Consider the following 72,089-nt stretch of genomic DNA (forward strand, 5'->3'; position numbering starts at 1 on the left):
TGCAGGCCCTGCCAAACTTAACGGCAGGACTTCATTTGAATAAATATTTCCAGAGTCCTGCCAGAGTCCCACCCCGGCCTGATCGCTTACCTAGCTGATAGGCGGGGGCGGGACTCTGGCGTCAGGAGACTGCAGCCGGGGACCCATGGGAATAGACCCCAGCACTCAGTGGATGGAGGGGATTCCCTCACATCGTGGTGGGAGGGACAGGCCGGCGTTTCCTCTCAATGAGAGATCGGGGATTGCCGGGCTGGGGATTCCCTGAAGATCATGGAGATGTCGGGGTTGGGGAAGGCCAAGGACTCATTGAGGAGCCTGGGGGAGGAGCACTTATGTCACGGCGCCGAAGACATCATCAGTCCGTGACTCAGAATCTTAAGTAGGCCCCCCGCTTTGTTTTAGCTTGATCCTTATCCAGAATCTGAATCACAATAATCTGAATAGTAAAATATTATGGTGTATGGGAACGCTACTTGGAAGCGGGATCTCAATGTTTATGATTTTAACCCCTCACCCGACCCTGTCCAGCCCAGCAGGGGTGGGGGTGTATGGGGGTTAAAATAAAAGTCGATACTTTAAAAAAAAAATCCAAGACGATGATCTCAAACCTAATTAGCCGTTCTAACTTCAAGTAAATGATAGCACCTCAACAGATGTTCCTCATATGAAAAAGGCTCGATATCGGGTCTCTGCTTATTTTAAGCCATCGTGGTGGCATGGGTGTTACAACTGGTTTCAGTGTTCCTAGTGATGGAGGGGACAAATTGGCTGGAGTTACTTCTCCTGATTACTGTACAATGCCCCTGCTAGAAGTGTGCATGCATGGACATTGCAAAGACCAGACCAGGTTCAGCTGCTGACACTCACTATCAAGGCTCACACATAAGACTAGCATTTATATAACTCCTATCACGACCTCAGGACGTCCCAAAGCACTTTACAGCCAATGAAGTACTTTTGAGGTGTAGTCATTCTTGTAATGTAGGAAACATGGCAGCCGTTTTGCACAAAGCAAGCAATGCAATGACCAGAAAATCTGCCTTTTGTGTAGATTGAGGGATAAATATTGGCCAGAACATCAGGGGATAATTCCCCATCTCTTTTTTGAAATAACACTATGGAATCTTTTACATCCACCTGAGAGCGCAGACTTAGTAAACTGAGAGTCAGTTTAACATCTCATCCAAAAGGTGGCATCTCCGACAGTGCAGCACTCCTTCAGTACTGCACTGGAGAGTCAGCCTAGATTTTTGTGCTTAAGTATCTGGAGTGGGACTTAAAACCGCAACCTTCTGACTCAGAGGCAAGAGTTCTACCAACGGAGCCACAGCTGTCACATGAAAAATGGATATTTGGTAAGGTAGTAGAGATGCATGTTGCTATTAGAACTATATGCCAGCAAGGTTTCAATGCCTTTAGGGAAAGACAATCTGAGATTATATGTTCCTCTGTTCACTAACCTTAGCAAAAAAGTCTGCATGATTAGAAAGCATGGCTGCTTTTTTAATATTCCTACTGACTTTTCCCTGACATGAGGGAACTGAGAAACTATATTCACTGCTCTCAGAAGTTCAGAAAGTTGGATGTATTTTTATCACAGGTTTCAGTGAAGGCTTGCAATAGGCCAAGAAAAAGGAAGACTTTATTCTCATCTGGACACTGGACGAGAGATAATCTTAGGTCTCCAGCTGAGAAAGGTGGCGACATCTGAACCAACTACTCCTCTGTCTATATGGAAGATAAAGACAGAGGGTAATTTCATTTTTAAAAGTTGTAACATGAACCACAGTCATGAAACAAGTTACTTCAGAACATTTTCATGCTTTATTTCACAATTATTAAAACATCTCACTTGTCACATATACAAAATAGGAACATTTTTAGTTTTTATTATTTTGATTTTAGAACTGTCGCCTCCTTTTTCCATTCAGTTGGAGTGAAAGTGCATGGCTAAAAGCATGAACACCTGAAGTGATGAGATGGAAATGGCAAGGAAGGTATCCACATGTTTAATTTGGGAATTGACAAGAGGATTCCATGATAATAATCAATGGATTTTACTGAGAAATAAAACCACTGTACAACTTAATACAGCACTGGAAATGTGGTCTCACATAGTGACAGTCTCAATGATGGCATGGGACATTCAGTTAGCACCACAGTCAGTACTTCAAGTACGGTATCTGCACAATTCAATACCACTTAGCACCTTTACAAAACGACTTGAACCCCAAGTACCACAGTTAATTTTGAGAAAGAAATTATGTGTTTAATACTTTAAAATAAGTATATGAGGTAGTTTAAACCTTGGGAAGCTGTGGTTTTAAACTTCCTCTTTGAAAAATATTCAAAGACTACAGATGACACTCGTTTTCACTTTCTTTTATTTACTTTCCATTATTTGTGATTTAAATCTTCAGGGCAAGGTTTCACCTGCAATAATCTCTTGAAATTTCCAAGTTGTTGGGAACTGCATTAAAATTGCATGGAGAAAACAATGTTCTTTTTTGGATTTCCTACTTCTCTTTAAGCCCAGAACTTAAGCAAGTGGATGAGCAGAAGACATGGAATGAGTCAGCATTCAGGAAAAAATAAAAGAAAAAATGCGGAGAGTATTCTAAGTTAGCTCAAGTTCATTTATTTGAAACAGACTGGGCCAATGTCCAAACCAAATTCTTGTTCAGGGCCACCAATATCCATAGGTGCAATGTCCATAAATGGCAAGCGAGATGTTTTCTGTGTTCTGTATTCAATGACTGTCTTACTCCATTCACCGGTATGTCTCTGTTACAAGTAAAACAGAATGAAGGGTTATTTTGAGGCAATGCATTACTATTTGTTAAAAAGATAAACCTGAAATGGGTTGTGATCGAAAAAATTTTTTTTTCATTCTAAGCTAAATAGGTCACAAAAGGCGCGACTTTAATGCTGCCCGTTCGAGATTCCACTCCTGCCCGTCGACCAGCTGCCGCTTCCTGCTGGTTTTGGATGAGCAACCGACCGGGAATATGCAGATGAGGCCCATGAGCTAAAATCGTGCAGGCCAATTTCAGGGGGTTTGACACTCACCTTGGACCCTGCCTGTCCAATTTCCACCCAGAGTTAAAATAGGCGGCAAAATGAGTCAAAAAGAGTCTTATTTGTGGCAGAGCATCGCATAACAGTTTGGTTTAATTCACATGGCTCTTTATTAAATAGCCATAAAGAAATAGAAAGAAGACATACTATTTAAAATACTCTTCCAGGAGTTCGAGTCCTTCAATTATTGCATGCATGTTACAGATCTATTAAATGTTTCAAACATGTGTGTGGACCTTTTTATTTAACATGGTTATTGTCGGTGGTCGCAGCATCTTGTTAATATAAGCACACGTTTTATTAATCCACAGGTTTTTATAAGTTCCAATTTATTTTTGTGATTAGGATGCTTTGCTTCACAGGATATATATTTAACAAAAATACAAAATGCATTCGGTTTCTTCTCATCTTACTTTATCACAGCCAATCTCTGGTACGGTATCAAGAGCAGTTGCCAGGATTATAGGATAAAAAAAAGCTAGAAGCAATAAGATAGTGTCCTTTACTGTAAGTGATTAAATTAATGTGGAATGGATGAAAGGAACAGAAGTGACAGATGGATATAGTGAGAAGGCTAGAATGTGGTTGAGATTAATAAAGAAATCAGCGTGGCTTTTTGGGCCAAATTTCCTTTGTACAATTAAATTATTAAAAATAAACATTTAAATGAGAAAGAAAAATAAAAGGTACATAATGGAAGAGAAAGAAAAGCAATGTCCTATTTTGAGAATATTTTCCAGGAATTTTGAGTTTGAGGTATTGAATAAATATCCACCAGTAAAACATTCAGGTCAGAGTTTACAGTTTGTTTCACTGAGATCTGTGATGCTTCACTACTTTGATTTAGCTTAAAAAATGTGTGCAAGCAGTCATTCCATTTGATAACTGCAGGTTTCCTACAAAATGCACAATTAATGTATTTGGACATGGTTAATGTTAAAACAAGTAACCACAACTTACCGTGCATCCGTCTTCCAGAACGCTGTATGTGAATCTGCTGTTACCTTCAGCTCGGAGTTCAACATCATTGGAACCTAGAAGGACAACTGACTTTTTCAAGCTTCCAGTCTCTTCATCCATGTATGCTATGCTGTTCTTACAATGGTAGGTGACATTCTGTGAGGCTTCATTGGAGAGGAGGTGCAGGAAGGTCAGCTGGGTACCCATAACAAATGGAGTGATGTGTTCTTCATTGTAAGTGAACTAGAACAAAGAGATTCAGGGTAAGATATCTGTCTCCCAATATTTTATGCTGCAAAGATTGTTCAGCAAGGGTACAAAATAACCTGCACAATATACATCTGAGTTGGACTTACCTGGACACCATCATTGATAGTTTCACCAAACCATATGTGTTTCTTTTCATTGGGATTCTTGCTATTCCACCAGTTCTTGCGTTCAATAATGTCTGGATTGGCATGTACACAAGTCTCGCCAGTTACAAAGTCGCAGTAAACTCTGATGGCATCCTTGATACATCCTTGATTGGGATCGATCCAATAGTAACCTAAAACAGTCAATTTAGGAAACTAGAGTGGTAAGCCATTATTTCTTGTTGACAGAGCAACCCAGGTCAGAACTAACTCTATAAAAACTTACAAAGCAGATGTTTAAATCTGAATTATACCTTCATAAATGGATATGGAATTCACAGTTAGTAAACTAAAAGTTCTATAATTTAATAAAGTAAAGAAAAAAAGCAATGTGTGAAATTTATTTTGCATTAACTAGGAATAAACACAAAAGCTTTATCTATAGTTGCCTTTGAGGAGGTGGAGTGACGTATAAATGCATTTTACTTTATTCTAATTTCTTTATTCCAATTTTGTAGGTGCTGGCAGTTCCTTGGCACCTTGCTCAACTATCCAATATTCATGTGAGCTACATAATGATTGATATCAAAGGTAGAACACATCATAACAAAGCCTAATCATCCCTCATCTGATGTCTACATCTTTCCAGCAGGGACCACTGAACAGCAGTCAGGAATTAAAATGTTGGCAAACTTTTCTCCTCCCTAGTCCAATGACAGGAGCCAATAGTAACCTTTCCCCCAGTAATTGAATTAGCTCACTCAGCACAGATCAGGAATTTACCCCATGATCTTCCTGGTCTATATGTACCATGCTACCCGGCATATTTTGTGATTTTTTAAAACTTAAAACAACTGATAATAACATAGGAATTTTGTGCATGGGCATACCTGACTTCCATTCTGGGTGGCTGAGTCTCAGGTCACGGCATGAGCGAGCAGGGTTTTTCTGTGAGCCTTCAGGGCTGCGGATGTTCTCAATCTGATTGGTCAAAACTTTCAGTTTGGCATCAACTTCAAGATCCTTCTCTCTTACTGCAGTTGGTTGATCAGCTCTGTAATACTCGTGATCATAACTCACTTCATAATGGCCACCAGCAATACCTGGGAAGCCAGGAGCACCGACTGGGCCAGGAGGACCCTAAAAAAGGCAATGTTTAGAAATTATTTGTCTATTTTCAGTTCACTCTCATTACGCGATAATTTCCCTGTATGCTATTCTCTGCCATCATACAATTCCTCCTCACAAAGGTTTTATTTATTTTGAGAAATGCTGCTTTATATTTTCAGAAAGAGAGTTTAGGACCAACCGAAGCTCATACTTGTCAGTTGTCTAATTACCTGATAGTGATTATCTTCCTTGGGGTGGAAAGTAGGGGGAAAGAGCGGTAAGCAGGGCCTCGTTGGGACAAGGTGGCTCCATGATGACATGTCTGGTGATAGACAATCAACCCTTTGTGGCTGTTCTGCTAATCAAATACCTGAACCAGGCTGATCCGCAGTACTCCAGGGCAGCACTGATGATTGACCAACCAACCTAGCTCACCAGAAGCTGGAATTCCTCTCTTTCAGATCTTAGTTAACCCTGCAATCTAATGACCTGTGGATAGAGTGGTCTAGATGGACAAGCAGTGGGGAGAAGCTTAGTCCTGGCAGACTGAGTTTAGCTGGTGAAACACCAGCAGTACCCATGTGTACAACTCGGGGTTCCCATCCCTTAGCCTTGCCAACCTGTGCCCAAGTCCTCTCGTGCATCCTTATGGAAGTGTGTACTCTGAATTGGGCATGCAAAAACTTTATGTATGTGAATTTCAAAAGTAAGCTGTGAGGAAACCAAGAGCCTACAAAGGGATACAGGCAGATTAAGTGAGTGGGCAGTAAGGTAGCAGATGGAGTATAATGTAGGAAAATGCGAGGTTACCCATTTTGGCAGGAAGATTAAAAAAAACAAAATATGTTTTAAATGGTGAGAAACAATTAAATATTGGTGTTCAGAGGGATCTAGGTGTCCTTGTATAGGAAACAGAGCATTAATATGCAGGTACAGTAAGCAATTAGGAAGACAAATGGCATGTTGACCTTTATTGCAAGAGGATTGGAGTAGAAGAGTAAGGAAGTCTTGCTACAATTATACAAGGCTTTGGTGAGACCACACCTGGAGTACTGTGCAAAGTTTTGTTTTCCTTATCTGGCAAAGGGCATACTTGCCTTAGAGGCGGTGCAATGAAGGTTTACTAGATTGATTCCTGGGCTGACAGGGTTGTCCTAAGAAGAGAGATTGTGCAGATTGGGCAGATTGGGCTTATTCTCTGCACTTTAATAAAATGAGAGATGATCAAATTGAAACATAAGATTCTGAGGGGGATTGACAGGGTAGATGCTGAGAGGTTGTTTCCCCTGGCTAGAGAGTTTAGAACTAGGGTCATAATCTCAGGATAAGGGGTCGGCCACTTAAGACTGAGATGAGGAGGAATTTCTTCACTCAGAGTTGTGAATCTTTGGAATTCTCTCCTCCAAAAGGCTGTGGATGCTAAATACTTGAGTAGATTCAAGGCTGGTAATAGATTTTTGGACTCTAGAGGAATCAAGGGATTATAGAGATCAGGAGGGAAAGTGGAGTTGATAACGATGATCTTATTGAATGGTGGAGCAGGCTCAAGGGGACAAATGGCCTACTATGGCAAGCTCTTGATTCCTCACAGCTTACTTTCCCTACTACTACTAAACTTTCTAATTCTAATGATTTTATGTTCTTATGTTGAGTTGCAGATTCTTAAACATGTGAGATTTCTGTGTATGGCTCACCACAAAAGATAAGAATGGGCAGTAATACATATTTGAATCTGATAAACAAATAGTAATTTGTCAATAAATTCTGTGCTCACGGATCATACTTGGATTGAGCATACATTTGTGCAGCTCACAGCCAAGACACCACTCTCAGCATAGCTCAATTGATAGAACTTTTCTTTGAGTTAGAAAGTTACAGTTCATAAACTAGGCTGACTGAGGGAATGATGAGTTGTTGGAAGTACTGTCCTTTGGATGCGATGTTCAACTGAGGATGTTAAAGATCCCATGCCACTACTTGAATAAGAGCAGAGTTCTCCTATTCTGGTATTAATGACTCCCTTGATACCATCAAAAATAACAGACCAACTGGACATTCATCTTTTTTGTGGGAACTTGCTCTGTAAAATGACTGGCATGCACATTTCAAGCAAGTGATTTAAGATGTTCCTGAGAGATGTGAGAAGAAACAAGTTCAGTACAAGTTTTCTTTTTCTTTGCTTAGATCGGGTGTTAAAATAATCTTATATGAAAAATCAAAACAAAAACTATTTTGAACAGGGAATGTGGAGGTCATTATTATGGGGTTTAAATATTCATTCAGATTGCATTTTTCTCTTCAGTTTCCTCCCCTTACACTCCGTTTCGATCGTGGATTCTCTTGCTAAATATCCATTCTTCTATAAGGAAAATAAGTGGCCATTCTTCAAGTGTGAGCCTGGACAGCAATTCAGTGGCTATTTAATTATGAAGGCCTCACAGTCATGCTTAATCCTGTTGTCATTCAACAGCCATGCATAAGTCACTTTGCAGCAGGGATCACTGGACCTGATGTAGAGTTCAATGTCACATTTCACTAGGCAGGAGGCCCTTGTATTGCATATAAAAACTGGAAAAATATATATTGTCATCTGATTATAAATTTCAACTTACAGCAGGGCCATGATCACCAGGACGCCCACGATGACCAACGGGACCCATAGCACCAGCATGTCCGGATACACCATCTTTGCCATGAGGACCAGAAGGACCAGCTGGACCCTGGAAGAAATAGATACAGCAGTTTATTTTACTGTTAGTGTATATGTTCTTAATTGCAAATGACTGATCAGTAGAGTTATGAAACAGATATTTTTTTATTTACCCTTGGGCCAGAAGGACCGGCAGCACCATGAGAACCAGCTTCACCAGAAATCCCCTATTAAGGTAAGGAAATCAATTAGGAATGTTATCACTGAGAACAATAGAAACGAGGTTGGGGGAAGGGGGAGTTGGAGATCAAGAATCATAAAGATTACTTACAGAAAGACCAGGAAGACCCTGCAAGCCACCGGGTCCTCTTAATCCTTTCAGGCCTCTGACACCTGCAAAACCAGTTTCACCCTTTTCTCCACGTGGACCTTGTGGGCCCTGTAAAACGAACAATAGACATACTTAATTGTTATCATATGAAAAAGAAATAGAATAAAATTACAAAGAAAAACCAATAGACCAATAAAGACCCCCAGTAGGGCCCCACTTCTAGAATTAGGGGATGGAAACAGGCCTAAGAGGCCTGCAGCTATGGTTCTAGCTGCTAGGCTCAGAGCAGTCAGGCTCCTGTTGGAGAACAGCAGAAAGAAGGTCTTGAGGCACAATCCCATCGTACCTACAATAAAAAGGACACTTATCTATTGGTTCTTCTTTGCCTTTCTGCCTTGCCCCCTTAGGCCCTTCAATCTGAGAGGGACCCTGGTGCAAAGCCAAATGGCAGATTCTTGGGGCACAATTGTAAGTGGATATCTCTTGAAAATTAGCAGAGAAAATTGAAATGGGATAGCTGGAAATGCCCCTTCCCGCATCATTATCATGCCAATGCTGGACCTGCAACATATTGCAGATGCAGATCCTGTTCTGCTCCTCTGGGAAAATCCCAGAAATCCGCATGCAACATAAACCCCGACATATCGGGTTCTCCGCCCCTTTTCCTCTCCATAGCACTTGTGAAATTATTGATCCCCAGGCATAGGGGGAGACATATTGAAGCCTAAATCATCTAACCTTTCTCTATAAATATGAAAGATATACAGCTGCTCGAACATGTACTCACAGGAAGACCTCTTGGACCCAATGGACCAACTGCACCAGATGAACCTGTAGGACCCTATTGTAAAAGAAAACAAGTAATTAATTTTCTTTATAAGTTACAAAATGTAAGACTTAAATCTATTACTATTACTACTTAAAGAAAATTAAAATTGTAAACTTACAGGCTCACCACGGTTGCCACTCTTGCCAACTGGTCCTGCATGACCATGGGCACCAGGTTGACCTAGTGCACCAGATGGTCCTGCCCTTCCAGATTCACCATGTTCACCCTGAATACAACAGAGAGAGAATGAAAAATAACCCAGTTAATTGTTAAAGAAGCAATGTGGTATTAGGTCAAAAAACTATACACTTTTTGATGGTAGATCTTAGGACTGCACATACCTTAGGTCCAGCGGCTCCAGCACGACCAGGAGGACCATCATTACCATGATTTCCCTTAAAAGCAAAGCAGGAAGGAAGAAAATGGATTATGTAATGTTGTACAGTGTATTATTTACCCATTCGGGATATCATGTATGTAATAATATCACTGGCAATAGCGATTTATTCATTCACTTACATCACGACCAGATTCACCATGTTGACCATTCAAACCAGCAGGACCAACTGCACCAGCTGTACCACGGAGGCCTGAAGCCCCTGAGACACCTGTTGGACCAGGTAGACCCTAGAAATAAATAACAAAGATAAGTTTATATAAGTTTAAACTTAAATAAGTTTAAGTATCTTGGTGGGAGTGTCTCAAACAGAAAGCAAAATCCTTCAAAAACATAGACAGTATTCCAGCATTCAATTCTAGCAGAAAGGTTCTATAGAAAATCTGCAGAGGTTCGAGCATAACTCCAGCAAGAAACTAGAAACCTCAGGGAAACAGATGTGCAGCTGAAAACAACTGTTTCCCCTGTGGGCTCTGCCAGTCCTCTGATGGAGTTATGAAGAGAGACCAGTAGCATCTCCATGGAATTTCAGGCTATTTTGTCTTAAAGGGGTAAATATGCTCATTTGGGAAAGATTGAATACATAGTGTTGAAAAACCTATCCCTTGATGGCTAAATTGTGGAATATAGTTTAATATACATTTTAATTACAACTTCAAATAGTACCATATATGGGAAGCCCCTAGAAAGCAGCTAACTGACCTTTGATATTGAGACTTCAGCATGATTGTTGTTATTTTTATACATTTATTCCAGAATATATAAAAACATATTAAAAAGTGTGTCTTTTGTTGCGGATAATAATAGCAATGGTAGTGTATTTGAAAAAAAAATGTTCCAGAGGGAGTAAACATAAAGGCTGATTCCATATTTAGGAATTCCTGGAGTGTTGTTCAAGGAATTACAGGCCTGCAGCCCCTGATTTTCCATCTATTTAAATGAATGTACAGAAAATTGGGGCTGCAAGGGCTAGGTTCTGTTTCTCGCTGGAAAATCAGCCCCATATTCCCAACTTAAACATTTAAGAATCAGAGAATAAGTGTTCTAGCTGCACTGGTTGGTCATTCTACCCCGTATAAGAGCTAACCAACATGACCAGAAAGTGAAAGAGCAACGACCCACTTCAAAACACCACCGTGGGGAACAACCCAACCTGGAACACCACTTGCTGTGCCTCAATAGCCTAATCGCTTCTCGGCCTTTTGGCTAAGATCTGCATAGCTGACCTGACCAGCCACCATGACCTCCGGGTGGTTTCTCCCTGGTCAGGAAGGTATATGCTTACATTTTTGTAAACAGGAGGTGGGTGGGATGGCTTGACCCATCCACCTCCACGGAGGTGTGTGGGGGACCTGACCCATCCACCTCCATGGCACGAACCTGGTATTGCAGTACTTCCAGGAACGGTGCAGTGGCTCTAGGCCTTTTGGCTAAGAGCATTGGCGCAGAGTGATCCTTGACTGGTGCAGGGTGACCTCTGGCGTTTGTGACTTGACAAAGAATTGGAAACGATTGGCTACGAATTTATATATAATAAAAAAAAATAAAAAATAAAAATAAAAAAAAATAAAAATAAAAAAACCAACAATCTCCCACAAAGTTTTGCTAGCACACTTGAGGGATAATTTTCCACGTTCAATTTCTTGGTGGGACTCTTCGGTTGTCGCGAAAGAAAGACTTGCATTTATATAGCACTTTTTACATTCTAAGAATGTCCCAGTGTGCTTCACAAATTAATTTAAGTGTAGTTGCTGTTGGTTTTGTAGGGAAATGTGGCAGCCAATTTGCACACAGCAACATTCCACAAATAACAAATGACACAAATGCCAGTTAATTTGTTTTTTGGTGGTGTTGGCTGAGAGAGAATGTTGGTCAGGACACCGGAAGTGTACCAATAAAAAAGTGCCACTGGGTCTTTTACAGCCACCTGCACAAGGAATGGGACATCGGTTTAATGGCACCTCCAACAGTGCAGCGCTCCCTCAGTACTGCACTGAAGTATCAGCCTAGATTATGTGCACATTTCAAAAATTCAGGCTCTCACATATTTCCAACCATTTCAACAACGCATTTCCAATATACTCTCCTGTTGAGTGAGGCTCTTTGCTGGGAATCAGATTCAGAAAATTACTCCTTTAATGTACATGTGTAAAGTATTAATGTAGTAAATGTCACTTAAATAATTGTAAACTGATTAAAACGGATATATAAATGCAGTATCTTGTTCTTTATTTCAAACTAATTTGTATTGTCATTGAGCATAGTGGAAATCCTTCTCAAATCTTTCCTCTCTCCAACAATCTTCACGTTTTTAAAACCCAAATTTGTGAGCAACTAATTATAGCTTCTTGCTTTATCTTGTTTCCTCTCCTACTATTTTCAACCTTTAACTAAGTTTCTGAGTAACAAAAGGATTAAACAACATTAAAGTTGAATATATTGCACCCCATGCAATATTTCTAAAAGTTCAGTTTAAGCTGATAATACTGTAAATTGTATTTGTTCCAAACAGATACATGGAAGGTATGAACATATCATGGTACTACTTCACTTATCTTAACTATTTCAGATATTACTGTTTGATAAAAGTGTTATACTTACAGATGGACCTGAGGGACCTGGGGGACCATGCTCGCCTCTTATACCTGGGAGACCAAGTAAACCAGATGATCCAAGGAAACCTTGAGGTCCAGAAGAGCCTGAAGGACCCTGTACAGAAATACCAACATAAGTGTATAAGTAAAAATTGTGTTTATGTAGGAAGTAATGGAAATTCAAAAGTTGTGTGTCCATAAAAAAAAAATCTATACTACAAGTTCAAATTAACTTACAGCAGGACCTGATTCACCAGATGGACCCTTATCTCCAGGGAAACCAGGTGGACCAAGAGGACCTGATGCACCTGCACGACCTTGTGCACCTGAATCACCTCTTGGACCTTGTGGGCCAGGATTACCAAATGGACCAATGGGACCTTGTATACCTTGAGGACCCTATAAAAGCACAAATACATTAATCACATATATTTATACTCTTGATTACACATTCTGATGCCTGCTAATATAACATATTGGCCCTGATTTTCTGGAGCCTATGACTGCCTACGCGCATAAGTATCCCATAGGTTCCAGGTTTCAGCATGTGTTGTGCATGCACGAAACCCAGAACATGCGATCTGTCAAGTTTCAGCTATGAATCCACAGGAAATGGACATTCACTGGTGCAAAGTTCTGCCCAGCGAATGCCCATGAAACACTTACGTCTGGTAAAAACAGGTGTAAGGCCTTCTTTTATCAGTGTAAGGGTTTAAATAAATATTAAAACAATTTAAAAAAATGATTTAAACATACAAAAACCTTTAAAATTAGTTTAGGTTATTTTTGGCCTGTTTAAAAAATGTTTACATTTATTTTTCAAAAAAATGTTTAATTAAATTGTATTTTAATTCATTTTGCCAATATGATGATTTATTTTGATTTCAGTGCTGTGTAAGTGTGTTTTAGGGGATTCCTATTATGCTTATGGGGATTCCGTACATAAATGGAATCCCATAAGTATAATGGGAATCCCCTTTGTGATTGGTTGGACTGGCCCACGTGATCCCAAGGACGCTTACAAACTACATGCGCTCCTGGGATACGTGGGCCTTTACGCAGGTTCAAAAGGTAGGGAGGCACCAGGTAGGTGCGGAGTTTACTTGCAGTTCAGGGGCATTAGCCCCTTCCTAATAGAAAACCTATATAAACATGCTTTTTGTCTTGCTGGCAAAACATATCTCAAAAGGTCTATTATTTGATGTATAGTCAGAAACATTAACAAATGGAGGAACACGTATTCTAGAAAACACACACGGGCTTTCCTCTGATATTGTGTGAACTTTGGTGGGATATATTCAGATAAAAATCTCTACGGATATAATAATCTCAAAAGATAAACGCCAGAGGTTTTTAGAATGTAGTCAATCTTAAATCTGCATGATTATTCAGCAAAAGGAATAATTCAAGCAGGAGACAATAAACATGAAATAAAAGCTGCAGATGCTGGAAATACTCAGATCAGACAGCATTTGTGGAGAAAGGAAGGTAGGGCAAATGTTTCAGGTTTACGATCCTTCATCAGAATTGACAAAAGGGTCATAGAACTGAAATGTTAGCCCTACCTTCCTTTCTCCACAGATGCTGTCTGATCTGCTGAGTATTTCCAGCATTCACAGTATTTTGCTTTTTGACAAGAAACATGATATTGGCATTGTGCTTCTCGTTTTATTTTACCCCCTTGTCATTTTCCTCCTTCATCCCTGAAGCAACAGCTTCTTTCTTTGTGGTAATTAAGCTAGCAGTCTAGCGCAGCACTGACAACATTCACTCACTAGAGGTAAGTGAGTTCTATAACAAACAGCTGTGTGACATTAACTCACCCCCTATTGGTTGGGAGTTGAGATACTGGCATGTTAAGTGAACACATAAGGTTGAGGATATCTATAAATATTGAAATATTCTATCAACTTATCTTTCATAACTATCCCCAGATCCAATCTTTAATAATTAAACACAGAAATACCATCTATGTATTGAGGTATGATGGATACTAGTATTTAACTTGCACCATAAACCTTCATTCTGGATTTGCTATTCATAACACCAAACCCAGAAGTTATCATTACAAAGAAAAAACATATTGCCCTATACACTGGAAAACAGATATTATTGCTAACATTCACTCGAGCAACTTGAATGTTGTGCATCAGATTCATTATGTCAAATTAATTACTAAACATATATTAAAAAAATACTTACTGCTGGGCCTGCAGCGCCTGATCTGCCAGCAGGACCTGGGAAACCTGTCATACCCTAGAAAACATAAGGCAGTTGTTGAAATTAGTTATTTATATTTCAAGTCACATTAGTATGGTTCAACACAAGAATATAGAATACAAGAAATAGGAGTAGGAGTAGGCCATATGGCCCACTAAGCCTGCTCCACCATTCAATATCATGGCTGAACTTCTATCTCAACTCCACTTTCCCACCCAGTTCCCATATCCCTTGATTCCCTTGGAGCCCAAACATCTATATCTCTGACTTGACTAACTGTCAGCGATTGAGCATCCACAGCCCTCTGAGGTAGAGAATTCCAAAGATTCACAACCCTTGAGTGAAGAAATCTTTCCCCATCTCAGTCCTAAATGGCCAACCCCTTACCCCTGAGACTATGGCCCATAGCTCTTGACTCTCCAGCTAGGGGAAACAGCCTCTCAGCATCTACTCTAGCAAGCCCTTTCAGAATTGTATACATTTCAATGAAATCACCCTTTATTTTTCTAAACTCCAGAGAATTATAGGCATTTTCTACTCAATGAAATATTGTAGTACAGTTTGTATTCAACTTACTGGTGCACCAGTAGAACCAATAACTCCTTGTAGACCAGCAGCTCCAGCAGCTCCCTAAGGAGAGGAATGCAAATAAATATGAATATAGAAATGGCTGTTGTAATAACTATTAATGCGCATGATATTTACAGGCAAGTCATGTTCCGAGTGTTGCAGAGCGCCCATTTTACCTGATTTTATGGTATGTTACAAAATGACTCCCAGCATGAAGTGACCAGTAGGTTTTATAATACTAAAATCCTTGCAGTAGTGTTGTTTAGGATGTAATGTTTGCATAATTGCTATTTAAATCCAATTTTGCAATGTTATTGCTTTGTATATGTGGTGGATTGAATGATGATTTTTGCAGCAGCTTTGTTCAGACCAAATCAAATTGGACAAGTGAGCAATGACTTTGAAAGTATTGAAGCAACAAGTTGATCTGTATTCAGTATATGGGCCACATCGCCCGCATGCCCGACACGGCAAGCGAGCCCCAGGTGGGCAGAGGAAACGCTTCAAGGACACCCTCAAAGCCTCCTTGAAAAAATTTAACATCCCCACCGACACCTGGGAATCCCTGGCCCAAGAATGCCCAAAGTGGAGGAAAAGCATCGAAGAACACCGAGTCTCTTCACCGAGAGCAAGCTGAACCCAAGTGTCGACAGCAGAAGGAGTGTGCGGAAACCCAGGCTCCTGTTCCTTCAACCACCATTTGCCCCACCTGTGACACTTTACTTATTGGGGACTCTCTACGCGGGAGTCCTCCCTTTATTTATTGGGGACTTAGCCTGGAGGGTGGTACACAGGGCAGTCCCGTGCAATCGTTTTTTTGAAGTCGGTTTACAGAATCCCAGGCCGCCTGTAATTTCTGCGGTCTGGAAGAGTCCGTGTGCTATGTTTACGTTGAATGTGTGAGGTTGCAGCCTCTGTTCCATTATTTGAAGGGGCTGCTCCTCAAATTCTGGTTGCACTTCAGTCCCACGCTCCTGATCTTTGGGCATCCAGTGCGGAGGGGAGCAGGCAGGTCAGAAGGCCTCCTCGTAAGACTGCTCCTGGGCATGGTCAAGGTGGCCATTAACTGGTCCAGGCAGTGGGCGATCGAGGGGGTCGTTCAGCCCGACTACCTGCCTCTTCAGTGGCTACATTCGAGCCAGGGTGTCCCTGGAGATGGAGCACGCGGTGTCTACCGGTACGCTCGCGGCCTTCTGCGAGAGGTGGGCGCCGGAGGGACTGGAGTGCATCATCACCTCCGGCAACCAAATTTTAATTTGACTGTTTTAAGTTTAATTTGTCGATTTTAGTGCTCCTTTAATAAGGGGGCATTTGATTTACAGGTTCAATTAAAATAGTTGTAGGTCCCGCATTGGACTCTTCAGTCACCTGAGAGCTCATTTCTCGTATGGAAGCAAGTCATCCTTGACGCCGAGGGACTGCCTGTGATGATAATGATGATTCAGTGTGCCACTCACGTTACAACTGGCCGAGGAGGACCAGAGAAAAACAATTGTGTTTTAAGGTGGTACAGAAGGCAGAACCTGAAGCATCAAGTATATTGTTCCTTGCAGACTGAAGCTAAACTGCAAGTTTCTTAAAGATCTGTCATCTGCTGGATGAAAACCTGCAGTACATTCGGATACAGCCCTGCCAGTAATGGTAAAAGTCACCACAATTTCGGGCAAGCACTGTTGATATATTCAGTGTGAACCAATAAATGTTTTATTCTGCCTTGCCAACAATTTAATTCATTTCTCAATGGATCAACAGCATCAATAGAATAGGACAACATATTTCCCAAGAATGCATGTTGTCATTCATACCCCCGTGCACAATGTGATGCTCCATGTGAACTGCAAGAGATTTTACTGAATAAATATGCAGCTGGTATCTCACCACCAGCTCAGAATTATACAATGGCCACTCCCCAGGGAACTTGCACACCACCTTTATTTTAAGCCAGTCCTCTACCATCGTTATTTGAAAGGAGAGGAAGGTTGCTTGCAGATGTACCTTCTACAGCCATAGCTCATGGCATTTTTGCATTAACCACAGACAGAAGTAGAGTGTAGGTTGATGTGAAACAAGGGAGAATGTTTAAATGTCCACAGCAGCAACTTTAATGGAGAGAAGGATGTTCAATCTTATGTTCCGTATTAACAAAATTTGCATTTCTGAGTGGAGGCAGCTGCATGCTAATATTTGGGGATAGTGCCTGTCCCTCTCCCACTGTTCCGACACTGATTTATCCCACAAGTAGCTGTTTCCAGTCCACTGTGGCCAAATCACTCCTTAACTTAACAAAATTAGCTTTCCCCCAATTTGGGACTTTTATTCCAAGCCTATCCTTGTCCTTATCCATAACCAACTTGAATCGGATTGAATTATGGTCACTGGCACCCAAGTGATCTCCCACTAATACCCCTTCAACCTGCCCAGCTTCATTCCCCAAAACTGAATCCAAAACCACCCCTTCTCATGTTGGGCTTGCTATATATTGACTAAAAAAGTTCTCTTGAATGTATTTCAAGAATTCCGCACCGTCTATACCCGTCACACTATATTTGTCTCAATCAATATTTGGACAGTTAAAATCCCCTACTATTACTACCCTATGGTTTTTGGATTTCACAGCAATTTGCCTACATATTTGCTCCTCTATCTCCCGCCCACTGTTTGGGGGTTTACTTATCAAAGTAAACGAGCACGAAATATAAAAACAGATAGTGCCTGTCCCTGGCCTTCCGCGAGAGGTGGACGCCGGAGGGACTGGAGTGCATCATCACCCCCGGCAACCAAATTTTAATTTGATTTTATGTTTTAAAGTTTAATTTGTTTTAATTGCCAGGTTTTAGTGTCCCCCTCCCCTTTTATAGGGGACACTTGTAAATTATGTTTTTAGAGCCCCAAAAAAAACAAAAAAAAAAAATCTACAAAAATATTTAAAAAAAAACAAACAAAAAAAAAGGGCCTTGTGAAATGTTTGGAGTGTCCCCCAGATCGGGGGTCACTTGACCTAATGTTTATTTGTCTCCTCTAAAAGAGTAGTGCCTGTCCCTTTAAACTGCTGCAAGTAATGCAATACTGCAACAGCAACTATTTCCTGACTCCTCCCAGTGATGAGCACCCAACAACTAGCAACAATGCCATAGGGGACCACCTAATATATTTCAATTAAGCTAAGTCCAGAACATTCACTTGGGTCAGCGGTGAGTCCAACAGGCAGGTGGGAATCCAGTCCCACCACACTTCTGCTAATGATTAAGCTGGAGAGGAAAACCTAGCCTCAACGGCCTATAGCAGTAATGCCACCAATTTCACGCCTATGACATGCATCATTAAGAGTTCCACTGCAGACACCAATATTGTTCACTTATTTCTCCCCTGTCTAGCAAACCAGGTGCTTTTGTGGGAGGATGCCATGCTATCTGGTAGGTGTTATCTATCTGTTCTCTTAACCCCTTTATCAGAGCTTCAAGTGCTTGATTGTCCCAATGAAGTTGCTCAGGAAACAACTGCACTGAGGTGGCATATGCAATTTTCATAACCTAAGTGGGTGCTTAACACTTTACATAGTTGCAGGACAAGATTAATCCATTGGCTGCTCTGTTGTGTTCTCATTATAGTGCACATAATTATGTACTAAATAAAACAAGTAAGGTTCAAAGTGTGAAAAATAATGTTGGAACAATATAAGCAATGCCCACTTAACCCTTCTTTGTCAAAAGAGTAATTTCTAAGTTTATATGACAAATTCCTTAAGTCATGTTAGTCTAAGTATGATATGATAAATGACATGGATAAAGTATTGAGGCATGCATAAAAAAATTAAATGTTTGTCAGGATATCAACTTAAATCACTTGCTGCACATTTATATTGTCAAAGTTGTGACCTTCTGCATCTCAGCAATTAATTTCAATGTAAACTAATCCTTAGGATCACAATTCCAGCCAATATTTCATTCTCACAACCATGTGTATCTCAAAGATGCCCAAAATGGCCCTGGAGTTTGGACAGTTCAGGCAGGACTTTTCTCTTAGTTGCCATTGCTTTAGATACAGTAATGGGAGTGGGTGAAACAGAAAATTGAGCAGGGACTCATTATACCAGATCTCTCCCTATTTTTACGGCAGATGATATATATCTCTTTTAAACCATGATCTACATGTAAAAAGAGAAATATTCTATAATGAACTGTCAATGAATTAAGATAGAATTACTCTTTATTCTAATGACTTTAGATCAGGATACTTACCGCAGGACCAGAGGAACCAGCAAGACCAACAGCACCAACAGCACCGAGCTCTCCTTTGGAACCAGCAACACCGCTCTCACCTTTAACTCCAGGCTGTCCATCTGCGCCCTATATAATAAGAAAAGAATAAGCAAATTAAAAAGTAGGCTCGGGTTTAAAAAAATTAAAATAATTAAAATAAGATAAAATAAAATTAAGTTTTGAGACATACGGGTGGACCAACAAATCCAGTAGGACCAGCACGACCAACTTCGCCACGCTCACCCTAGGCAGAGGAAAATAAAACCAAATAACTTTACTGTCCATGCTCCTTCTCACATAATAGCCCCATTGAAATGTCATTATATTACTATTAATTACAACAGACTTTCAATTCATTGTATTATCAGCAATTGATCAAATATTTAGAAGAATATAAAACAAAATAATACAGGAACTCAGTCTAAATTCATTTTACCACTTGTTCCTTTATTTTAAACTTACTGGAGCACCACGAGGACCAGCTAGACCAGCATGACCAGAAGGACCAGATTCACCCTGAAGAATAAAATGCAAGTCAGTTGATGATGGCAATAAAATGTTAGAGATGAAAAATATTATGAGAGAGTCCTCTCAATTGTGACACTAATGAGAACAATGGTGATATTTATGTCAGTAATAAAGTGACTACAATTTAGTAATGGTGGTATTAACAGTAATTCCGATAATTGTGTGGAGTCTGTAATAGTTTTGTTATCTTTGATGATGAAGGTAATATAAAGAGCCCTATATTCTTCAGTTCACAAGAACAGGTATGAAACATGCTTTTGTTTCAAACTTTGAACAGATACATTACTGAAATCACTGTAGCACACAAAAGGCATGGTTTTCATGTGACCCCTTTCATTCAGAGAGAGGTGGGTTGAGCGCTACAGTCAGAGGCCAAAACCATTTTCATGGTTGTGCCTCATTACCATATGCCTGCTGAGCTGCCCTATGCTTGCTGATTGGAGTGGGGAGGAAATCAGGCAGCTTGTCCGTGGAGTTGATGGGGGAGGATAATGAAAAGCCAGGCATCAGACGGGTCACTTTTTGAGAGACCAGGAAGAGCATTTATGCTCCTGCTGGTCCCACACAAATTGCTAAAAAACCTACCTGCCCCATTTTTGTAGTGGCCTCCAGATGCCCCCTTAAGGACCACTGGTTAGGCTTCTCTAAACCCAATACCACTATGATGTTGTTATATTGCACCTTTGTGTAAATGCAAAGCCATCTCACATTGCTTGAGGTTTGCACTAATTGCAACATGAAGCTACATTTTTAAAGTGCCTAGGAAGTCCATTGTGTCTCTTAGTAACTTTTAAGACTCTGTAGTGAATCTTCCTAATGTTAGGATACAGTGGATGCTCCCACTGCTCTCTTCTAATCTTAGAGTAATTTTTCAACTGTATGCTGCTGAAGGGGAGCCTTGCTCTTCTGGAGCACATACTGGAAATTCAGGTGCGCACTGCAAATAGTTTTCCGATCATTTAAATTAATGGCCAGAAAATCATGTGCATTGTGCCGAACTTTCAATAAGCTTTGTCAGGGGGTGAGACTCCCTGATAGCAGCAGAAAATCAGATACAATTGCAGACACCAGCAACCAATTCTAACTGTGGTGACAGAATTCACTGTAGTTATACTGATTGTTTGATATGTTAATGATGAATACAATACAATATCATGGTAATTGTAGTGTAAGAACAGTAGCGGTCTGTTAGATGGCTGTTGTGTCATGGTGATGCCCTTTGAATATCAGATGTGCCGTAAATTTCAATGGTTCTACAATAATCAGAATTTCAGCCATGTTAGCATGTAAAGAGTTCAAATATATTCATAACACATAATGGCTTGGATTTTCTTCATAACCGAAAAAGTAATAAATTATGACTGAGTTTGGGAGAAGAAAATTAACCATTGGTAACTGTTGGCTGATGATCTCGAGCACTGGTCTCACCATTAATTAATTACACAGGGAGCTGTTTATTGCTAAGTAAACACTGACTCCTCAATTGGCTGTTAAGTTATTTTATCAATGACAAAAATAATGTCAATGGCAATAATACAGCAATTAACACAAGGATAAATGGCTGCTAATAAAGGAATTGGTGTCAGGAGCTGAAACCATCATATTGGTGAGAAGCCCACGAAATCTCATAAAAACTTGTGCTAAAGCAACTATCGGATTGGAAATTGTATGAGAACTGGAGAAAAAAAAAGAGATAGTGAGGGATTTATAAGGGGATTAATGTAAGCTTTCAGAAACTTACCCTATCACCAGAAGGGCCACTAGGACCAGGAGCACCAACAGGACCAGGAGCACCCTATAAAATAGTAGTATGGTAATGTTAAGATAAAGGTTATATTGGTATGCACACACAGATACAGCGGTATTAAAGACCTAAGTTTAATGCAGAAAATAATCATGGAACACTTACCCGTGGGCCATCCATGCCTGTATTTCCTTGAGGACCTACTGAACCTTGATCACCCTATAAAACATGCATGATGAGTTAGACTGAAAATAGGATAGTATAGAAATAAGAAGTGACAACACATATTGTTGTTTCTTAATATCTATGAATTCTTCAAAGCATTCATTTCAAAACTGCTAATGGGGTTATACTTTTTTTGTACAATACATATTGCTCTGGTCAAGAGTTGAGGTTGCTCTGTTTTACAATTCCACCATAGTATATCCTTTACATCTTTAAATAAAATACTAAATGATAGAAACATATAGAATGAGCTATCATTGTAAAGCTCCTAATAAGAATAATAGAACATATGAGTGAGTTTCAACAGTTTTTATTTAGATTGGTGGATAACACACTGTGTAGTAGTGGTGCATTATATTTCAGAGTGAGGGGAAAAAGATGCATGATCACTCAAGTGCTACAGAAGCCTATACTACTAATCAATAGGAAGCTAGGGGTCTTTAACAAGGGAAAAAGAAAATGGAAAAATTATGACTAGTTTAAAAATGATTTACATTATCAAAAAATGACTTACCTTTTCACCTTTGATACCAGGAGCACCACCAGCACCTCTCTCACCTGACATACCGAAAGAACCTTGAGGACCTTGATGACCAGGAAGACCTGCAATACCAGCTTCACCCTAATAAGGAAGAAGAATCAACTGATTAAGGTTGCTGAGAGTTAGTTAATACGGCACTATACTTAACATTGAAAGCCCCTTTGCTACCTCTTCCCAAGAAATGTGACTCCAATTTAAGGAGCCTAGTGCCAGTTTCCGATGTGTGCCCATAGCAATTAAAAGTCACCCAAGTCAATATGGCATTCGGCACATTATTGGCATAGTTCAGGCCTGGCAGTTCATGACACAAAATTTGAAGATCTTATGCCAGAAAAATGGGTGAATGTGAATTTGTCCCCCTCTGTATCCATATTAATACCATATAAGATGTGTATAAATTATTTTAAAGAAATACAGTTAGAGATCAGAGGAGACACCAAAGCATAGGCTGAATATTGATAATAAAGCTCCTAAAAAGATTCCTAATAGTTATTGTAAAAATGTTTTAAGAACTCAAGAGTTAAATTGTGAGAAACTATTAAAACTATGGAGAATGTATCATTTATGAATGACTTTGATTAGAATTTCCCCCTGGAAATGAAGGGTGCATTACAGTGTAATGGTGTATGGTCAGTGCAAAGTGGTTTCCCTTCACATTGACATAGCAATAGGAATGCAGTCTGAATCCAATGTCACGGACTAAGCGGACACTAGAACGAAGTGGAGTGAGGCACACTGTGTTATACAGGAGACTAGTATCAACTTGTGATATAATTGAAAAATAGAGCCACCAGAAATTCACTAATTAACTGTTGAATATATTTGGGTGGCACCAATTAGATTTTAAGATACAAATGAAACGCCTTCCTTGTTTTCAAATAACTTTTAGAAGGCAGATGTCAGTTGTTCAATAGAGTTGTTTGCTTTCAACAAACCTTTCCACCATCAGCACCAGGAGCACCTTGGGGACCACGTAGACCAACAGCACCATGGGGACCTGCAGAACCTCGTTCACCTGGAAGACCTCGTTCACCCTACATAGGAAAATGGTAAGCACACTACTTTAATCGTGATCGTATGACATTAAACAAACTGCAAGTGCAAAACCATAGAAGAGACTTAAACATACTCTTGAGCCAATGGCACCTGGACTACCAGAATCACCTCGGATACCCTGCAGAGAAATGAAAGGGTAATAAGTAAGATGTTTTAACACTGCAGTGCATTATAAAGTACAAATTAAAATTAACAGAGAAACAAATATGCTAACTTTGGTCATTATGGTGAAGATTTGCTCTGAGTGCTATTATAATGAATTCAGAAGCCCTTTGGATTTATGATTTCATTACACACAGCTCAAAAAGGGAACCATACCCCAATAGATTTATAATGGAGAAAAATAAAAGAAGCTTTCCAGTTTGCTGGTATGAATGCTGAAAATAATGGGGTAGATTTTCATCTGCACTGTCTGGGTTGTAATCTGACAGAGTGGGTTGTCTGCCTGTTATACAAACCACCTGAATTTCATTCTGTTGAAATCAATGTAATGAAAATCAGGTGGTTCTATAAAGAGTGTGCGATCTGCCCCATTAAATTATCACCCAGCTGGATAAGATGAAAATGTACCCCAAATTCCATCACCCACAGGTTAATATGCATGAATGCAAGTAGGATATTTAATTTAATGTGATTATCTTAGGATAAATATTTAAATTTAGAAGCATAATTGTTCTTTAACCTTTGTTCCGTGGGTAAAGGCTAGCAGAAAAGGTTTTTTATTGATGCATCATTTGTTAATGAAATCAAGCTATTGGAGGTATTGGGGCAAATTTTGTTCTCGGTACAGCCCTGTTTTTCTGTGCGGATAGGGTGGTAGTGAGATCAAAATCACAGTGCAGCATTTATCGCCCTGTCCCCGCTGATCTCTGGCCTGCTGGGATTTTGGAGTGCCTGCAAAATATGCAACTAGCACACCCGCCTAAAGCAGACAGGAGCCTCATTAATTTATATAAATCGGGTCTTATGCATCATCCCAACTAAGTTGCACGGCCATGTGGAGGTCCCACGCAAGCTGCTCACGGCCTTTTCAATGTAAATATCGTGCATGCATAAAACAATTGAATGGGCCAAGCAGCCAGTTAAAGGGCCCGTGCACCAAAAAAAATTACAGGGAACATTGATCTTATAACATATAGGACTCTGATGCACTTTCGATTCTGCAACATGTGGCGCATGTGCTATGCCCAGTGGAACTCGACATAAAGTGGCCAGCCCATTAGTCCTAGAGGTACCACTGAAGGCTGCTCAAAAAATTACCCTGTAGGTAATGTTTGTAGGGCCAAGAAAGTAATCTTGTGGACAGTTTGCCGATAATATTTTAATCAGGTCTGACCATGAAAATAGTATGGGCTTCCAGTGAAGTTCATTGGGGCGATAGGCATGTGCTGCCCAGTGCCTGCTGAAAAACGTGTGGGTGGGGGGGGTGGTGTGGGGCACATCATTCACTTGTATATTGTATAGATTTTTCAAAGTTCATTATTTCCATAATTTTGCACCATACCTTTCAGATTATTCAAATTCAAACTATGGATCATACAAGCTATTTCTCATGTTTTGTCCCTCATAGAATGGACAGATTGTTTGCCTTACCCGATCACCTGATTTACCATGTTCTCCAACTGCACCAGAAGGACCAGGGATGCCCTATAATAACAGAAAGAATATGCCAACATTAACACATTATGATTGCAATACCAGATAAGAGATTTTAATGGGTGAAAAATCATGTGCACTTGACAGAAGGCTAGAAGTGTACATTTATAAAGTCTTTTTTATTGTTTATTCACTTAAGAATAAAAAAAAACATTTGGGAAAATTACTTTATACTACATCCTTCTCAGTAACTACACCAAATTTAAAAAACATTAAATTGTAGAAATTATTACTGGAGATGTTAATGTATGAGTTGCTTAACTTGCTTATACTAACTTCCTCCCTCTACTATTTAAACAGAGGAATTGATCAGTTCAATTTAACCCGTTTAATTTAACAAAGGGAAGAACTTGGTATGAGTATGTTGAATGTTTGTACAATAATATCATTGACAGTAATTCTACTCTTAAAACTTGTAATTAGTGCATGCTGCTTATGATTAGTGTTAATGAAATGAGAAATCTTTAAAATCCATCTTTTTAGCTAAGACAAGACTCTGTCATCACTCATAGCCATTCAACTGCAGCAATATTTAACAGTTAGTAAATACCCTTTATTGTCACTTCAAAAACAAACTGTTTTAATACAAGAATTACATTTATCAGTAATACATCTGTTTTATTTAATGTGGAAAACACATACTACATCCCGGTGGAACTAAGATTTAATTAATGCGTTTTAAATAAACTCCAGGTAGATAGAAACAGTTATCATTGGGCTAACTACAGCCTGCAACCACTTGCAGTAGGTTCACCAAATCTTTTATCTCCATCAGTGATGGGATATTTGTCATTTTCTAATTCCGTGCTTGTAAGGTAATTCTGATACAATCACTTGGTTAATAATTTTGATTTTATTGTAACAACTCCCAGTCAACCATAATGTAACATTTGGAAAAGATGACTAAATAAATTGCTAGAAGGACATTTTTGCATTGAAATCAAGTCGTGTGTTATTAAGACATACATTTAAACATATGTATGAACATCCATTGTCTGCTAATTATACAAAGATGTTAACCCATTTATTTTAAATATATTTTCATTAGAACAGTACACCTACCAATTGCAACCATTTGCGTTTTATAGTAAAATATACAGTATTACTTTACTCATATTTTTATATCCCATTTTACTGTGCTGTTATATGTAAAAGTGTTATAATTCAACTATGCATATACTATTGTACCTAGTACAAAAAAGATATTCAATGTCAGAGACATACCTGGAAGCCAGTACTGCCAGATGGACCCTGTTCACCTCTTGATCCAATAACACCCTAAAGAATAACAACACTGAACTTGTTTATCAGGTCAAATTGCTGAGTGCTAACTATATCTAACTTGTCAAACTTGTATATACATTATATGGTAGTCAAAAGTAAATTAATTTATTCTGTAATAATATTGTATTTTAAACATTTCTATGGCATAAATGTTAATTAGTCCATTATTAGTTTAGCTACTTTATAACATCTACCAGTATATTAATACCTGATAAAGTTGCATGAAGAAAATGTTTTCAGATTTCAAAATAATAGCCTTTATAGAACTGTGTGAATACTAGCATGCAAACACTTTAATACATCTATATACAAAATTTAAATCTAAGCATTAACCCATTTATTTTAAATTGGTTAAAGCCTTTGTTAAAGTAAAGGAAAAGGAATTGCATATGAATGTGTTAAGCGTTCATCAATTAATATTCATGCAGCATTATTTTAAGGTCTATGCTTGACTCTAAAACAAGTAACATAGTTTGATGTTTGTAATGGTTACTTACAGTGACACCAGCAGGGCCTTGTGCTCCAGTTTCACCATCTTTGCCAGGTGTACCCTGAAGGACAAAAGGATCAGAGGAAACTCTTGTCAGTGCTATTACTTACATCAATAAACGCTACTTACTGTCATCTCTGTATTCTTCATACTACATTTAGAACAAATAGGTCAATTGCATTTTGTGTCTGCCATTTTTGGAGATTCCAATACAGTGGCCTCATGCTCTATTACTGACTTTACTGGAGACATGGGAATGATTGCTACATGTTTCTCCAGAAATTGAGAATTATCTACAGATTTATGAATTTTTTAAAATGTCAACTTTTGCCCTATTATATATTATCTTTGTATTTTGTATCATTCCCATAGAAACTTTATTTAATAAGAGCAATAGATCAGAAAATATTAACAATAATTGCTCTTTCTCCCACACATTGGGGGGCGATTTTCAACCGTTGGTTGCCCTTTACTCGCCTGAAAAACAGATGATCAGCCGAGGAAAATCTGAAGGGCACCTATTTGCCCACCCGATTCCATTTTCAGGCAGGTCTTTAAATAGATGTCCAGCCTCTCTCATCCAAAATGGGAACGAGGTTATTTAAATATGTAAATTGGGGTCATAGGATGCTGATTGTAATGTTGATTTTAATATCGGTGTAGTATATGCCATGCATATGAGTCCCAACTGTACCAGACATTGATAAATCTAACCAACAGTCCATAGAAAAACAAGGTATTTTTATTTTCAAGATCTTTGTGAGATCCAGAGGACCAGACCCTATCTGCCAGCCACTCTGAGGAAGCCGGCGATTTTTTGCAGTCTGAATCTGGCAACCTGTGCCCATTTTACACCGCAGCTTGCTGGTAAAGTTGAAATAAGGTCCGAACCTGAAAATGATCCAAACCTTGTAACTGTAGCCGTAGGCTGGTGTCGCGGGCTCACTCCCGAGTTCAATGGCCGTTTTGGGTCAAAATTGAAAATCCCCCCTATCATTTTGTAAGCTCTCATCCAAACTGCAACCAAACATTCCTTATCTTAAGTTCCCACTTAAAGGGCTCAAATTTCCCCATGAGTTGCACCGTTTGTTTTGGTGTAACTTGATTTTTCTGATGTTTCTGGTGTATCTTTTTAGTTGCAAATATGGCCATTTAATTTGCGCCAGTGTAAGTGAGTTAGTTAGGTTTTTTGTTAGGTCAATTTTTTTTTCAAAAGGGGGCGTTCCCAGCCACTTACACCATTTATGTCAATTTGGCTAGAAAAAAGTTGTACTAAACTAACTTAGGGCAACATATGTGTCCACTTTTGTCTGCACAGAAAGCCCTTACTTACAGTTAAGGAATTGCTGCAAGTAACAACATTTCAAGCACCACCAAGCACCAAACAAAGCACAAGCAGTAATAACCATTCAAAGAAACTAAAGAACTGAAGTAAATAATTAAATTAACAAAGAGCTGAAGTAAATCCTACCTTCAACTAAACTTGGCAGCGGCTGGCCGTGTGGGAGTCCCTTCGGCCTGGGCTGGGGAGGGAGAACGTGGTTGCCGCCCCACCGACTTTCAACCCTTTTTGGGTGGGAATTTTTTCCCTTTTTGCCCATTTTTCGGGTTCTTGGTCAGATTTTAAAAACGGCAGCCTGAAACCTGGCAGAGGTATGGGGCTTCGGCTCCCTCGCGTGAGGGACTGCAGACGACTCCATTTAGCTCCGAAAGGAGTTCGGAGATCGGCCGACACGCCCGAGTTCAGCCCTGGGGTCGTAGGTCGTAGGCAGAAAGGTATTATGTCGGTGCTGGCCAGCAGCTCCAGCACAACAACACGCACACCGCTGTCCTCAAGACTAACCCGGGCGGGCTAGTACAGGCGGATGGGCGGATGGACGGAGGGGTGGGTACACAAGTGCGCTGGAGCCCAGGCTCGGCTCACACCATTCTGGAGTCCCGATTCAGAGAGAGAGAGAGAGAGAGAGAGAGAGAGAGAGAGAGAGCGCCAGAGGGACAGACGACATCGGAGCGAGAGAGAGAGAGATAGAAAGACCAGAAGCAGTGGCTGGGCAGCACAGAGTATTGGAGGGTAAAAGTAAGCAGCAGCGACGGCAGCGAGACGTATGGGGACTGACTTGGGCGCATGCTCAACGGTCGGCGTGTGCTCGAGCCAGGTAGGCCACGTGTGGAAGGACACTGAGGTCCAGCGCAACACATGGCACTATGATTCTAAGCATCTTTGCACAGTGACATCTTCAAAGAGCTTCACACATAAATTATTTGTAATACAACCTAACTGCATGTCGCTGGTTATTTATTGATACATAGGATGGGATGTAGGTTAAGCACATGGCTGTCACTGTATATGTGCTTCTTTAACATGACAAGACTGCCACCCAACCAAACAAACACAAAGCCAGCCCAGCATGGCAAGCGACGTCGCTACACGACAAGCTATCCTTGGTCCAAACCATTAGACTGCAGCCAAAGACGACCAACCTCTCACCCCCTCTTTTTCTCGTCCCGATCAAAACTCAGTCACACCGAGCTGTTTCTTATAGCCCTCAGCGGCCGGCCTGTGCGGCAGACCATTCGGCCTGGGATAGGGGCTGGGCGCGTTCCGCAGGCATCGTCATCACAATCATGGGGACGGAGCTACTGCGCATGCACGACCGCTCTACTGCGCACACGAGCAGCTGCCGGCACTGTTTTCGGTGCAGGGCTGTAGCTCCACCCCCCTACTCCATGAGGAGTGCAGTGCCAGGACCTGGGACACACAGCAAAGTGGCTAGAATCGGGAGTAAGTTTTTCGGCGCCGTTTCCAGCGCACAAAGTCGGTGCATCTTGGGAGAGTGCGCTGAAAAAAGGGGTTGGGGAAATTTGGACCCAATGTGCATGACCCTTGTGAGTAATTGAAGGCAGGTAGGCTCCTGGAATGTAGCTTCTTGTATATGAAAAAAGTAATGATTAACTTGCCTCACAGAATAGCAGACTGCCATTTGTCTGTAGTAAATATTCTTACAGTTCTCCTCAAATAGAGTACTGCTGAAGGTCCACTTTGGTTTTTAACTATAGCTTTTAGACTAGTTACCTGTTTTTGGACAAAGCATTTTTTGATTGTCTAAGTGGTCTAATGTTGAGTCAAAGTTTACCTTTTTAGAAAAATAAGATAATAGCCTTGAATTATGCCATGAAACATTGCTTATGAATGCTAATGCAATTGTCTGAAATTCATCCCTCTACCATTTTAGTGGTGCTATGAACTCATTTTAAATAAATCACTAAAATAGTGGAGTAATGAATTTCAGAAGATACATTAGAATTTGAATACTTTAATTTTTTGGCTGAATTTCAAAGCCTAGAGGGGGATAATGTAACCCAACCCTCCCATCAAGAAACTCTTGGGATTGGATCATCCACCTGTTTTACTACCTGCTCGATTTTACTCTCTGTTCAAGTCAATATATAGTCATTCCTACATAGTAAATGTGGTTAAATTATCTTTAAGTGACAGACATCATTATTGGAGGAATTTGTGACATAGTCAACATAGATCAGACACAAAGCTGGAAGTTACTATTATCAATATTCGCAGATTAACACTTAACTGTTCAATGCAATGGACCTGTGCTATTTTAATGTAGGAATTAACCCTTTTTATTCAAATGTGTTAACCCTCTTAAAATAATGGACAGAGGAACATTATGCAAACAAGTTAAGTGTTTATCCGCTAATATCACAAAAATAGTTTCTACCCTTACACAATTGAAAAAAGCACAACTCTCAAACCAAAATTCAGCATATTACCGCCCATTTACTGCCCAGAAATGCAAATTTCATCAAAAAAAATAACTTGCTGTCCAGATACCGCCCACAATACTGCGGGTGGAAATTTCATCAGTCATTTACTGCCGGCGGTATTCGATTCTGTCCGCCCATCGTTTAAGGCCAAAATACTGCCCAAAATGGTAATTTCATCATTAACATCCATGTACCGTCGGACCTAAATACCGGCCGAAAAAAGCAGGTCTTTATCTGATCTTAAGCGAACAGTATGGATGCCATTTTGGAAATGGGAGCATTTGATGAAAGGCTGCTTAGTATCTAGCGTCCTCAGAAACTGGAATTTCTTTATCCAGTTTAAAGTTTATCATTCTAGGTCCTTTCACTCAAATTGATGATTAAACAACTCCCTCCATACCACCCATTCCCCCTGTCACTATACTGAATTTACAAAATGATTCCGCACTGATCATTTTCCCTTCAAGTTATTTTTATCCTGTTGCTGCAGTCATTTTGCTGACTGTTGGGCTCTTGTTCTTCACCCCAATATTGAACATGGAAAACTGGCATGAATTTCACAAGTGGGCTGAATCTAATTGTTGGAAGTCCTCAGAATAGAGACCATTAGCTATAAAAAATCGTAGGAAAAATGACCTCAGGAAAAAAAAAATCGCGCATGCGCAGAAGTCCATTCTTTTCACGATCGAGAAAAAAGTTGATCTTGATCGACTACAATGCCTGCCACCGCCCGCTACATACTGGTCCCACTACCACCCAAAAAAATGTCACCAGATTAGCGGTCCTCAATTTTAGCAGTATGTGGGCAGTAAAAAACCTCGTACCGCCGGAATACCGCTGAGAAACGGGCGGTGGTCGTACTTCATCAATTTCGGGCCCTATGTGACCAAATCGACCATTGTTGCTTGAGTGTATTATGTATTGATTTTATACAAGCATCAAATAAGCAATACTATTGAAACTATTGCAGAAGTACTAATGACATTGAACATACCCTAGGACCAATAGAACCGACATTTCCTCTCTCTCCAGGCTTACCAAGTGCACCCTGGAAAATAAAGCAGATATAGCAATAAGAATAAGTTATGACTCCATCACAAGGGTGTTTTTTAATCTCTGGCATTTTGAAGAATCATGTTTGAACTCTGATCCAAATGAAGGACTATTTCAACTAGCTCATATTTTACTTAACTTGACTAACAGGGTTTGTTTCTGAGTTAAAATTTGGGACTTAATTGTTGGATAATATATGGTTGCAGAGCTAGTGCGGAACAAGCAAAAGGCGTTTTGACATTTAGAACTTCTGTAGTTCAGACCGTGGGAGTTGGCACCCATACATTAGCCCCCTGGATTTACATTACTGAAACTATTAATTCTACCATTTGGATATGAGAGCTGGTTTTAGTTATGCAAATGCAGGAATCTGGCACATGAGCATCACTCAGCCATAATCTAAACAGCTGATGCATCAAGTGTATAAGCCCCTAAAGAATAACAACACTTTCTCCAGCTGTTTATGAGCAGAATCAATCTCCAGAATCACTTATCGTTTGTCTAACTAAAACTGTCAAAGCTTTAGAGTGTCAAAGCTACAATTCAGAATACACAACGGAATTGGCTTTAATATAAATCATTTTGTTTAAGTTTATCGAATATTACAAGTGTTTAAGGAAAAAGTTATTTTAAACAAACTTAACATTTAAATAATTTCAGTTTCAAAAAATGATATTTATAGATCAATGGTAAAGGCTATTCAGATAATGTTAAGACAAAATATTTTGAATTTTAGAGTTTATTTACTGATTAAAAAATTTAATTGTGTTACTTACAGTAGCGCCCTTTGGACCAGGGAAGCCCATCATGCCAGCCTGACCTCTTGGGCCTACAGCACCAGGGGGACCAGAACGTCCTTCTTCACCAGCTGCGCCCTACAATGTATGATCTTAGACAATGAAACAATGTTCTTCACAAGTTACTGTACATTCATTTTGCATATAGCTCAATTAATTGTGTTTTGGTTTATTGTTTTACATCCATGCATATTATTGCTAATTGCAAAAACATATGAACGAACACTTTGCATTGTTATTCAATTGTAATTTTGTAATAGTTGGTATTGCAGCATAAGGTATAATGCACAAAATCTAACACATTAGTAGGCTTTAGTACTTTAAGCATCACATTGTAGAAAGTTGTGGTATGAACAACAAAAAATGAAAATCAATTGAGGAGGATAACCATTATTACTAATTATCTTATGATATTATCTCCAGTGATATGTAAATTGCAGCAGGATTTGTACCTTTTAATCTGCTGGACTACATATTGGTCTGAGATTTAGTTCAGGATACTATAATGTTACTTAAACTCTAATTATGACCAGAAAGTAATACATAAAATAACTGAAACCAAATCAAAGTAAACTAAACTACTGCAATTGAATTGAGATAACTAATACTCTTAATCAATGTGGCTCAGAATGTTTAAGGCATATAGTTAGGATCTAATATAACATTTAAAATGTTGCCGTATGGACGCTCCTTTCTAATAGTCTAAATGCCAATACTTTCTCAAGAAGACTATTCTGACATTTTTCCTTTTGTTTAGCTAAAAATTATTTTAGTGAAAAGAACTCCTTGTGCACTGTCAGTCTTGGATACTTTCTCCATATAAATGTCACTGCAAAGCTATATTTAAGCGACTGTATCTAGAATTCCTATATATGGATATGGCATATTTAGGTAATGAGTAACTGATAATGCAATTATAAATTTGCTTTAATGTAGCTAATTGTGAAGTGCAGTTTTTGTGTACAATATTAAAAGAAAATATTATTTCATGTTACTGGGTATAGGACATAGCTTTTGTTAAGTAATAATGAGTATGCAATGTTATTGCATCATAAACATGTAGTTGTTAGTATCACTAAATGGCACAGTGTTTGCAGTTACTGTACCTACATTAATACATTATTTGAATTACTTTTTAATGTAAAAAGTTGTTACCTTAAAGGTTAGCAAAACCTAACGTTTGAAGCCTATTCATTATTTAAATGTTCTGTAACATTTGTAATGTAGTATCCCCATGCAATTTGCCATGCTTGATTCAAACCTACTCTTAGATTGAATAAGCGGTCAAGAATGGGGAGCAGAAAACCTCAAAAACAACTTACGGCAGGACCTGACTTTCCTGGAGCACCTACAATGCCAGTACTACCTACGAGACCCTGAAAAATAACACATTACTGAAAGGTAAGAAAACTTACTGGAACACCTTGATTTCCCACAGTACCAGTTCTACCAGGTTGTCCAAAATGACCCTATAAATATTGAGGAAAGCAAAAAAGTTTTACATCTCATTCGATCATCATGTATAGTATCTGATTTTAGATTTCTATTGAACTTTTCTATTCATTTTCATATAGTCTTTAAAAAAAACTCTCAAGGATTAATTTTAATTAGGAATGGTGACAATTCCATCTGTGAAAACGGAAGTGTGTTGCTCCTAAAAGTCCTCAACAGATATAGCTGAAAAAGCCAATCGGACACCAGCTCCAAGTTAAGAAATAAGAAAAATAGTATCAGTAACATTTAATTTTTTAAAGACTTATTTATGAAAAAAATATATCAGGAAATAAGTTAACATGTTTAAATTACATTGTAGATTTTAAGAGATATTTTTTATTATCTACAATATAATTCTGGAAATTTCTACTAAAATGTTTATTATTATAATTATAAACTACAGTAGTACATATGAGTAAGAAAATAGTTATCTGTTATAAACATTATATGAAGTTTAAAAGTATATAAGTAAAAGATAAATATTACTTTCAATTCTATGCAATATAACTAGCCTATTACTATTGTTGTTGTTTCAATTATACTCACCCGTGCACCAGGGCTACCACCTTCACCAGGACGCCCAATGTCACCAGGAGGCCCTTTGGCACCAGCAAGACCAGATTCACCACGTCTGCCAGGTGCACCCTACAAATGAAATAGAAAATAAGGTAGCAACATTATGAACGTTGCATATAAATGTGCCATTCTAGATATTTGATGCGAAGAAAAGAACTATCATAGTTTGTACAATATATAACCACATGTTTCTTAATTTTTATTTGATGCATTAATCTTAACAAAGCAAAGTTTACCATGCCACCAACTGCTCCACTGGAACCTGGAATACCACGGTTACCCGGGGTACCCTGCAAATAAAATGAGAGAAAAGATTGAAAATCTATTTACACATGGGACTCAATGAACTGTGCATGTGTTAATCTTACTGGTGAAACAATTGTAAGCCAGAATTAATATTTTCTCATTTATCAAATGTTGTTGTTTTACTATAATACTAATTTATATATATAATTATTATAAAGTACATAGACTAATGTTATGCAGGCAAAATTATTATGGTTCATTCTGTATGTATATGATTGTCACACACAAAACTCGTGATCAGCACATTAGAACGTCCTAAAAATTATCCTAACAAGTTATTATAATTAAAATGTTCAATAGTATTCAGATAGAAATCTATTTGTGAGTATACTGAATCTCTTGATAATTTCAGATTCATTAGACCAGAAATATCTTGCTAGGACTTTATAATTACAAACAATGGATAGAAGCTTTCCTATTTCATTAAATATCTGTAAACATTATAATAAATCAACAGTAGTTATCAATTTGTTTAAAAAAAACTGAAAATCTGTAAATATAATTTAGTTATATGTCAGTGTAATTTTTACAATTTAAAATTAACCTTACCCTTTCACCAGAAATTCCTGTAAGTCCCCGAGAACCAATTTCACCACGAGGTCCTTTCTTGCCTTCTTCACCACGAGGACCAGAAACACCTGCAGGGCCGACATCACCCTGATTTTGGAGCAAAAATATGGAGACATGAGCCATGGTTGACAGAAAATCTCCTGGCAATCAAAAATATGGAAGAAAATGTGCAATTAAAAAATAAAGTGGATGTCAAATAAAAAGTACTTACAGGCTCGCCTTTGGAACCGGTCTCACCCTTGACACCATGAGTGCCTGGTTCACCCTGAGCAGAAAGTTTACAAATATAAGGTTTTAGAAATGTTGTCATAACTTTAGTAAAATGTCATTGTTTCATTCCATGAAGGGATTATTTATGGTAATTACTTTACTATAGGATTGTGTATTTTACTTACAGAGAGCCCCCGAAGACCTGCAGGACCCATTACTCCAGGTTGGCCAGACATACCACGTGGCCCTGGAAAACCAGGAGCCCCTGCGATACCTGGAGTACCCTATGTAAAAAAAATGTACAAGACAAACATTTGATATTTTAAAATATAACTGGACTTATCAATGAGGCAGTTTATGAAAGCACTACATAGGTGTGCTGAATATACTTACAACTGCACCCTTTGATCCAGTGATACCATTTGAACCTGAATTACCCTAGGATTAAAAAAAGTACGAATATAGTAGATGAAATATTTCCAGTTAGATCAAATCATATCTCAAAATGCAATAATATTGTAATGACAAATACTTACCAAAAGACCCAGTGGACCAACTGCACCACTAGGACCAGGCTCACCTCTAGCGCCCTGAGCACCAGTTGAACCACGAACACCATGTGGTCCAAGTTCACCCTATGTTATGCAGAGATGAAAGTAAATTAAATTATGTATTCAACACAAGTTGTTATGACAGGTATATTGTATTTATTAATGTGCTAACAGCTCATTGATATAATACCAAGTACATCCAGCACAAAATTAACTTTCTTTATAACCTTCTCCAACTAACTGAACATTACACACTAAGATAGTCTGATTTTGCTTAGTTGGGGACTATTTTACTTTTCGATGGGCTGGAAATTCGTCGATTTTGCGACCAGGTTTTTGGTGCTATTTCACATTTTTTGGCGAAAACCCGGTTGGCAGAAAATTCGGAGACGTTTTGTGGTGGCGGTTTTCAAATATCCCAGGAGAGAGGAGTGCCGCCGTACAAGACTTGAAATATCGCTTTCACCAAAAATGTGGCTCTGTGCGCACCCGTATTTTGCACAAAAAATACCAACATGTAAAAAGCTGCGCTGCAGCCCTTGGAGCAGCAGGAAGTATGAAGACCTGCAAAAAGGGTAACTTAAAGTTTTTATTTTGAAATTCTTTTGCAGCGATTCGATAGATAACTGTCCTGTAAATTTTTTTTTTCCAATTTATTTTTAGGTGTTTTTCTGCCCTCCCAAGGCCCAACTCGCAGCGATATTGGCCTCAGACTAAAGAAGGCAAGGTTTGCAGTGCGAATCCTCATGCAACGTCTATTTTTACCGCTGCGCAAATTAAAGGCTGAATTCCAGGCCTGATAACGATAGTGAAGCGATAACAGTAATTTTGGTGAAAAAATACTGTTATCGCTGAGAACCGAATTTCTAGCCCATTGTTTTTCATTCTATGGTTTTTATAAGGACGTTAAAACAAATGGAATGGTAACCGTAGTAGATCCCACCTAACAAAAATATCATAGTATTTATGAATCATTTCAATTGATGTACAGTGAAGAGAACATGGTATTAATGGATATTTAATTTAAAAAAACTTTTGGTACCAGAATAAATTATAACTTTATTCTTTTTATCTTCACTCAGTTTGTGGAGAAACTGCAACTTTTAAAAGATCTGAATTACTGTCAATGCATTCCAAAATCAAAAATCAAATGGTGATGCTTTTGATTTTATTCTGTGATATAAATTAAATGATACTTAATGATCAGGCCAATGGCAGGAAGTTATATAACAATATACATAGTTTCAGAACTCTTGTGACATTAGAAGTGTCCAAATAGGAAGCACAAAAAAACAGGATACCGATGAGAAATTAAGTTAATAAATAGATGCCTAGTTACAGCTACCAATTGTTACACCCTCAGATTTATGGAGGTGTAAGTTAAAATGGTCCCTATGTGGCTAGCATAAAGATAAAATTAAACGCAATTATTATTCTTGTATGCACTGCTTTATCTAGAGTCAAACCTGTAACTATAGATAAAAGCTACATAATTATATTAGTTATGTAATTTTTATCTCAGTATTATACAATATTTATTTTAATGTAATATTGAATGCAATAAATTTGACATTTGTGTAATAAAACACTAAATGTTTGATCTGTGTAGAATTATGCTCAAACAATAAAACAATTTTTGCAATCGGTTATGAAACACCTGTGCTACAACTGGGCTCTGTGAATAGGAATCATGGCCAGACTTTAAGCATTTTTAAATCATATGCTAATATAATCAGAAATTTGAACACTGAATTGTGACCGGTTACAATGAATTGATAAAAAGCTTATTTAAAGCATTCTCATTATCTCTAATGGTTAGAGACAAAGGGTTATAAAAATGCAAGAATATCCCACATTGCAAATAAAATTGTTTGTGTGATACTACATGTTCACTTTTAAATAATATCGCCCTGCATTCACTTTTTGTAACATCACAAAATGTCAACTGTTACCTTGAGTCCAGGGCTGCCTGGGAAGCCTGGTGGACCACCGGTACCCATGGGTCCCTATAAAGAAAATAAATTACAAATAGTAAGATTGCTTTTTGTGATTTTTTTTTTAATATACCACAATTTACCATGCAGCTCAACGTTTTATCAAATGTCTGCAGGAACAACTTTTATGCTAATGCTGATGAAGACGATAGTAAACAGTGAAATAGTTAAAACCGCCACCAAAATCAATTCAATGGAATTGCAGTGGACCTTTATTTCTGCTTATATAGGTCAGGTGTAAGTACCTGGAGAGATATAGTTCCAGTATTTGTATCTGTCTATTTACATTATAATTATACATCCTTTGCAGAAGTACTAACATGGACAGTAAGTAACTTTAATGGAAGTCATATAATATAAACTAACTTATCATTTATATGGAATGTTTTTCATATTGCATAGTGCCAGACTAACAGTAATATACAAAAGTACTTGGTGATGCAATGATGATATATTTCGCATCTGTGTGAGGTATTGCCAATTATTCTTGAGGATGCATGAGAACATTATTTATAAGGAATGATTCCACAATCCCATAGCCCAATTAGGGAGGCTCCACTCACAGGCTGTGTGTGTTGAAAACATGGCTATAACATTATAGCCCCGATTCTCCAACCCATACTACCAGAGAGCATGGCTCCCCATCGAGGGCATCAGATTGTAGAATCACTCTTATAACTTGTTAATAATTGCATATTTGCCTATTAAAGATGGATTAAGATTAATTTAACATTATGCAAGTGGAATACTTACAGGAGGGCCAGAAGATCCTGACATACCATCACTGCCTCGGGGACCCTTAAAGGAAACACAAAACTTGTATTAATAAACTTACCAAAATCTAAAAATGCTCAATGCTACAAGACAGACCATCAATAGACATCAAATTGATAATAAAAAAAAAAATGAAATAAATGCTTTCATCAAAATGCCAGAATGGAATAATGTAATATAACATTGCAAAGAGGCAAAACATTTATTTATAGCAATATTTAAAAAATAATCTTAAAGATCTATTTTTAATGGCATATATTTAATTTTGTTCAAAAATACTACTAGGGACCTCAGTGCAGGGCCTCATTCAATGGGAAGGAAGATCTGCCAATTCATAACGGAAAAATTGGGCAGTCTGTGAATTAGATGCGCTGACCACCAAGCTCAATTGTCTCATCTTCTTGTTAAGCAAGGCTCCATACTGGAAGCACTAGCAAGTGAAATTTAAAAAGTATTATAAACTTGAAACTCACAGTTGGGCCAGCACCTCCAACACGGCCTCGCTCACCGTTGCTACCACGAAGACCCTGATAGTATAAAAAAAAGTGTTTTTTTTAAAACGTAATATACGACATTATGTACAAAGCTGATTTTAAGGATTACACAGTGTGTGATTAAAACTATTCTTCCATTTCGAATGAATGAACACATACCATGAGTCCAGGGCTACCATTTGATCCTGAGTTACCAGTTTCACCCTGGGGAAAAGAATGAAAGCAATATTTAGTTTTTAGTTGCTTTTTACAATGTTAATAACACAGGAAAATATCTGCAACAATGAAACTTGAATGGGTGATATATTCTAACCTTACCTGATAACAAAGACCCTATTGTTTAATTTGTGCAAAAAGACATGTAAAATACTTCATCGCCTGATGACTGGCCAGCTTGAAACAAACATAATCAAGAAAACTTTGTTTTGTTCAGTGCTTTCTTCTAGATATTGAAAAGTATATATGCTCACTGTTCTCACAGCAGTAGAAACACTACTCCAGTGATGAGTGACTTATGCTCCGTTTATAGCTTGCAATGGTTGCTAAGTGTTCCACATGTTTAGTAACAGAGGTTGTCCACTCACAGTCTATTCCTGATACATCTAATGTCATTGTGTGATGGGAAAAAATTGTAATGTATAATAATTTGAGTGAAGCAATGTAAATAGCAAAGTAATGTGTAAATTTAATACAAAAAAATTGAACTGTCAGATAATTTGAATTAAACAACTTTGAATTAGGAGGAGTAGGACTGTGCACCATTTCCTCACTAGCTGACAAGGTGACGTTAAATGGTAATCATATTATTCCATTTTTGTCTTCTGCCAGGTAGCAGCAAGATAAAACAGAGTACAGAATTCTGACATTATTTGGGAAGCAATTTACTACTTTTACTCTGCATACCATATATAATGTCATATTTACAAAAAAAGATGGAGATGTGAGTTTCTCTGGCTTGACTTTGATGACATACTGTACCAATCGGTTCAAGTTTTACTCCAGACCTCTGGGATAAATGAATAAAGCCTGATAAACCCAACATGCTTTCTTTTACTTTTAACACTATTGGATTATGTTTCTGACTTTCTTGCAAATGAATAAAAAGAGAAAATTACTACACAGGGTCGATACTTGCATGAGGATTATTGGCTGCCAATTCACAGGTATTTAAACTGAACACAGCCAATCTTGAGAGAAGTGAAGTTAAAATATTTGCTCTGATTTTTACTTAATCAAGAGCATCACAAACTTGTGGACTTGAATTACAAACTTACTTTTCAAATATTGTCAGGATAGATATTTACCTTGTAATGTAATGCCTTTTCTAGGTAAACAAAATTTAAATTACATTTCAAAATATGAAGCTGTAAAGCTGTAGATTGTCCCACTTCAAGGTAGTACATTTGTCTCTGTAGACTGTCAGAAATATGATTCAGTATAAAGATAATGCCAGATTTGCATTGTCTGCCATGATCTTCGATACAATTCCATTTTGGGGGGACGGGGATATACATGGCTATGAAGCTGAAATGTGTTTTTTGACAAAGAATGAGTCATTGCCCTCTTGAAATGGTAACTTTTCACATATGGTCTGTAAATAGAACATTTGGCATATCAATTAATGACACTGGTGAAGAATAAAACACATTCAGCAGTTTTTCAGCACATTTGGTGCAGTATTTTTTTTGCAAGTATTATAGCCACATATTATATACAAAGACACTCAAACTTTGTAACTGGCCTGAAAGCAAGCATTTCTGATTCTTGTGGGAGGTGCCGATATGTATAACATCTAGTTATCTGGTAGAAATCATCAAATATGGAGAGTTATGAAACACCTCATACGTGCCCAGAAACAACATTTGGCATGTCTGTTGTAGAACTGTTTCGGTTGTTTTATGATGAATTTGAAAATCTACTTAAAATATGTCCAGGCGTGTAGCAAGGAAGTCTGGCATTTGACTGTTCACTGCAGTTTTGAAAACCCAAAGCAGCTTTCCTTTCCTTAAAGATATGATGAGGCACTCAACCTTTGATTTGTATAATTTCTCTTGTGTTCTGCCATGGAAATAATTATTGGCCCCAAAGTTATAAATCTGTTTCTAATTTCTGCACTGGGATATGCATGGCTATGAAGCTGAAATGTGTTTTTTGACAAAGAATGAGTCATTGCCCTCTTAAAATGGTAACTTTTCACATATGGTCTGTAAATAGAACATTTGGCATATCAATTAATGACTGTGGTGAAGAATAAAACACATTCAGCAGTTTTTCAGCACATTTGGTGCTGTATTTTTTTTGCAGGTATTATAGCCACATAATATTTTGTTCTGTTTAACTATTCCTTTTGTATGTGCATTGTTAGTGAAAGGCTCCAACTCCTGGGAGATACAAATGTTAGACAACATCATTATTATTTATTGTTGCTTCATTTGTATGACTATAGGTTGATACTAATCAGTCTTGTATAGACCTCATGGATGGTTTTGCACTTGGGAACCATAAATTCCTTAATTCTAGTACAGGCATGGAAAGTAAAGAGCAAAGGTGCTGAACCAGGTGCTTTGCGAACTCTTGCTGTGATGATGTTAGCTGCAACTGACTGCTTTTGACGTTCATTATTTATGGCATATTTTGATATAACGCACATTTAATGGAACGCTGTGGGTGTTTACTAGGATATCGTAACATACGATAGGCTAGTTGGTCACGGTACAATAGCTAACTGGACTGAAAAGATTAATCTCAGAAATTTAGGAGAAAGAATCCACAAAAAATACCTGAGATAAGAGCTTAGATTTCCATTGAAAATCCATACAGCAACAGAGATTTACACATGTCAGTATTATGACATGGAAATAGGCTCTAGTGAAAAATTTGGCACAGTGAAGACAAAAAAGGGGTGAACTACTTCTCTTCAACATTTTTAGCAAAAGGTCAGTGCAGGAAGATTTCCACTGTAGGGAAAGTGTAACAAAAGTCTGTATCTGCTCTTTGCAAGGGAGCTTATGACTTCAGTGTAGTGGGACCCCCTAAATGGACTGCAATGGTATTTTCTTGTCCGATACATTCTAATTTCCCAGTGGAATATTCACCTAGCATGAGTATAAAATGAGATTTCCAATTTTGTACTCCTGTTCGGTGTTCACTAAAATTCAAAATTACATAAATTTCACCCAAAATGGATGTTATATAGAAAACTATGATACAAAGTTTTCTACACCTGAACATCTGAAAGCATTCTCGACCCTCCAACAATACTCCAGATCCCCACGATCTTCTTTCCCAAACCTCGGCAGCCCTCCAATCACGTGGCACTGCGCCAATTGCATGATAATGAGGTCCAAGGCCCAAAATCCCTAAGGTGCCCAAAAATGGATGCTACCAAATTTCTAAGCCAAAAAATATTATTTTATTTACCGTATAAGTAGCATACTCCCTAACTCATGTTTAACAGCTCAGCCTACTGTAACTTGATCGTAGCTGCATATCTTACCTTCATACCAGCAACACCTGGAAACCCCTTAGCTCCATCCAAACCATTGTAACCCTGCAAGAAAATGGAAGATATTATAAAATATCAGTTAAATGGTGTAGCACTTATTATTTACTGTAGTTGAACAAAGATATAAAAAAGTATCAAAAATAAAAAGTCTAACTCACTCGGTGTCCTTTCCTGCCAGAGAGACCAGGAGTTCCTGGGAAACCACGAGCACCCTATGAAGAGGAAGTGGAAATACAACTGAATCATCAAAATTGTTGTTATGGCTGTTTGGTAAAGAAAGCATAAAATAAATATTTACATTCAACAGAAGTATCACTGCCTTCAAGTCAGTTAGTACAAAACCAGATATTATTAGATTGCACATATATATATAAACCACATACTGCAACATCTCTTACCTGAGATCCAACAATACCACGTTCACCAGATTTGCCAGATTTGCCACTTCCGCCCTGTAAGAGAAAAGTACATACTTAGTACTAATACAATGTTAATTAAAGAGATTTTGCAAGTACATTTATATTATTAGGTCGATTATATTACTAGCTACATATGTGAGACATGTTCTACTTTTCTATACCTGAAAAAATATATTAATGTATTCACTTCTGGTATATATTGTTAAAATTCTACTCTGGACAGATAGGGCTCAAATTAACTACAGGGTCATTTCTGACCTCCCCAGATCCATTTGCAGAGATGCAGAGAGCAACTCTGGGAAATTTGACTTGAATCCATCGTGTACTCATGAACATTATGCTGCTTACAGATTGGCATTGACAGGAACTGGGAGAAGATAGCTAGCTGTCTTCTTGGTCGGGGTAACATGAGGGAAGACCTCCTCAGAAACTTGGACAAATATGATTAAAATAAATACTTAATATTAAGTAATTAATTATTCATTAATAGGATAGTATTTTTTATTGTGCATCATGAAATATCAGAAAGCTAATCTTCTTTTATAATGTGTAACAATAAGCAAACCTTCACCTGAATGAACAGGCCTGATGGCGAATGTAGTCAGGATGCCTATGGAGGGCTTATCTGGCCCAATTCTGAGAAGGCACTAAATACACAGGGCTGGATTTTCGGCTTTTGAGATTTCGAGGCAGTAATGGAGACGAGACGCTCCTGATACCGCCTGGAAAAAGTGTGCATCCTCGTCTGCAAAATTCAGCAAAAAAATTAGGTGGCGCAAAATCAGGCGTTACACAAGTAAGTTTTTGCACCCCAGCCGAAAATCGCAGTGTTAAAAAGGTTTTGTTGATTTAAGGAACTTCATTGTTGTATATTACATGGTTTTATTTTGTTGGGGGGAATTTTTGTTACTTTGCTGCAGTAAAATTTATCTTTGCCATTGGTGTCTTATGTATCATCCCAACGTTCACCGGAGAAGTGTCTATATAGGGGCACATAGTGTGTTAAGTATTAGCTCCATCCCTCAGTTTCCTCCATTTCGGAGAACACGTCCATTATGAGCTGGCGACGTGCGACTTTTGGTCCGGCTGCCTTCCCCGTGGATGGTGTGGCTATCCAATGGGGGCCTCGCCAAGCTTCTCTTCATCATCCTCCTCCTCCTGAGGTGGGTCTGCAATCCCCACTGGCAATGCCTGGTCCCTCATGATGGCCAAGTTGTGCAACATGCAGCGCACCACAATGAATTCGGAAACCTGTTGAGGGGAGTGTTGAAGGCTGCCCCATCGGTCTGCCTGTAGGAGATTGCATATTTGTCAGCACTTCCTTTCGGAAGCGCAGTCTTCTCACACACAGCTCTCCAGAGAGCTGGAGGTATGAGCGTTGGTGCCTGTAAGCCGTGGGTGGTAAGCCCACCTCCACAGATGTCTTCAGCCTCTCCTCATCCATGGGCCGACATGGCCAAGAGCCCTTCTTGTAGCTTGATGTCGCCTAGCAATAGCATGGAGCATGATATACTAGTGAACTATTAATGCCCCCATTAAATTTTCTCACTCACCTTGTAAGGGCTCTGTAACGGCAGATAAAAGTGCCGTTTGCAAGTCGGAGCTTCATACAGTGTGATGTGTGCAACCATTGCAGTCAATGTGACCTGCGCTGTGGGATCCTCAACCCTTCATTTAAATACGCTGCCAATACCGCTTGCTGCACCATGGGAATGTCTGTTTTATCAGACGTTTCCTGGGGTGGGCGTTAAGTAAGGTGTTAGGGCTGAATTTTGCATCCGGGGTACTAGCGGAGCATTGCACGACGATTGACGACATGTTCTCAGTGAAACTAGAGGGTGGGACGGTAAGTTTTTGCACCGCTGCAAACAATGAGCCGACTTTGCCGGCTGGGCGCTAAAAACTGGATGCTCGGCGTTACACCTAGAACCGTCATTTACCGTCCCTCCAGGGCGCAAACAGAGGCACAAACGAGCCAAAAATTCAGCCCATTCAGATTCTAAGAAGTCAGATGCTTGCCAACAGTAGCATCAATCACAGAAAGTGAACATTCTGTGCGTGTTGATAATACTGGCAATCTATCTCATTGTGAATCATCTGGACCCTTCCCTATAATCCAGTGCAAGCGCTTTATCTTTGGCACTAAAGAGAAAAAGAAACAGAAGTTTCAGAAGCCCTATGCAACTATCTCCAAGCCAAAACTTCAGGGTGTCTTGACAAGAATTAATTCTTTGAAATATGCAGTTTATTACAATAAAATATCATTGTGATAAGACAAATTTCTAAACTCTGGTGATTCAGAAATATTTTCTTCATTCATTTTCACATCTCACTTTTGGATGAGGGACTCTGACAAATTCCTATCTTAGTGAGAGGCTGCGTGAGGTTCTCAATCTGCAGGTAAAAATGATCTGAATGCCCAGCTCTAGTATGTAGACATTACTTTCAATTATTCAGAACATAACAGTAATTTATTTTCTCTAGATATTGCCTTTGTTAGGTACAATATAAAGCATCACAATGAGTGATATTATCTGATTGATACATATAGTTGTGAATCAAGGAGCTGACAACATTTAAAAATGCTGTCACGATTCATATTTTACTCCTTCATAATGTATACTTACATCTTCACCAGGTTTTCCAGGTGTACCTTGAGGACCACGAGATCCTAGTTGACCCTAGTGAATAAAAGAACAAAAAGAAAATCAAAATCAATGTGAAATTAAAGGTTCACAAATTATTTAATTTGCCACACTATGAGAATTCTGCTTTGAAGTGTACTTACAGTTGCACCAGCTTCACCTGGAATGCCTTGGATTCCTCGGGGGCCGGGAGAACCCTAAAAATGAACACATGCATTTGATTCAAGTTATTCATGTCTGAAGTATCTTAAATAAATGTTAATCATGATCATTTCAAATGGAGGTAGTACAATGTGTTGCATAGTTTCAATTATAAATGGGCAAGAGCAAAATAACAAGAAGTTGTAACACTTACAGGAGCACCAGAGGCTCCTTGTGGGCCTCTCATTCCCATTGGTCCCTAAAACAAATAGATTATATCAGAATTAGTACACAATATGCTAATCTGTATTAAAGCAACAAGACAATCTTTGGAAACATAAACACAGTATAGATGGAAACAAGGTAGATAAGGTTGGAGTGATTGATGATATATTGAACTCACAAATAATCTACACATACCATTATGTTTTTGACAGTTTTAGGCTTAGTCTTTATAAACAGGTGGCCACTTAACAACACTTTAATCCACAAATACTATACTATAAGTGAATCTGGCTTTAGGTAATCAGTATAACTGAATTGATAGCATTTTAACCAGTTTATGTTTGAATCAATTTAATCTATGTTTACATTTTTAATTCTATACCAATTAAAAGGTAAATATATAGATTTGATTTTATATAGGGTTTCACCAGTTCTCGCAAGTGTCTCAAAGAGCCACATAATGAATTATTTTAAAGTGCAGTGAGTTTTTATATGGGTAAAAGTCTCAGCAAATTATCCTCCCAAAAATCAGCAGTGAGATGAATGACCAATTAATCTATTTTTGGTGGTGTTGGTTGAGGGACACTGGAAGAGCTCTCTGTTCTTCTTTAAATAGTGCCATGGAATTTTAACTGAACCAAAGAAACATACAGATGGGACTCATCTGAAGTAGAGTACCTTCAACAATGTAACACTCTATCAGTACTGCACCAAGTGTGAGCTTAGGTTTTTTGCTGAAATACCAGAGTGAGGCTCAAACCCACTATAAAAGCAGCTACCAATTAAGCCAAGCTTACAATGATAAGTGTATGTAAAAAGGAACATGTATGCTAAAAAAGAACTAAAGTGAAAAAGAAAAACTTTCTTATCTGTTCTATTGTTATAATGACCAAAATGTCTTCCACTGTTACAATTAGAGATGACCATCACAGTAGAAGCAAAGCTTCTGGTAACAATTAGGGGTCAAGTTACATGAGATACTTCCATTCATACTCATCTTATCTTTATTTTTCTGGTAATTTCTTCATCATTGACAAGTTTTGATTTAAACTATGTAATTTTACGAAACTGACCTTGCTGGAGAAAATAAAATGAGTGAAAATACTCAACATATTTATTATTGGTCACTGTCTTCTGCCTTATTTTGGAAAGGGAATGATGGGATATGATGTCTGTAAATGCATGTAAATGCTTGGAGAGATTTAGCAAAGCACTCTCCTCACCCATACAATTTCAAAAAATATAAATTCCCACATAGTTTATTATTACATTTTCAGGCAATGGACACCTGCAATTTGGATTTCTTCTTGTATCCTGAGATGCCACTCTCAACCTTGCCATCCTCGTCTGCCGTCCGGACACGCCATGTCACAACATCTTGCCGTCCGGAGGAGGCGGGGGTCCCCGATGGAGGGCACTCTACGCGGGAGTCCTCCCACTATTTATCGGGGACTTGGCCTGGAGGGTGGTGCACGGAGCAGTCCCGTGCAACACATTTTTAAGCCGGTTCACGGGCTCCCAGGCCGCCTGCAATTTCTGCGGTCTGGAAGAGTCCGTGTTCCATGTTTTTATGGAGTGTGCGAGGTTGCAGCCCTTGTTTCATTATTTAAAAGGGCTGCTCCTCAATTTCTGGTTGCACTTCAGTCCCACACTCCTGATCTTTGGGCACCCTGTGCGGAGGGGAGCGGGTAGGTCCGAGGGCCTCCTCGTAGGACTGCTCCTGGGCACGGCCAAGGGTGCCATCAACCAGTCCAGGCAACGAGCGGTCGAGGGGGTCGTTCAGCCCGACTGCCTGCCTCTCTTCCGTGCTTAAATCCGGGCCAGGGTGTCCTTGGAGATGGAGCACGCGGTGTCCACCGGTACGCTCGCGGCCTTCCGCGAGAGGTGGGCGCCGGAGGGACTGGAGTGCATCGTTACCCTCAGCAACCAAATTTTAATTTGATTTTATATGTTTTAAAGTTTAATTTGTTTTAATTGCTGGATTTTTAGTGCCCCCCTCCCCTTTTCTGGGGGGCACTTGTAAAATATATGGTTTTAATGCCCCAAAAAGAAAATCACAAAAAAAAACACAAAAAAACAAAAAAAAAGAAACAAAAAACATTTAAAAAAAGGGGCAGTTAAGTGTCTGGAGTGTCCCCCAGATTGGGGGGCACTTGATCTAACGTTTATTTTGTTCCCTCCCCCCCGCAAAAGAGTTGTATCCTGAGATGAGAAAATCCAGTATTTTCTTTGCTCAAGTACCACTGAATTAGCATCCAACCTGGTTCAAGTTCTGAATTATACTATGAAGTTGTCCTTGGAAATATATGTAACTTATTTCATTGGACCAGCTACATAGTGGAGCTCAATATGAGTGGAGAACAAAACGGTGGATGTGCATGTGAGGAAGATGCAGCAGCAAAAATTATAGTATCTCCTGTAAAGCAGAAGATCTTTTCTTCATGCCTTGAAATATTGCTTGGGGAATACTTCATACTGAAAGTCTTCCCTTACATTATCCTTGTTCTTTAAGATGTTATTTTAAAGTGACTTAGTTATATAGAACATTTGGCACAGAAGCAATAATGTTCCTAGCTAATGGGCCAAATTTTATTTTCAAGAAAGTGCCTGGTGGTCCCGGAGGAATGAACACCTCCGGTCCTAGATGTGCATCCTGGGAGTGTACGCGCATACTGGGATCACGTGGGCCTGGACCACCAATGAAAATGGAGTATTCTCATTGGTCGTAATCATGAGTTCCGTTTGTACGAGTTCTTATTACTATAATGAGAATACCCCCAAAAACACAAACACAATAAATAAAAAAAACTCATATTTAAATGAATTGAAAATTAAATTAAATATTTTAGAAAATTTGTAATTTTTAAATTTAAAAAAAAATATATTTTAATACAGTTAAAAATAAACTTACCTTAATGGACAGGGTTTTTAATATAAAAATTTGCAGTAAAATTTAACTTTTCTATCTTTTAAAACTCTTACACTGGTAATTGCAGGCCTCACCCCTGCTTTTACCAGGTGCAAGAGTTTTAAGGACATTCACTGGGCAGGAGTTGGACAAATAGCCCAAATCTCTGCCCGTGAAGGCCCTTCTCCCGGAGATGCATGCGATCTGTCGACAGATCGCAAGTGCCAGGTTTAGGCTTCGCGCGCCTAAACCCGAAACTTGCGGGGCCTCTTCGGGCGTGTACGCACATCGTACGCATCTGGAGAGGCTGCAATTTACAGCCCATTATATGGGGCAACTATAACTTTTATTAAAACAAGGTAGTGTAACAGTTTCAAAGATTTAAGATCACATGTTCAGTTATATTCTGTTTTTCACAGATACATCTTGGTGTTTCTAACACTTTCTGATGAAAATCAATCCTCTAGCACTTAAAAGTGGTGAGTGGTTTCAGTAATTTTTTTAAAGATAGCTTTCAAATAATACATGATTAATTTTCAGGACATTTGGTGCGAGAAATGAGAACATTACGATACAAAATTACATAAAGGCTAATTCTGTGATTCCACAATCCCAGTAGGCAGTCACATGCAGGAAATATGAGTTGTATAATCATAGCTACAATCTTGTAGTTCTATCTAGTCCCAACACTCTCTTCAAAGGGTGGCTTCCACATTGGAAGAACTGGATCATGAAATTTAGCCTACAGTGTTGTGGGATTATTGAAGAAGGGGTTGTAAATGCATACCATGATTCCTGGTGTGATTTCGTCCCGTTTGAACTGAGCAGCAAAGCTCTGAAAACAAAAACAGAGACACAATATTACTTTAGGAGAGACCTCAGCTGATTATCAACTTATTTGCAGTCATGGAAATATTTGTTACGATAAAAGCACCAAGGCTACACTAATTGAAGAATATTACAAACACATGAAATCTGCATGTACATCTTTAGAAACAACAACAAAACAGTTTCATATACATGGTAAAGCTAGCTTCCCTATTAACCAGTTGCCTTCTATTTTATTCAATCATGGGATGTAGGCATCACAGGCAAGGCCAGCATTTATTGCCCATCCGAAATTGCCATCGAGAAGGTGATGCTGCCGTCCCATGAGGTGAAGGTACTCCCACAGTGCTGTCAGGGAGTTCCAGGATTTTGACCCAGCGATGATGAAGGAACGACTATATATTTCCAAGTCAGGACGGTATGTGACTTGGAGGTGATGGTGTTTCCATGCGCCTGTGGCCCTTGTCCTTCTAGGTGGTCAAGTTCGTGGATTTGGGAGCTGTATAGAAGAAGACTTAGCGAGTTGCTGCAATGCATCTTGTAGATCGTATACACTGCAGCCACGATGTGCCGGTGGTGGAAGGAGTGAATGTTTAAAGTGGTGGATGGGGTGCCAATCAAATGGGCTGCTTTGTCCTGGATGGTGTTGAGTTTCCTGTGTATTGTTGGTGCTGCATTCATCCAGGCAAGTGGAGAACATTCCATCACACTCCTGACGTGTGCCTTGTAGATGGTGGAAAGGCATTGGGGAGTCAGGAGTTGAGTCATTCGTCTCAGAATACCCAGCTTCTGACCTGATCTTGTAGCCACCGTATTAATGTGGCCGGTTAGGTTTCTGGTCAATGTGACCCCCAGGATGTTGATGGTGGGAGATTCAGCGATGGTAATCCCATTGAATGTCAAGGGGAGGTGGCTAGATTCTCTCTTGTTGGAGATGGTCATTGCCTAGCATTTGTATGGCATGGATGTTACTTGCCACTTATCAGCTCAAGCCTGAATGTTATCCAGGTCTTGCTGCATGCAGACATGGACTGCTTCAATATCTGAGGAGTTGCGAATGGAACTGAGGGCAGGAGTGGGTTAAGGTAATGAGAAGGGACAGATAAATCAAACTATATTCTTAAACTCTTCACTCTTTGTGTTTTCTTTATAGCCAGTCTTTAAATATTCAGTTTTATCACTCAAAATCAAAACAAAGTATTGTTGCCATAGGGAATAGGAAAGTCCCAGTTTCAAACCTTGGTCTGTGTTGAGGAGTTAACTGAACTCAGCTAAGGTGAATATGAGGGAGCACTCAAATTAGTTTCAACATCCGCTAGGTAAGCAAGAGAAAAAAAGTCAACCAGGATTCCATTCCTTTTCACTGGCCTGTAAAATTCATCCAGCTGAAAATATATTGGGTGAAGACAGGGTGGGGTGTGGCTGTGATGCTGCCACTTTGTATAATATCCTTTTGACACTCACTACCTCTGGAAGATGGAAGAGAGGATGTCTGGATAAGTCACTGGACAATTGTAAATGCATTCCAGGTTTTTTTTGTCATCAATAAGTTTTGATTTAAAGAATGTAATTTTACTAAACTGACTGTACAGGAAAAAAACTGAAAGAGTTAATATGCTGAATATATTTCTTATTGCTGATTCTCTTCGGCTGTTGGAAGAAGGGAGAACATTGGGAGGTAGGAGATAATGCTTATTGTTGCTTGGTGCCATTTATATTATATGTATTAAGTAATGGGAACTGAGGTTGGTCTAAATAATTGATCCAATAACAGATCGCAATTCAAAAGCTACCGTTCCTCTGAATAGAATCAAATAATTTTGCATTTATAACTTACTATACCAGGTGAGCCAATTTGTCCGGCTCGGCCTGGCTTGCCTGGTGTTCCATCTCTACCGTCTTGTCCTCGAGGACCCTAGGTACAAAGAATGTAGATTGTGACTATGCAACATAAGACATAATTTTAAAAATGGAAATGTTTAGATTTGACAATTTAATTAACATAGTATATAGCACAATGTGACTGTTCATAAATCAATTTAGTATTATCAACGGAAAACAAAATTAGGAAATATCAGTCAATATTCTATGGAAACAACATTTTCTCCAAAACAAGTTAAATTCAACTTTTTAATTAAAAAGTCTGATTGAAGAAAACAAATCCAATTCAAACATAAATACCCTGTCTCCTGATGGGCCTCGGTTGCCAGGGGGTCCTTGTGGTCCCTAAAAACATAAATATTTGCATCAGGTTAGCTATACAAAGTTGTAACACAATTCTAAAAATTCCAGTTTATATGATACTGTCAAATGATTACAAGATTGATTCATTACCCTTCTCCTAGTCTTATGTCTGATAGGATCCTATTATAGATATGTTTAAGAAGAAAAATGGGGAGAAGAACTTGTATTATGTCATGGCTTCCATAACCTCAGGGTATCCCAAAGCACTTCCCAGCCAATTAAGTATTTTAAAAGTGAGGTCACTGTTGTAATGTAGGGGAACAAGGCAGCCAATTTGTGCAGTGCAAGGTCCCACAAACAGCATTGAAATAAATGATCAGGTAATTTATTTGTGGTGATATTAGTTGAGCAATAAATGCTGGCCAGGACACCTGGGAGGGTAGATGGACCTAGGTTTAACATTATTCCCAGGACGGCACCTCTGATAGTCGAACACTCCTTCAATACTGCACTGAAGTACCAGCCTGGATCATGTGCTCAAGTCTCTGGGTGGGAGGGGGCTTGAGCCTGCAAACTTCTGTCTTGGAGGCAAAGCGGTACCACTGAACCAAGGCTGATACATAACCTAAATAGCCTACAAGATTACCAGAAGATGCAAAAGTGTTTTGCAAAGGATTTCCTCAGAGAGACTTGGGGAAAGATAATTAACATAAATACTTAAAAATCAAGGGTAGATCATTATTTTAGAATGAAACAACATATACACTGAAAATGCTGAAAGTCATTCAGAGACAATGCCATTTTTCTTTGCTGACTTGTTTCCTTCTCCTAAAATAGAAATACACCATTTACATTAGAATGCTGCTTTCAATCTTCCATTTATCTTTCCCCATTGCCACGCCCTGTCAATGTATGAAGATGCTGTGACAAGTGACAGAATGAAAAGCTGCCTAAGTAAAAGGTAGACAAATAGGATAAGTGTGATGATGTAGATCTCTGCATGCTTGCTTCACAGTAGCCCAGCAGACAAATGCTTAATCAGGGCTGCTTGATACTGGAGCTTGCTTACTGCACCAGAACATAAGGGGGAAGGAACGGGGAAAGATCATGCAGCACATGAGCTTGTTTCATCATCTAAGTTCTTTTTCAGAGTTCCATTGAACCATTTTTGTTGAGTTTTTTCAGTTCTGAACCATGCTGCTCGACAGAGCTCTGACTTTAAAAAGAGTTCTATTTCATGGATGCAGGAAAACAAAGTTATATTATCCAGTTGGTCTGCAAGACAATCAATCTGTGCTTCAGACCATCCTGCAATCAAGATTGGAGAAGAATGTGTGATGGCAGCTGCCCACACAGAAAGGTTCCACAGGAAATATGAAGGAACAAAAATAAGCAAATGAAAGCATCTAAAGTTCATACTTTACATCATTGTACTTATTGGACAGAATTCCAGTGCTGCTGATACCATGGGTCAGCTCTCAAAAGGGTAACAGATGGGAAGTAGAGTTGGAGTGGCTCCGCTTGCGGGGGAGGGGACAGTATGACAAACTGACTCCAGCTGTCTCATCCCAGCACACCTTAAACATTAACAAGGCATTAATGTTCATGTCTAAAAAGAAAGCTATTATTGTGTGTTGATCTTTGTCATTTAATTTTTTGATGCATCTTTGTTTTAATCAAGCTGGTGGAACACAATGTAGACAACAAACTATAAAAACCTATGGCTTATTATTTATGCCACATGTATGGACTTGTGTAACTCATGAGTGACACAGATTACATAAGCTATGGTAAGCACCATAGGTATTATTCATGCCCCATGGATCGATATGAAATATTCTGTTTATATCATGCATTAAAGACTGAATTTCTTTGTAATTACATATATAGCACTGGACATAGCACCATACAGATGCAGCACAGCACTTCCCCCAATAACCTGACTTAACAGCAAGCTTAGAAGACTATTTCTTACTGGAACTGTGTGGCAATTTCCAACTGACATGTGGAATGTTCTTATGGTGTCTGTGGGGCTTTGTCCAATTAGTACTGAAGTGTGGGGAAGTGTGTGCTGGGAGTGGGTTGAAACTATTCAAGGTTGTCTCACTGCATTTGTATTTTAGCAGTTTATAGAAATATCCCATGCTGCAGAGTGCACAGCCACACAAAAAGAAAAAATATCATTATACGCACCGTTAGTTCATCTTGGTAAGCCTGCAAAAAGCAAGAGAAAACAAAATGACTTAATTATCTTATCTAGACAAAATCAAAGTACAATGGAATTTCTAAGAGTGGCACCATAATGACTGTCAATACTTACATCACTTCCATATGCGTCTGCAGAAAAAGAACAGAAAATAAGATGTTAGTTATGAATTTTCTATATATGTAACTGTAACGTTAACAATACATTCTGCATACACGGCATGCCATATATAAAACATCATTTTAAACTGTTGTAAAACTGTCCTGGTTGATTCAGTGGTATACAGTAGTAGTCATTATATAAGTATAGTGAAAATGAGGGAATATTTCCTCTGTTCATTACTTGTAGTGAAATCTTAACAGCATTCTACACTTGATTTGTGATTTTGCTAGAAATTCTGAACAAAGTAAAATCTTCCATGAATGTTTGAAAGGCTGTCTGTGATGTTTTTCAAAATTTATAAAATGAAGCTGAAACTTCAGGCTCAGTCAATAAAAAATTCCTTATTATATTGGTCAGGAAATTTATGACCTTAAATATTTTTTAGTAATAAACCCCGGTGGAACTGCGTTGTGCCTCACCTTGGAGCTATGATTTGGACAAAAGTAAATTTAACTCTTGATAATTGGTGCACCTCATAATTGTAATAACTGTAATCATAAGTATGTTTTTTACAAATTTGATAATGTATTTTATTTGGTGAATTTTTTTTTATAGAGGAATGGAACACGTTCTAATTTCAGGTCCAGCAGCAAGTTCTCACAGATCAGGCACATCATAGCTAGATGTAGAGTAACTTTACTCTGCCCAACAATGTGGCTGAATCCCAACATCCAGAAAGTCAGAAGTGGACACTAATTGTATTTGTGACTTTGATAAGCAAGATTTCCATTTATTGGCAAAATATGCCAATTGTTCTCCTTACATTCTGACAACTAGGTTGAGACTGCCCAAACTCAGTTCACATAGAATCCTTACTAGCAATAAAGTTAAAAGACTTTCATCCCATCACGCTAGGCTGGATTTCAACCTAGGTCCAAAAGAACAACAATCTAACCCACTACATTACCCAATGTAATTTGTGAAAACAGTTGAAAGGGAATGGACATGTAGTGATAGTTCTTTTGACTGTGTTAGGAATTCACTGTACTGAATCCGAATGTAGTGACTAAAAGTATGACTTATCTCTCCCCTTCCTCATCTGAACCGGTTAGTGGTAAAACAGATCCCTATTAGTTCTAATTATATGTAGGATCCAGACCAGTCATGAATAGAAATAACCTGTGTAAGTTAGAAGAGAAACTAATCTTCAGCTGAAGTGGAGTGAAACAGATGTCCATTGTTGTCACTGTGTCAGTCAGCAAGTATGTTTTGGACCAAATTTGCAGTAAATTTTTGGAATCTATTTAAGTAATTATTCCTATCTTTAACACCAATTAATTACATGATGTATATCCATCTTTTGTCATGAAACTAACAGGTCTAAATAAATTACATTTTTTTAAAGATTTACATGTTAGGTTTTAAATATTAAAAACATTCACTTTAAAACTGTCACTAGGTTCCTTTGCTTTCTGAAATGCACACAATCATTTGACATTTAAAAAATGTTGTAAATTTTTAAAAATTTACTTCATAAATGCCAGTTTTAGTAAAGCAAACGTTTTATATAAGCCAGTGTATATTAATTATCAAATATTTATTATAGAAATGTGAAGATATTTTAAATGGATGACTTAATCATTGATTATTTTCATTAATTGTTTCATTAGATTAGCACGCATCCTTTATAGTACTTAAACATTAAAAACAAACATGTAAATCTGTTTAAGGTAGATAATTATCTTATCAGATTTCAGGTCAGCAATAAATGTTGGCCTTGCCAGCAACGCCAACATCCCGTGAATGAATATAAAAAGTTTGAAGTCCAGTTATATATTAACATTAATAATCTAATGAGTCAGATGAAAATGGGAATGTAGAAAAGGTATGGTCTGGAGGATGAGCTAAGACTAGTGATGATGGGATCAGGTTGGCACTCAGGCAACATTTCCTCCCCCATGACTCTGGTAGCCACCCCGCCGACTCTCCGATGATATCATCAGGAATGAAGGGCTGCTGTCACACAAACATGGCCAACAGGCTGAGGTTTCCACACCTCCTTGCTTTTCATTTCCTGCACTTTGATTCACCCTATACCGTTACCTAGCTCTGCCGCAACAGGGAGATGATGGCAAATGGCCACAAACCACAAGTCATGTATATATACAAATGATTTGAATGTCCTGAAACTAAGTTATTCATAAAAAGCTAAACAGCACAAGCCACTTGCTATTTTACTGTGTATACCTGCTAGCTTGTTGGTGGGAGTGATACTTGATTATCAAACAAACAGAGGTTATCCACTTTGGTGGTATTAAAAAAGTGTTTCCTTCATGTTTATCAGGATATATGATGATTATAACATTGGCCATGTAACATATAGATAGAGATTACTTGATTAATAATTCATCCTTACATGAGTACAAGTCAAGCATATTCTGAAAATCGCAGATAGGTTTTGCACTTGCAGTTAATATGGAAATACTTTGTGATGGGGTGCAAAACTCTCCAGCCACCTTGTACACCAGAAAGCTATTATTATAGTACCAAAAATAAAGATGGGTTCAAAATTAGAACTGCTCTCACAAAATAAAGCAGTGCACTGTTGAAATGTGAGGCATTAACACATCAAACACTTGAGAGGGATCCTCATCTGCTCAAAAACAAAAATGGAAAAAATGATTTCTGTGAAATATCAAAAATCTGTAATGTTGCATCTATCTATGTCGTAACTATACTGATGACTTTCAAACCCTGCTTTCATCACGGCCAAATCGGCACCTACTTCGAATTACCAGTAGGAGGCTCCAAAGTCCTTGTGTTGGTTTCAGTTCATTCCGTTGCCAGTGTGTATATATGTGTGCGTGTATGATATATATATATTTATATACATATATAATTAAACATTAAATTACATTATAAAATGATATATAAATATACAATTTGTTGAAAAGGTTAGACGATCCGAAACGCGTTTGTTATAAACAAGAAAAACATCATCAAATATGTTCTGCGTCTGATTACTTTTGGGAATTGATCCTGCAGATGTACCCTCATTCCCGCCAATGGTCAAACCTGCTGATATCTCCCACATTCTCACCATTCGTCCGCTCAAAGAGACCACACCTTCTTTGGGTTTAACCGAAGTACTCTTTGAAACGAAGAATAGAAGCTGCCTTTCAACTGGACACGTCTTAAGTTGCTCTGTATTTGCTCCAAGGGGCAATGTAATGATCTCAGATGGGCAGAGGCATAAAATAATCCACGCGCGCAAAACACACAGTTGCTCATTTGAGAAATTAGTACTTTGGACTTTGCAAACAGAGGTCCTTAAAAGCTCTTTCTAAAATAGAATCATTTAGTCTCCAATACAGTCAGAGCACTGGGGTACAGAGCCGTATTAAAGTGAAAGGACTACCGCAAGGTGGCGACATCGCAAAATACTCGCCACCTTCTCTCTGCCCAGCCCAGTATTGTCATGGAAAACATTACTTCTATAAATGAACATGAAGTTCCCTGTCCCAGATTAGTAATTTTCCTACTTCGTGATTATTTTTCTATCTAAAGGCGAACGACCGAATCTGGTATCATCTGGGCTCAACGAAACAGAATAATTTAAACTGACGCCCACAACATTCGTTCAATGCGAAGCAATTTAGTTACACCCGCACTAGTTTTCGTCAACACTTAAACGTTTGTGCGACCACACCTTTAAGTACTTACATACACATTAATTTTAAGCAAATATACACCTATATATTTTACGGAATAAGCAAGATGCAGTTGCGTTTGACAAATCCTTTGCTATTGTATTGCGTTATTTGTTTAGGAAGGTTGTTCGTTGCAAATTACTGGATTTATAACGGGTCACAAAATATGATTATATACTTTTATTATTCTTGTTTTACTGCTATACTTTTTGATAAGTTTGAACTTAGGGTTTCTGAAAGAATCTGGCATGCCTTATCTTACTGGGCTGCAGCCTCCAAGCAAACATACACATTACATTGTCAGATTTAAAAGGGGCACTTACATTCGTCTTCATATTGGCCTCTTGCAACGAACGTCGTTACTGCAAGCAGCAACAAAATCCGTGTATCCACAAAGCTGAGCATGTCTAAATGTTAGACATGCAGACTCCTTGTGAAAAAATAGCCCAGCCTTTTACCCAGCAAGCATAAAACAGAGGCGATGATAACTCCAGACTTTACAGAACCCTCCTGCCGTATCTCTAGCGTGATGTACCCTTCTTATAGTGCAGGAGGATCCCTGTCTGCGTGTCAGAACATCCCCTTAACCAATAGAAACCCAACGGCCCAATACTTTCAACCCCAACAGGTCCATTGGAGGAGCATATTCCAATGCGCCCAGCCTGCCAGAAGAATACTGGCACAGCATCACTGGAATGACGAATCCAGAAACACTTAATTGAATCCAGCCCTCTGCTTTGTCGGGTCGGTCTTCACTTCGCGATCTGTTGTGCAGTGTTTAACATTTGTCCCACTTTCTAAAGTGGCACACCGTGTCAGCGCTAACAGTAACAAAGCAGGACAAGAAAAAAGGGGCAACTTTGTGTATCAACCCGAGGAACAGAACATTTCAATAGTTTGCTTTGGGTATAAATGAGGTATTTTCACCAACATGGCTAACGACCATGCATCGGGAAGAACGAGTACTTGTGCTAACTGCTTGCCAGTCATTAAATTCCAATGGATTTGGTAGAAACTTCGACACTTATTTCAATAGGAAGAAAGAACAACGAAATCAAACCATGTCAATCTGAGGTCCACGCCCTTTCCCCAAGAATTCACGCGGTTCCCTTGGCTCAAACTATATAACGCACTGTTTTAACAAGGTCTTAACGTCCTCGACGTTTTAGTTCTTAAACCTGCTTCATTACCTGCTTATCAATAGCTGTTGTATACAATCCGTTTCACAGCAGGAGTTCAAATTACAGCTCAACCCACCGTAAAGGAAAATACCCTGTACAGGAAGAGTCGACCTAAAGATTTATTTAGATGCATCGCAGGGAGAGATGCTCTCTGTCTCGCTGTCACAAAATACACCATTTGATAGTCACCCCTGAAGGATATTAGGCGTCAAAATAAGTGTATTTCTTTACAATAAAAAAACTCTGACAAAGTGAAACATGCATGGCATCATATATTATAAAAAAAATACAGTGTTTTTTGAATCTGCATTTAATTTCCATCAGTGTCACTTTTCATGGTAAGATTACACAGGACAATAATGAACAGGCACTGAGCGAGCATTCAACCCCTCCATCAGGTACAATAGGATGAGAAACGTTTCGTCCTCCTGTACAGAATGCCGTTTGTGTTAAACGATCAAGTGCTGCTGGTTTTCTCTGTAAACAAAGCGAATCATTCAGTGAGCTTGACCGCAAATATTCTTCTGAAAAGCTTACAGAACTTTTAACAATAATGTTGCTGTTAAAATTGTTCGTGTATCTTTTTCATTCGAAACTTAACGCCACTCGGAGTTGCTATAATGGTGTTGCAAGTCTTATCTTTTAAGCTGCATTCGTAAAACAAAACGCTTTCATTCTCATCAGATCCCACCAGACAGGCTGCATCTAAACTGTACTCGTGGCTGAGCGGAAGTGCATTTCATTATGTCAGTTTCTTAAAAAAAAAGATCGAATTGCGATTACAGTTCCAAATTCAAGTTTCATCATATGAACTCAATTATATTTGTGAGGGGAAAGGGAGGGGTAGGGGGGTCCTGTGTTACAGCAAGTTTGCAAACATCTTCTGAAGGAGAGTGAATGCCCAAAATTATATATATGAATCGCATGCAACCTGTCTACTGGTTACTTCGCAGTGATTTCGTTAGCTATGCAAAGTAGTTTCATAATTTCATATACATTCTATTTACAGAAAACCGCTAATTACACTGCAACGTGTTTGAAATTGTGCTATATATAAGTTGCGGCGTTAGCTGTAATCGTGGCTGAGGTTCCCCCCAGATGACCAGACACTGCGCTCTTATCTGGAGCTAAGGGCTACAAAAGATGCCACATATTCAAATTCCTTTTCCGTCCATTGAAATAAAAATAAATCAGACAAATCATTCAAACGTCAAACAAAAATGCTGCGTAACTGAATAACTTTGTAATAGTACAATCGCACATGTATGTATTGATAACCTTTTGTACATCTCTGGCACTGCATGTCTGATTTGAAAAGTGAAAAGATGTCATTTTTTTCTAGCGATAAAGCTATCGTAGTATTTAAAATGAGGAGTCCTATGACTTTCGAAACATTCTCAGTTGCAGGAATGCAGCGTGACTTTGCTTCATTATCAGCGAATTCTGAGCACACGAACTCGAGCCTAAAGGGGACAACAATTTATTTCACTTAAAAAAAGAATGAGAAGTAGGGCAAGCAAAATCATGCCCAGACAAACAGAGCAACAACAGACGACCCCGCCACCCCTTCCTTGTTGCAGGGTAGGTTTCTTATCTCTCCTGAAAAGAAATGTGAAGATGTCAGCCAGATGTGAAATTAGGTCATGGAGACACACTCGCTTTCACTAACGACAGGGCACCGATTTCATCTTTAACAGACGGCGAGATAATATAGTTTTAATTGCAGCTATTTCTTACATAGACGGTGTGAGATGTTTGAATCCTAGCGGCATTGGGAATATCGGCTGATTTTTTTTTTAGCCCTGCCCGAGTTAGTATTTCATTCTTTATGCACATCTGGATATGTTTTCAAAATGACTCTGATCCACAGGGAAAGACAGTCTACCTCTCCTACCGCCCTCCAAAAGATGAATGGCACATATAAGGAGGCAACTTCCATTTTGTATGATGTAAAATCTCTTGAAGAGTCTAGCAGATCTTGGAGGAAAATTCTGATCAATAAGAACTTTTACAAGTCTATTTTTTGAGTTATTCTATTGTTAGTAATGATAGCTGTAAATGTGACACTATATTAACGATTGTGAATTTTATTACATCATGTTAATCTAATGTATCTTAACACTAACTCAAGATAGATAATGAAAAAGAGCCAAATTCCACTTGAAGTAAAGCAATTGCAAACAACAGCAACTTTAATATAAAATGCAATGGCTAAGGTCAAGTCTACAAGATCAAATCACGCTTCGATCACGAAATTTACAGTAACATTTTAGACCATGTTTAGATTAATCACTGTGACTTCCCTTACTACAATAAGATTCTTATCAAATAATTGAGTGAAAAAGGAGTTCCAGGTTGAAAACTTCTACAAATTCCTCTCCTGTCCCGATGGTGCAGTTGCTAATGTTCCAATGATGTAACGATTGCAATGAATATCACTCCTGGAAACCCAGAAATCATTTGCAGTGCAGGAAGAAGTTTAACGACATCATGGGAGCAGCTAAGATGATCTATCTGCTGAAAGGTCAAAATTCACGGGAACCGCCCCCCCCCCCCCCCCCCCGCCAGTGTTTAGACTCACTGGAAAATAAATTTAAATTTGGGACTATCTACCAGAAAATTTGAAATCCTAAAGTGCTTATGGAAGAAACTACGAATTTGAATTGAATTTTGGACTTTTACAAGACAAATTCAAGTCTGTGGGCGGTCCTAAGGAACTACAGGAGCCAGCTTGATTATTGGAACTGTCTGGGTGTTGGGACTAAGGTAAATTGTCTGCAGAAATGGATATTCGAAAACCCTTCTCCACAAGAGGCATTAACATTTCAACAGTAACTCAGAGATGGCCAGCCATCAAACTAAACTGAGAAAAGCCATCTTTAACATGAATAAGAACAAAGGCCCACTACAGCCTGTATGCAAAAAGCAAACACAAAAGGACATTGTGATTAACAAGCTAATATTTCCATCAGGAAACAGATTTAGAACAGCAACCCACCCAAGACATATCAACTTTTAACGAGCCCGCCAAAATATTACAAAGAAATGTCAAGCCCGCCAAATTTAAACAAAGAATTCTGGACTGATTTGGCGTGAAGATTAGGACAACTCAAACCGTATAACTGGTCCACTGTTTTAACAAAGGGTATACCATACTACGCCAAATGCCATACTACGCGTGTGCCATTCAGTGCCTATGTCATCAAGAAGGGAGAGAAACCAATGCGACAGTTGTAAACTAACTTCTCCAGCCTCAAAGTCCTGAAGTCCAAAAGGAAGGAAGAACATCACCATCGTGGCAGCAACCAACCACAGCCAACGTGGTACCACCGAAAAATCACCGCGATCGACCAATTTCGAAATGAAACTCCACGAGGAAGAAACCGAAAAATCGAAAGTTTCCACTCTACAATCTAAGTCCTGACTACCAACAGGTGAAAACATTAACTAAAGAGACTTTGAACCTATTTCCAACGAAGGAAACCGAGTACTTACCCCATAGATCCAAAACGCGCCTTACCGCATCAGCGGACTCAACCCAACTGAAGATTGCGCAATAAGATGTCTTCTCCGACATTCGAGGTACTGCAAGCAGAACCTACAGAATTCAACGAACCCCGAAATCGCGAACTACCGATAACTGACCAGAAAGGATTGGTAAGCATAGTCCCTGCCTGCCCTCGAGTCTAACCTAGCTAGGATTAGGTATTGGGAGGTGGGAGGTCTAATTTTTACTGTAACCCCCTTTGAATGTGTAATGTATTGTTCTTTATTAGAGTGATTATAAGTTTGACATTGTATTTTTCTTGTCTGTAATAAAATCAAAGTTCTTTTGCACCAAACCAGTTGTCCTTTGCACTTTATCACATCCCCCAAATAAACCCAGAGTCTAGAACCCAAGGGAGTGATTCAAACTGCTTAAGTAGGTCAGAGATGAACCTGACCCCTGAGACCACCCCTTACAAAATGGCGACCGCGGCAGGACTCTGGTACAAGGGGTGTGATGCAGAGAGTGCTGGTTTGGGGGAAAAAAAACAAGATGGAAGAGAGGATTTCCTCCTATGTGTATAAGAAAGTGAATGTCACTAAAGAATGGGTGCTTGGTCTATTGCGCGCTGAGTGTCCAGCGGACGCTGCAGCCCAGTGGACAGCAAGCAAGGATCACAAAGAAGCAGTAGAGAAGGCAATTTGGTTGGTCTGTCTACAGCGACAGGTCCAACTCCTAGACAAAACCAATGAGACATGACTGGCAGAGTTATGGGAATGCGCAGAGAACTATCAGGAAAGAGCTATGGCAGAAGAAAGGTTATGGGGAGAACTCCGTAAGCTAAAACAGGAAAGGACCCAGGTAATGGAAAGGTTTAAAAACAGTCAGGACTACTTTCAATGTCAGGTTACCGAGGCCAAAAATAATGAAAAGTTACTGCGGGAGGAAAGCACTCGCCTCACCCTAGAAGTAAAAGAGCACCAGGAAAAATTAAAAGATGTGCAGGCAGCGTATAAAGTAACTAGCACTAATGGGTTTGAATTGGGAGACCACGGTCCCTGACAGCAAAAAATCAAAAGTTTAAACCTTGCTCTGTCCAAGGCAAAAGGCATGGTATGCCTAATAATCCCGGGTATGCCCCAGGTAAGCCTGGAAGAGAAGGAGGAAACTGTTCGACCATCACCTGTGGCACCGGTGACTACGCTGGTGCAGCAGCAGGAAGGGCGAACGAGTTGTGGGGCGGACAGGGATAGTGAACCACCACCACCTGTGGCGCTGAGTTTCAGCTCGGTCTGGCAACAGGGAGGAGGGGTAGGCGAGCCAGAACAAGGAGAGCCAGAACCAGGGCCAATGTGCCCGGTCCTGCAACAGAAGTTTAGCCCGCCCACCAGTGCCAGGGGTCCAGGGCCCCTGGAAAGTCAGTTTGTGGTTCCCCACACTCCCCAATAGCTTAGGGCTATGATAAGCCACCTGGGAAAGCTAACTCCAAAGGGAGACCCCCTCGGTCCACTTTATGGAGGGGGAACAGGCAGGGGATATTAATGGGTGCGATGAAGCAGAAATGGCAAAGATGCTCCTCCTATCCCTGGACAGCAAGCTGTACCAGTCCCCCTTTACTGAGAGCAAATGGAGACGGAGAACACTTGCCGCCGTCCAGAAAGACATTTTAGTTGCCATGGGCTGCAATGACGGGAGTCCCTTCTCCAGAGTAGAGAAAATGGTGCAGCTCACAAGGGAAACCCCACACGCTTTCGCAGACCGACTGTGGCCTGTGTACCAGAGCGCCTGTGGTAGGGACCTCGACCGGAATCACTTAAGCCTGGACGAGTTAGCACACTGGCTCCGAAGCTTAGTAGCTAACAATTTACCCCAAATAAGAGCCAAGGCTGAGGCCTAGTTCGACCCAATAGATCCCCAAGCCACCGAACAGGGAGTGCTTAGGCAACTGACCCTAGCTTGCTGGAACAGCAGAGGGATGGAAGAGTTCCCACAAAAGGGAAGGATCCACGAAATCCGACCTTGCCAGGATAAGAGGGGGGCAACACATCCAATACAAAATGTACCTGCTTCGGGTGCGGAAAAAGTGGGCACTGAAGAAAGGATTGTAGAAATATTTCGAAGAATAGTGCAGGAAAGAGTTCTCCAACCCCGGCCAAAAGGTCTGAGACAGATAAGCCAGTCTCTCCCCACTCGTTCGATACCTTTCTAACCGCACTCCGAACCATGTTAGATGGCCCTGGGAAGGTAGGCACCACCATCGGTACCGAAGTCCCATCTGCCCCCTCCCAACCAAAACCGTGACTAGGACAGGAGCAGCCTGTCCACCTGTACTCCCTCGAGTATGATGCGTGGGGGACACCGACCGTTCAGATGGAAGTGGAAAAGGTGAAAGGAACTTAAGCACCCTTGTCTATGCAGCTAACCCCACCGCCTCACATCTGTCAAATGGGGTCCCCTTCTGCTTGGGAAGGGGACAGCCACTGAACAGACCGGCTCATTCTCCGTTCCACTCTCCATTCATTTAGGAACACTCCACACTAAGTGGACTTGTGTCCTGATGAAGTGGGAGCAGGAAGGGAGAGGGATCCTGGGGGCTGACTTAATCCTAGGCCACGGGATCCTAATGGATTTAAGAAACTACTGTCTTTGGGGCAGGAGAGTGAGGTGATGTTTATCCCAGAAAAACAGGGTAAAGGGACGGTATGCACCATGAAACCAAAGGAGGATTACGACCTTGAATCACTGGTCAGTAACACTCCGATAAAATACCGAGAATATGTGAGGAAAAACCTTGCAGCTTTTGCCACTCACAAACACGACTGTGAGAGAATAAACGGGGTCGAGGTTAGTATAGATGGGGACCCCATGACCTGATAACAGAAACAGTACAACTTCCCCAGGGAGGTGGACGCAGACATGGAAACAGCCTTGGGTTCTCCGGTTAAACAGGGGGTATTGAGACCAATAGCTACCCATGTGAACTCTCCATTGTGGCCGGTTAAGAAACCGGACAATTCCTGGAGGGCCACGGTGGACTATCGAGTACTCAACCATAACGTCCCCGCCTGTGCACCCACCATTGCTGCTGTCGCCGACCTCATTGGAAGTATCCCAGCCTCCATGACCACCTTCACGGTGCTGGATATTTCCAACAGGTTTAGGTCCATACCTTTAAGAAGGAAAGATCAGTACAAGTTTGCTTTTACCTTTAATGGACATCAATACACTTGGAACTTTCTCCCTCAGGGTTTCCACAACAGCCCCAGTATTTTCCACCAGTGCATGGCCAACTGTTTAAAGAGCTTCAGCAGACCCCAGCAGGTAGTACACTATGTGGATGACCTGCTCCTGTTCACCGATGAGGGGGAGGAGCATGGCCCACTGCTGGCTGAACTGCTGGAACTGCTGAAAGAAGAAGGATTGAAAGTAAACCCCAAGACGGCACAGATCGGCCTGAAGGAAGTAAAATTCCTGGGACTGGCTGTGCGCGCTGGGGAAAGAGCCATTGACAAAGCTAGAAGGGAAGCAGTGCAGAAGTTACCCGCCCCCAACACGGTAACAGGAGTAAGATCTTTTCTAGGGCTAACCGGGTACTGCAGAGATTTCATTCTGGATTATGCAGCCAACGCAGCCCCTCTGCTCCGACTCCTACACAAGGGAGTGGAGTGGGAATGGAACAAAGGTTGCGAGGCAGCATTTATCCAACTCAAGAATGACCTGCAGACCACGCCAGCTCCAGGAGCCATCGATGGGGGTAAAGAGTTTTTCCTGGAGGTAGCAGCCAGTGGGGACACCCCTTGTACCAGAGTCTTGCCGCGGTCGCCATTTTGTAAGGGGTGGTCCCGGGGGTCAGGTTCACCTCTGACCTACTTAAGCAATTCGAATCGCTCCCTTGGGTTACAGACTCTGGGTTTATTTGAGGGATGTGATAAAGTGCAAAGGACAACTGGTTTGGTGCAAAAGAACTTTGATTTTATAACAGGCAAGAAAAATACAATGTCAAACTTATAATCACTCTAATAAAGAATAATACATTACACATTCAAAGGGGGTTAAGGATGTCATAGCAGCGCATTTGGAAAGAGGTGACATGATAGGTCCAAATCAGCATGGATTTGTGAAAGGGAAATCATGCTTGACAAATCTTCTGAAATTTTTTGAGGATGTTTCCAGTAGAATGGACAAGGAAGAACCAGTTGATGTGGTGTATTTGGACTTTCAGAAGGCGTTCGACCAGGTCCCACACAAGAGATTAATGTGCAAAGTTAAAGCACATGGGATTGGGGGTAGTGTGCTGACGTGGATTGAGAACTGGTTGGCAGACAGGAAGCAAAGAGTAGGAGTAAATGGGTACTTTTCAGAATGGCAGGCAGTGACTAGTGGGGTACCGCAAGGTTCTGTGCTGGGGCCCCAGCTGTTTACATTGTACATTAATGATTTAGACGACGGGATTAAATGTAGTATCTCCAAATTTGCAGATGACACTAAGTTGGGTGGCATTGTGAGCTGCGAGGAGGATGCTATGAGGCTCCAGAGTGACTTGGATAGGTTAGGTGAGTGGGCAAATACATGGTAGATGAAGTATAATGTGGATAAATGTGAGGTTATCCACTTTGGTGGTAAAAACAGAGAGACAGACTATTATCTGAATGGTGACAGATTAGTAAAAGGGGAGGTGCAACGAGACCTGGGTGTCATGGTACATCAATCATTGAAGGTTGGCATGCAGGTACAGCAGGCGGTTAAGAAAGCAAATGGCATGTTGGCCTTCATAGCGAGGGGATTTGAGTACAGGGGCAGGGAGGTGTTACTACAGTTGTACAGGGCCTTGGTGAGGCCACACCTGGAGCATTGTGTACAGTTTTGGTTTCCTAACTTGAGGATGTACATGCTTGCTATTGAGGGAGTGCAGCGAAGGTTCACCAGACTGATTCCCGGGATGGCGGGATTGACATATCAAGAAAGACTGGATCAACTGGGCTTGTATTCACTGGAGTTCAGAAGAATGAGAGGGGATCTCAGAGAAACGTTTAAAATTCTGACGGGTTTAGACAGGTTAGATGCAGGAAGAATGTTCCCAATGTTGGGGAAGTCCAGAACCAGGGGTCACAGTCTAAGGATAAGGGGTAAGCCATTTAGGACCGAGATGAGGAGAAACTTCTTCACCCAGAGAGTGGTGAACCTGTGGAATTCTCTGCCACAGAAAGTTGTTGAGACCAATTCACTAAATATATTCAAAAAGGAGTTAGATGTAGTCCTTACTACTAGGGGGATCAAGGGATATGGCGAGAAAGCAGGAATGGGGTACTGAAGTTGCATGTTCAGCCATGAACTCATTGAATGGCGGTGCAGGCTCGAAGGGCCAAATGGCCTACTCCTGCACCTAGTTTCTATGTTTCTATGTTTCTATAGGACAAAGGTTGGGAGGCAGCATTTATCCAACTCAAGAAAGACCTACAGACCGCGCCAGCTCTAGGGGTCATCGATGGGGTAAAGAGTTTTTCCTTGAGGCAGCAGCCAGTGGGGACAGCCTGAGCACAGTACTGCTCCAAGAGCGGCATGGCCGGCTGAGGCCAATGGTCTACTCCTCCAGGATACTCACGGACGTGGAGAAGGGATACTCCAACTGTGAGCGGCACCTCCTAGCCACTCACTGAGCTGTGAAAAGATCACTGATCTTCACAGGGGGGTCCCCTATCACACTCCTTACCTACCATATGCCCACCCAAATACTCCTGGACGGGAGAATCAGGGACGGGACAGTGAGCAGTGCCCGCATTGCTCGCTGAACCCGGCTCCTCTCTCAAATGGACCTAAGAGTAAAGGGTCTCTGCGAGCCAAGACTCGCAGCCAACATGATTTATCCAAGGACAGCCCACCGGTGTTCCATAGAAGGGGTATGGGAAATTAACAAAGGCTTTCGGGCTGGGTTACACCCCACAGGCCGAGAGATCTATGTGGACGGTTCAAGCACAATATCTGCGGGTGAACGACTCACAGGTTGCGGAGTTTATGACCCCGAGGCAGGCATCGCCCTGGCGATTAGACTCCCCAGTACTATGAGCACCCAGCACGCTGAACTGTCTGCGGTGGTATACGTGGTCACACACGCCGAAGAATTCCCTACCCCATACACGATTTGCTCGGACAGTATGTTCACATGCAATTCATGTATGGAGTACCTGGCTATTTGTTCCCATCGCGGGTACACATCCGCAGATGGGAGACCCCTGGCAATTAAGCCCCTACTGGAAAAGATCATGAAAGCCGTAGGGGAGGAAGTGAATATCTATATACATAAGGTGAAGGCACATTCCACCACCGAACCCCGTAGTGAGGGAAATCAGCAGGCTGACATGTTGGCCAAGCAGGTGGCCCGCATGGGCAAGCTCTGGGATCCGTACAACCCAGGACCCATTGCAATGATTAGGGGCAGGATTGGGATGACAGGTGGAGCAGGGCTAGCATTGCCCCGGACCTAAAAATGGTTCAGACCCAAGACCCCGTCCTTAAAACTGTCCTGAACACATTAGAAAAAGGGGAAAGAGTCGACGGCCTGTACGGCACCACAGCAATTGCCATTAAAGAAGGCATGCTGTTCAGGGGGGAGCAACAACACCGGAAAGAATTCCTTCAGCTGGCCCATGAGGGTCCAGGAGCAGGATACCCCGGACGTGAAACCACTTGGCAATGAGTGGCAGGCAGGGTGATGGCCAGGACTCAGGGAAGACGTCCGTGAGTTCTGTGCTAGCTGTCTGGTGTGCGGCAAACAACCCCGATCCCCAGAAAACAAAGGTGTCGATGGGACATATCAGGAGGGTAGAGGGACCCTGGCAGTCGATCCAAATCGATTACATCGGGCCCCTACCCACTGCCAAGGGAGGCTACAAGTACTGCCTAGTATTGGTGGATGTATTCACCAAATGGGTGGAAGCCTTCCCATGCCGAACAGCCATTGCCCTGGGAACAGCCAGGATCCTGGTCAGAGAAGTGTTCTCCAGATGGGGACTACAACAATATGTGGAGTCTGACCAAGGGAATCACTTCACAGGGCAGGTGATACAGGAGACCCTTAAGGTGCTCGGCATCAAAGGAAAATGGCATGTCGCCCACAACCCGTAGTCATCCGGGCCTGTGGAGCGTTTAAACCAGGCTGATAACAACATGGGAAAACAGCATTGGACCAACCGACTGCTGCTAGAGCCCCGCAAACACCACGAGTGGGAGATAGGGGACCAGGTCATGGTGAGGAACTATGCTAGAGTAGGGGTCTTTGAGGCACTGTACATGGGACCGCACCACATTGTCAACAAGGCAAGCCCCATGGTCTATGCTGTAAAACTGCCCCGCCATACAAAGTGGTTCCACATAAATCAGTGCAAACTTTTCAACCCAGGGGCAGCAGCTAAACGTAAGAGACAGCCAAAAACGGTGAATCGTGCTAAAGACAGGGACCCCCATCCAGCAGCCCCCGACTGTGGAATTCCCACAGGGGACGTGACAGACCCACAGACTGCACCCAGAGAGGCAGTGGACTGTGTTACTGGAGGAGCTGTCCCCCCAATCATTTGGGACTCGAATGCACCCCCAGTTGCCAGAGCCTTAAGAAGGACTCCCTGCACACCACGGTCAAAGACACCGTGGTCACCAGCGCCCCAATTTAAATGGTTCAGCCCCGGGAAAGGAACCAGCCGCGAAAGGGTACCTAAGGTCAGAGACCAGCCCATGAGCAGGGACACCCAGCCGGTAGCCTCGGGCAACGAGGGACCCTCAGAAGAGATAGCGGTGGACCAGCCACCAAGTGGGAGTCCCCAACCCGTAGCCCTCAGCCAGGCAGAAATCCCAGGGAACAAAATGAACCATGGAGCCACCCCCAAAAGAGCAGTGTACTGCAGCACCGGAGGGGACATTCCCCCGATAGTGTGGGACTCAGACCCACATCTACTCAGGACACTCCGGGTCCTGCGGTGCAGGCCAACATACTACCGGCCCCACTGGACACCTAGAGGCAAAAGAAGAAAGAAAGATGACAGGAATTAACCTGGCCACCCAGAAACGGGTGGCAGATGTACATATATAGTACAATATGAGTTTAAGTATGTCGAGTGAGTAATTTAGAGTAGTGTAAGATTATCTGTGTAATGATAAGTATATATGTATCAGTTACTGGGGTAAGGAAAATAATCTACCTGTGCAGCTATTAAAAGAGGCACAGGCCGGTTAACACCCAGGAGTAAGAACAATCTACCGGTGTAACTACTAAGGGAATTACTGGTGAGATAACAAGCAAAACGGCTGTGAGATAAAAGTTAGAAGCAGACGTCAGTCCACAAGGAACTGAATAAGACAGACAGTCAATTAAAGACTATACTATGTCTGAAAAGAAGAGAGCCCAAATTGGAACTCAGTCATCTTTGTCAAGCCAGAGTACTTTCTCTGGGCTAGACAATCTGTTTTTGTGCCCCGACAGGAAAGAGAACAACATGAGAAGGGTCCTGTTCCTGCTCGCCCTGATAAGGATGAGCAGCGGCGACCGAGGAGACGTGGAAGAATCCCTCATTTCCGGGTGTTCAGGAGAAAGAGCACCGATTGTAACCGCCGGGGGTGGCACCCCAGATGTGGAAGAACTCGGCGTTTACACCCACGAGGGAAGGTGGCCCAGGTGGCTGGGATCTAATTCTACCCGTTACTCCAGGCAGGAAGGTTGTACCTATGGGGAGGCCTCAGTTCCATGCCCTCGGTATGGGTCATTGCTGCCCGAGTCAGTGTTACAGAGGGAAAACATGTATGTTTGACTTACAAAGGAAAGATTCCTCTGGGAAGATGGTGGTGGCTCAGAAAACTCAGCAAGGACGCATGCGATCAGGAATCGGACTGGGAAAGACTTGGAAATAAAACGTACCGCACCATCATGGGGCACGGGGAGGAGTAAAAGTGTGTTGGGACAAATGGTGGGAATCCGAACAAGGAATTTACGTTTGCATGTGGGGATCAGAGAATATTTGTCCAGCAGGCATATCGATCGCCTTCGCCAGGCAATGGCAAGATGAAGGGGAAGGGATGGGGTGGGA

General features: G+C 40.2%; 1 protein-coding gene and 1 pseudogene across 1 annotated transcript; one reads left to right on the forward strand and one right to left on the reverse strand.

Annotated features, from left to right (window-relative positions):
* Positions 1-2,615: 2,615 nt before the first annotated feature.
* On the reverse strand, positions 2,616-58,852 carry col1a2 (collagen, type I, alpha 2). The gene is made up of 52 exons (XM_070881077.1): positions 58,674-58,852; positions 54,653-54,669; positions 54,526-54,546; positions 52,330-52,374; positions 51,986-52,063; positions 50,108-50,155; positions 46,402-46,446; positions 46,190-46,243; positions 46,029-46,082; positions 43,381-43,434; positions 43,141-43,194; positions 42,974-43,027; positions 39,637-39,681; positions 39,457-39,510; positions 38,963-39,007; positions 38,168-38,221; positions 36,201-36,299; positions 36,058-36,102; positions 35,850-35,948; positions 35,666-35,719; positions 35,434-35,541; positions 34,815-34,868; positions 34,549-34,647; positions 33,924-33,977; positions 32,488-32,586; positions 31,653-31,706; positions 26,883-26,936; positions 26,326-26,379; positions 25,039-25,092; positions 23,519-23,563; positions 23,325-23,423; positions 22,363-22,470; positions 21,789-21,842; positions 21,621-21,674; positions 19,814-19,867; positions 19,542-19,595; positions 19,331-19,438; positions 15,099-15,152; positions 14,505-14,558; positions 12,540-12,701; positions 12,310-12,417; positions 9,831-9,938; positions 9,653-9,706; positions 9,430-9,537; positions 9,270-9,323; positions 8,483-8,590; positions 8,325-8,378; positions 8,114-8,221; positions 5,282-5,531; positions 4,395-4,585; positions 4,039-4,281; positions 2,616-2,784 (listed from the first exon to the last, which is right to left on the reverse strand). Exons 1-52 carry the CDS (start codon positions 58,753-58,755, stop codon positions 2,638-2,640), a joined length of 4,110 nt encoding a protein of 1,369 aa, XP_070737178.1. The 5' UTR covers positions 58,756-58,852; the 3' UTR covers positions 2,616-2,637.
* LOC139264891 (U2 spliceosomal RNA) lies at positions 10,895-11,125 on the forward strand (annotated as a pseudogene).
* Positions 58,853-72,089: the final 13,237 nt, after the last annotated feature.

The sequence above is a fragment of the Pristiophorus japonicus genome, chromosome 5, assembly GCF_044704955.1.
Source record: "Pristiophorus japonicus isolate sPriJap1 chromosome 5, sPriJap1.hap1, whole genome shotgun sequence".
Lineage (NCBI taxonomy): Eukaryota > Metazoa > Chordata > Chondrichthyes > Pristiophoridae > Pristiophorus > Pristiophorus japonicus.

Coding starts and splice junctions, on each gene's coding strand:
- col1a2 (XM_070881077.1), bottom strand. CDS start 58,755: ATGCTCAGCTTTGTGGATACACGGATTTTGTTGCTGCTTGCAGTAACG. Junction 50,156..51,985: donor AAATTGGCTCACCTGGTATA/GTAAGTTATAAA, acceptor TTTTGTTTTCAG/AGCTTTGCTGCTCAGTTCAA. Junction 9,707..9,830: donor ATGGTGAATCTGGTCGTGAT/GTAAGTGAATGA, acceptor TTTGCTTTTAAG/GGAAATCATGGTAATGATGG.